Source organism: Oreochromis aureus, linkage group 17 (assembly GCF_013358895.1).
Source record: "Oreochromis aureus strain Israel breed Guangdong linkage group 17, ZZ_aureus, whole genome shotgun sequence".
NCBI classification, from domain to species: domain Eukaryota; kingdom Metazoa; phylum Chordata; class Actinopteri; order Cichliformes; family Cichlidae; genus Oreochromis; species Oreochromis aureus.
The window spans coordinates 36970336-37042424 of record NC_052958.1 but is presented as its reverse complement, the minus strand read 5'-3'; the positions used below and the strand labels follow the sequence as shown (position 1 = coordinate 37042424).

General features: G+C 40.2%; 2 protein-coding genes, 1 long non-coding RNA gene and 1 pseudogene across 3 annotated transcripts in view; 3 read left to right on the top strand and 1 right to left on the bottom strand.

Moving 5' to 3' along the window:
* Positions 1–184, bottom strand: part of e2f7 (E2F transcription factor 7) — a 9775-nt gene extending 9591 nt beyond the window's left edge. Inside the window, exon 1 of the mRNA XM_031743774.2 lies at positions 1–184. This exon is cut by the window's left edge and continues 148 nt beyond it. The gene's annotated coding sequence lies outside the window, so the exon portion shown is untranslated.
* Positions 185–13437: 13253 nt separating this feature from the next.
* On the top strand, positions 13438–16135 carry LOC116323449 (annotated as a pseudogene).
* Positions 16136–42498: 26363 nt separating this feature from the next.
* Positions 42499–45631, top strand: LOC116323441 (serine/threonine-protein kinase pim-2-like). Its single transcript, XM_031743773.2, has 8 exons — positions 42499–42569; positions 42816–43004; positions 43266–43360; positions 43446–43493; positions 43802–44023; positions 44106–44286; positions 44376–44552; positions 44642–45631. The coding sequence occupies exons 2-8, from the start codon at positions 42860–42862 to the stop codon at positions 44731–44733; spliced, it is 960 nt and encodes a 319-aa protein (XP_031599633.2). The 5' UTR covers positions 42499–42569; positions 42816–42859; the 3' UTR covers positions 44734–45631.
* A 1911-nt stretch (positions 45632–47542) lies between these two features.
* On the top strand, positions 47543–48510 carry LOC120434042. The gene is made up of 3 exons (XR_005608904.1): positions 47543–47892; positions 47994–48173; positions 48420–48510. It is a non-coding gene; the product is annotated as an uncharacterized LOC120434042 (long non-coding RNA).
* The last annotated feature ends 23579 nt before the right edge of the window (positions 48511–72089 follow it).

The window sequence follows — 72089 nt, the reverse complement described above, 5'->3', positions numbered from 1 at the left end:
TTTCCTCAGACTCCTGTTCGGCTACACTACTCCTTGGAGAATCCAACATCACCCGCTCAAGCTTGTTTTCTGGCGCTCTCCTACAGCTGGGTGACTCAGCCAATCAGCGGCCAGCTGACTGACTCCGTCATACGGCTCCAGCCACTCAGTGCTATTGTACTCGGGTGCGCGCCTCAGATAATACCAATCAGTGGACCGGACGTCCACGCCTCCAGACCTGTGTTGGCGGGGCAACCGGCGCGTTTATGTTCACGAAGATGGGCATAAGAAGATGTCTCACTTTAGTGATTTTTTTTTTCCTGCATGGAACCTGAAGTTCTGGCTGATTAAATTTGAAGGTGTTTAATGTATTGTAAAAGTTTTTGTTAGGTTTTTAATTAAAAGAATTTACACGACTCGAAGCTTAGACAGCGAGTAAATTTGATGGCGAAAGTACAAAAGAACAACAACAATAATAATAAAAGACCTGGCCTTCTCACTACAGTGCGAAAATTCGTGGGTGCTCATGTTTGCGATTTATTTAGTAAGCATTTGGTAATACCTAAAATTGTATTTAAAAAAAACCTCCGACATTTATTTCAGAGCCTGTTCCCTTTAGGCATACTGTGAGTAGCCGACAGTTGTGAGGTCAACGAGTTACTGCTATAGACGATCTTCGTTTCTCAGCTGGGAAGTTTGGCTTGTCTGCGTCTTCTCCCACGGTCCTAGCAGCGGCAAGTAGAACTTTTTTTGCGCCTACAAAGGCGCTTTAATATGTTCAGTTTAATCACTCCGGTGCTAGTCTCTGCGGACGGCTGTAATTAGCTGATTAGCTGCTGAAAAGGACAGATGGGAGGCGGCGGAAGGAGGAGGGGCGCGAGTGGCGCTAACAGTACCTGGGCCATAGCGGGAAAAGCGGCGGTGGGAAAGTGGGCTCACTTTCTAGCAGCCGGGATCCCGCCCTGTATGCAAACTGCTATCTCGCGGCAGAGGACGAGCTCTCAGTCACGAACCCTAAATGCTTGCATAATAGCCCCCAATACACACAGCCTGCCGCCAGCTCCCAAATGTGAGCTGCAGCAGACAATAACGAAAACGTGTAACCTCAAAGGTGTTTATCTTAAAGCGCAGGAAACGTGCCTGTATTTCAAGATTGTAGGGTTGCTAAATTTGAGTTATGTCTGTCACAGAAAAGGTCAATGACAGTGGTTTGCAAATAATGACTGTAGCAGACTGCTTTTCTCAAGTTTGAAGAGATGAAGAGATAAAACAAATTTAATTACTAAACTACGTGGTGCATTTGGGGACAAAAATGTCGGTGTCCAATAGTTTGCTGGATTTCTAGTGCAGTGCAAGAATTTGTGCTTTTTATGCATCAATTTACAACAAGGAGTGTTGTTTTCTCGCTTTTTAAGGGAAAACTTAAACCAGGTAACAATTCAAATGAATGTAACATATTGATCTCAGGCATTCTGTGTTTTCCAAAATAGCTGTTAGTTACTGCTTTCACTGTCACTCATAGACAGTATGCTGCCACCGAAAAACAAAGAAGAAAATCTTGCTGTCATTCAAATTCATGTCATTCATCCATAAAAACTCGTTTTTCCTCCCCTGAGAGGCTCTAGGGTAGACACAGGACACATTGGAGAGATTATATCTTTTGGGTTGGCTTGGTAACACACTGGTGTTCCCCCTAAAAAAGCTGGATGAAGTGGTTGGGGAGAGGGAGGTCTGGGTGTTTCTGCTTAGACTGTTAACCCCTATCACAGGGACCTGGGTAAACAGCAGATAATGGACGGATGGATAGTTACTTGTGACAAAATGACTACTGCACACTCTGTTAATCATTTTCTTTCCAAAATGACACAACGATGATTACCTTTATTTATCCTGGTGCTACTCTGATAAACCTATTCCCTCATTTTGACTGTAGCACTGAATTGAAGGCCAACAGTAAAAAAGCAACCAGTGTTTCTAACTGATCCGGTTGCATTCAAGCCTTTTGTTCTGTTGGTGTTTGGCTTGATTTGAGGTCAGCAAGTTCAGGCATGTTCTGTGGTGGTTGTTAATGCAATATAGTCAGAGAATTGTTTAAATCCACTAAATGAAACAACCCCACTCAGGACAGCATATACATTTACTATGGGAACACAGTAACCATTAGACTGAGAGTAAACAACAGGCTAGTGGTGGAGATTTCCTTTAACGGTCAAAGGTAAGATCTGTTTCTGTGAGTTCTATCGGACTCCCTCCACTTCTATCTGTTTCTGCCCTTTCTTACCTTCCTCTGACTTGTTGTCACTCTGACAGACTTTTTTTCTTGTCCCAGCTTTGCTGCTCTGACCTTTTATAAAACTACTCCCCTGGAAAACTTGGTTACAATTCACACTGATCTCAGTAAAGACATTTGGCAACTACTAAAATATCTTACATCTTACACTGGCATTTAGGAAAGGTTTCAGACATAATCCTAAAAACAAGCATCACCAGTAAACACACAAGAAATAATTTTGGAGAATGTTACTAATAATGGAGGGGATCACAACCTGCTGTACATGACAGGAACAACATACAGTCATGTGAAAGAATGTTTTCACAGCATTCTGCAGTCCTGTGATAAAGCTTGTTATTTAATAGCTTGTGGAACCACATTTAGCAGCAATAACTTGAAATAACTGTTTTCTGTATGACTCTGTCAGTCTCTTCAATGAGGTTTGTAGGTATCCGTTTGTGTTCAACTCCCTTAGACTTTGACTGGACTATTGCTTCCCCTTAATTCTTTTCTTTTTCTGACATTCTGTTTTAGATTTGCTGCTATGATTGGGGTCATTGTCCCGCTGCATGACCCAGTTTCAGCCAAGCTTTGTCTTCACATTTAACTCTAGAATACTTTTTAATAAAGAGCAGTTTGTGATTGATGTAATGACTTCACGGTGTCTGGTTCCTGTGGCTGCAAAACAAGCCTAAATCCTCACCCCTCACCACTGTGCTTGATCATTGGCATGAGGTTTGATATACGGTATGATATACTGCTAAGATGTATTCTTTACATTAATGAAGAACATTTCACCCATGGACCCCAACACAGAGCACATTTTAATTCAATTCAATTCAGTTCAATTCTATTTATACAGCACCAAGTCACAACAACAGTCGCCTCACAATAATACATACAGAGAAAAACCCAACAATCACATGACTCCCTATGAGCAAGCACTTTGGCAACAGTGGGAAGAAACACTCCCTTTTAGCCAGAAAGTGATGTTTTTCAAACCTTTCTGTCGAATTCTCACAAATTGTTTCTTACACACACAAATCTGGCATTCATCAGTATTTGGTTAGCTGAATTCAAGAGCAATGCAAACAAATTAAGAAGTGCTTTACTCCACGCAGTGCATGCAAATGTTGAAAGCCCCGATGTCTTAGAAAATGGAAACGCGCATTTTTAAACATTTTTAAAAATGTATATTTCATTCACTGCTTACATTTTTCTAAGATACCAACAAAAATACCCAAAGTGTTAAATAAGAATATGGAATTAGGAATAAACTCAAAGAACATAAAATGTAGTAGTACACTGAATTTATCTTCACAAATCGTCATGGCAACACTAACTTTTTTTGAAACACTTGATAGCATCAAATTCAGAACAAAGATACAAAGAAACTTTACAATTTCTTCGTTTCATTTCAGTGCTATTGTTACAATATATTGAGAAAATGTGTGTTTAAGGAGTTGGATCCTTCTGTGTTTGTGTTGTGCATGTGTTTTCAGCTGAGCAGGCTGTGATTTGTCCATATTAGATTGTCGTCAGGCGTCAGTTGAGTTTGTTGGGTCTTTAGCGGCCCAGCGTTCTTCTCTCCATCTGCCTTCGCCGGTCTCTAAGGCTCACAGTGCAGCTCCATTCAGCAGTTTACCATGCTGAATTTCTCCAAAACGGAACTGGGAAATTGTGATTTGAGGTCATGGGTTTTAGTTACCGTTTCCATGATTGTTAGGATATCATTGTTTCTATATTATAGGTAAAACGGCTGACATACACACACCCCCCCCCCGTTTTCTTTGAAGTTCAAGTTTGAGAGTTTAAAGTAGTTTGTCCACCAGAGGGCACTCTGCAACTTCCCTGTTGGCAACACACCTGTTTGGACTACAAATACAACAAGCAGCTGATCCGAGCAGAGTCTGGCACAGCATAAAGGAGTAATCCAAGACTCGACATTGACGTTGTTGTATTGTCTTAACAAGGACTCATAAATAATTCTATGGAAATCTGCTTATGTTTCATGCATCTGAAAGAAAAATTAAACAGATATCTCCAGACACACTGGACTTTTGAATTAACCAGTCGGGGCATTGGGATGACTGTTTCATCCCAAAATCTTTGAGTAGACATGGATTTATACAAAAATAATGGAAACAAGTCATCAGAGGCCACAGATGTAACAGTCTTTATTGCATTAGTTGCATTTCAACTGTCTGTAAAAAATAAAACACGAGGAGGCCAGAGGCCAGTTTACAGACAGATGATACATTACAGAATATGAATCACAATAGATGAATGGCATGGATAGAAAATAAACCACATCTGAGAGAGGTATTCTCTATCATAAGCGCCTTTAGTGTAAATGGTAGTGTTTGATGCTCACATTTGCAGAGGGACGTGATCCGATTCCACCTGGCAAGCAGGACAAAAGCAGCATTAGAGGAAAACAATCTGCTGCAGTTTGATGTAGTGTCAACTAGCCAGATGCTCGTTAGGGTTCATATGTGTGGGTAATGGAGAACGTCAGACGTCTGCAGGGGGCTGAGCTCAGTGGATTCAGCACAACTTTGCAGTGAAACAGATCATCACACGAGGGCTCGATTTCTCAATACATTGCCTCAGCAGGGTCACCACTGAATTCCAAATGTTAGCAGATGCTGAAAAGTGATCTGTCTTCACTGCCTATGTTTTACATTATTTATATTATCTAAGTAATTTAAAGTAATTTGTACTCCTAGCATATGCTGTCAGGCTTTTAAAGTGCTGGGTGCTTATGTGCATGTGTGTGTGTGGGGCGGGGGTATCTGGGGGTGGTGCTGGGGGTTTACTGCCACTGACAGCAGTTACAACCTGGAGAAAGTTTGTGTCTAAATGAAATAAATAAGACAACTTTATTTATGTGTTTCGTTTTGGCCGAACCAGAAATTAATTCAAAAGATGCTGAGTTTAAAATAAAAATATTTTTTAACATCACTTTTGATATTTTTTTTTTTATTAAAATCACTCATTATTTTCAAAAACTTTCAAACTATAAAGCAGCTGATGTCAGCTGTGTAGCAACTGGACCATTGTGTAGCTGAAAAAGGAGACAGCAATTGATGGTATATCATGTTGGCACTATGTATTTCTTGTTATTTTGTTCTTCTGAAGAGCCACCTAAGTCTTGCTCTACTCATCTAGACAGCCCAGTCAAATTCTTTCACATATACAGTAACTTCCTTTACTATCTAAAATATATGAATGTTGCAGCATTAACAACACATTGAGGTTTTTTTTCAATAATTTATTATAAGGAGTGTTAAAATAGGAAGTACTGCCTTATTTTTGATTAATTCCCAAAAGTGCCATTGGTCAGCATGGTGACAATGGAAACTATGGGTTTGTGTGACAGAAGAGGATGCCAAGTATAGGTGGAGCCAGAGATCTGGTGTGGCAACTTCCATGGCAACAGCTGGCATAAAAAGAGCATAAAAGCTTAGCGATGGTAGTTAAGGGGCCGGTGCAGATTAAAGAAGGAGTGGGTAAGGTAGAACGGTAGATGAGGGTTGGAGTCCAGGTTACTTTCTCCTCACTCTGCTGTGCTTCATTCACACACTTTGTATGTTGGCAGGAGTGGGGGTGGGAGGTGAGGGGAGAAGGGTTGGGTAACTGTGATGGACCGAGTTGAAAAAAGCAGGAGTCGTCTCAGGAATTATTAGAAAAATAGGGTTTCCATCTATTTAATTCTATTCTATTTCTATTTATTTAATTCTATTATTCTATTCTACTCTACTCTATTTAACCTAAAAATTATATTTACAAAAGTAATAAATGTTGAGCTCATAAAAGAGGTCAAAGAAACAAAACTGAACTCAGGCAAAGAACTGTGAACTTAGCAAACCAAATGACTGCCCCAACAAACATAACTGACCTAATTACACACAAGGGTTTTTATAATGGCTGATCAGACCACTGTGACACACGAGGGGTAACTAAACAAACCACAATCATAAACCACAAAAATGATGCAGTACAGTCTAGTTTTTTAATAAACTACACACCGAAGAAGAAACTCAAAAACCACTAAACCCTAAACTCCAATATTTAATTTAATTACAAAAGCTTTTTTTAATTAAAGAAAATACACACTCTCCCCCTTCAGGAGGAAGTGGTGGTGCATTCCAAAATATACCTCTTTGTATTTAACAGCTTTAAGCCCTGGCCACCAAACTCAAGTGTGTTATTGTGTTCAAATGAAAAACGAAAAATACATAGGAGTTACCGACTTTACAGTGTGGCTGTGGGTTTGGCCATCACAGTAACAGAGAGAGGGGACTAGACGACAGGAGTCTCTGTCCGCCATCTCAGTCGCTCTCTCTCCTCATTCCTCTGTTTTCTCATTCTCCACCTGGGCTTTCTCTGTCATTTGTTACTTCTCATTTTTCTCTGCTCTTCTCTTTTGGGATGTTGTGATGGCATGCCACACATGGTAAGCTCCACACCTCACCACCAGTTGATTCACCTTAGTTTAATTTACAGTCACTACTTTAAAATATTCTACTTATTCTTCAATATTGTTTCTTTATTAAATGTATTTATTTTTCCATCACACCTTCCAATGTATATATGGCGTGCACACATATTAACCTTGCAAGGTCTAAGTTCTGTTTTTATGTTATATTAATACATCTCTCTTTGGGTTACCTGGGGGTTGGCGTCTTCTCCTGTCTGGCAAAAGGTGTGGCAAAGGGCTGGGAGACCTGAAGTACCACTGACAGCCTAATTGGATAGCACCACATGCTTCATTGCCTGGGGGGTGTTTCATGTTTGTTTAATTGTTTTGTATTAGTTGGTTATATGGCAGCCATTTTGTTTTCCCCCGTGTGTGTCATTTGGTTTAGCTAAACCAGTATTTAAGTTCCCCGTGTGTCATTTCAGCAGGTCAGTTTATCATGTTTGTTTGAGGTTTTGTTAATTATTATCTTGAGTTTAGTCTATTGAGTTGACCTCTTTTATTGGTCTGCCTGTTTATGTTTTGGCTTCGTTAAATATATTTTTATATTTTTGGGTCAATAAAACCCCCTTTTTGAATTAAAACCACCTGTGTCCTTTATGCTTTACTGCTTGGTCCCTGACAATTGGTGGCAGCAGTGGGATCATCCAGTATTGGACACAGGGTTTTTTTCCTTTTTTCTTTCTTCTGTTTTTCCCCATGAGGAAGAAGAATGCATCGTGGTGGCAAGAATGAAAAGAAAAAGGGATCTGCTCAGCAAACCTGCGAAGAGGAGGAAAATGGAGCCTCAGGAGTCACTGAAGTTGTGGAGAGAGTGGAAAAGGAGCCTACTTTGTCTGATCTAGTCAATATGCTACATGCTCACATGGAACAACAGGACGTCCGGGATGTAAAACAGAGTGAGTTAAATGCACGACAAGAACAGTGATTTAAAGCCCTTCAACATCAGTTTAGACTTCTGCAGTCAGAAATCCAAGTCAGAACATCACCATCAGATTCTGCAGAAGCTCGCTCTGATTTATTAGAGTCTGATAATCATCCTTCTTCCTCTGCTCAGCAGGCCCAGGTTGAACCAGTTATGACTAATTCCAATCCAGCCATTTCACCAGCATTTCAGTTTCCCCTACAAATAGAGGGCAGATTGGAAAGATTAACTGAAGCTGATGATATTGAACATTTTCTGATCACATTTGAACGTATGGCTACAGCTTATCAATGGCAGAAATCAGATTGGGTTTTTCGTTTGATACCCTTGCTTACTGGTAAAGCTAGAGGTGCCTATGTTCACATGGACATTGATGATTCATTAGACTATGATAAAGTGAAATCAGCCATTCTGTCAAAATATGACATTAACCCTGAAACGTATAGGCAAAGATTCAGATCCCTGGACGTTCAACCAGATGAAAGCCCTCGTGAGTTATATGCGAGACTGAAGGAGCTTTATGGGAAATGGATCCAGCCAAAGGGCAAAACTATTCATGACATTGGTGAAACCATAATCTTGGAGCAGTTTCTCAGAATGTTATCTCCTGAGCTTCAGGTTTGGATCAGAGAACACAACCCTGGTTCAGCAATGGAAGCAGCTCGGTTAGCTGATGTTTTTGTTGCTGCCAGAAAGAAGGGGCAAGCATGGAGCCATAATGCATGGGCCTCCGGTAAGAAGCTCATTTGTTATCTTTGTGGATTAGAGGGCCATACGAAACCTATGTGCCCAAGAAATTCTGCTAAAATGGTGCAAATGTGCTTCGCCCCCCGTTCTAATGTTGATCCTGAGCAGGAGAGTGACAAATCCATCAAAATGAGTCAGATTGAAGTGAATGGGGTTTTACTCAATGCCCTTCTTGACTCTGGCAGTTCTCGGTCTCTTATTCACTCAGATTTTGCTCCACCTAATATTGTTCGTACCAGTGATACAATTTCAATCTGTTGTGTCCATGGAGATGAGAAAAGATATCCGACAGCTGACATCTACATTAAAGTTCAGGACCAGATGTATCTGCTGAATGTGGGTGTTGTGAACAGTTTGCCTTACTCTGCTGTGTTAGGGCGTGACCTTCCTGTGCTTTTTGATTTGTTGGAGTCTGAGCAGACTGAGGAATGTAATGTAGCCGTTACCAGAGCTCAGGCTAAGCAAGTCAGTACCCACTCTGAGACCCTGAGTGCCCTGCCCTTTTTTTTAATGAGGAGTTTGAAACAACTGTGGTGAAGCCACGGAAGACCTGCAGACAAAGAAGGCAGGAGAAATTCACATTTTCACCTGTGGAGACACTAACAGACGCTGAGCCAACATCGTCACCCCTAGGGTTTAATATTCCAACTGAAATTGCTGACCTCCAAAAATCTGATCAATCTGTAATATCTCTTTTCCAGAAGGCCAAAGAAAAGGAACCTGGAGTGGAGCAAGTTCTCAACAGTGAGTACATCTTGCAAAATGACATTCTCTATCGTCAGCAAGGGTCTGTGCTGCAGCTGGTTGTTCCCCAGAAGGTGAGAAACGCCATTCTCACCTTGGGGCATTCTATTCCTTGGGCTGGCCACCTTGGTAAACACAAGACCACAGCTCGCATCAAACATCATTTCTACTGGCCTGGTCTTAGCAAAGATGTGGCTCAGTTTTGTAAAAGTTGCCCACAGTGTCAGATAACTTCTGCTAAAATCCCCCATAGAGCTCCACTCCAACCTCTCCCTGTCATCGGCACTCCTTTTGAGCGTCTTGGAATGGATATTGTAGGGCCTGCTGAGAGGAGCAAAGCAGGAAATTGTTACATGCTTGTTGTAACAGATTATGCCACAAAATGTCCTGAGGTGTTCCCTTTAAAATCTATAAAGGCCAAGCCCATTGCATTTTGTTTAGTGCAGTTCTTTGCAAGAGTTGGGTTTCCACGAGAAATACTAACTGATCAAGGCACTAACTTCATGTCTACTTTGTTAAAGCAAGTTTATCAGTTGTTGGGTATCCGGAGTCTGAGAACTTCACCATACCACCCTCAAACTGATGGGCTGACAGAATGCTTTAACCAGACATTGAAACAGATGCTCAGAAAGTTTGTCAGCGACAGTGGTAACGATTGGGATCAGTGGCTGCCATATCTACTCTTTGCTTATAGAGAAGTCCCCCAAGCCTCCACAGGTTTTTCCCCTTTTGAGCTGTTGTATGGTTATGAGGTTTGTGGCCCTCTAACTCTGTTAAAGGAGATCTGGGAGGGAGACAAGGCGGAGGAGGGACCCAAGAACATTTTGTCTTATGTCATTCAGATGAGAGAACGGTTGGAGAAAATGAGCGAACTTGCTCAATCACATATGGTGGAGGCCCAGCAGCAGAAGTCTTGGTATGATAAATCTGCTCGTCAGCATTCATTTGAGCCAGGACAAAAGGTGCTCGTGCTCCTCCCCAGTGACAACAACAAATTGTTGGCAAAGCGGCAGGGGCCATTTGAAGTTATGAGGAAGCTGGGACCCACCACATATGAGGTGTCCACCCCAGGGCAGTTGCGCTCCAGCAAGGTCTTGCTTATAAACCTTCTGAAGGAGTGGGTGGAGCGTATTGAACACAAGGCGGATGCAATGCTCATACGGCGAGTGCCTGAAGAAGATGACGCAGATGAGCAATATCTACCACCTGCTGGCTCTCGATTATGATCTCAGCCATCTCCCAGAGGACAAGCAGCAGCAGGTGAGAGAAATGTGTAAATCAGCAGTCTTTCAAGAGAATCCAGGGAGAACTGACATTGTCGAACATGATATTGTGGTACGAGAAGGTGCCTCTGTGAGACGATTAAGTTACAGGATCCCAGAACGTCTGCTGCCTTCATTGAAGAAGGAAATCGATTTGATGCTATCCCTAGGGATCATTGAAAGATCTAAGAGCGAGTGGTGCAACCCTGTGGTCTTGGTACCCAAAAAGGATGAGAGTATGAGTTTCTGCATTGATTTCAGGTACCTGAACTCCATATCCATGTTTGACTCCTACCCAACACCAAGAATTGACGATCTACTTGAACGTCTGGGAAAAGCAAGGTACCTGACCACAATAGATCTGTGTAAGGGTTACTGGCAGGTCCCACTCACTCAACGGTCCAGAGTTCACAGCATTCAGAACACCATGGGGGCTTTTCCAATTTACAGTCTTGCCATTTGGATTACATGGAGCTCCAGCTACTTTCCAACGGCTAATGGATCAGGTATTACGTGACTGCTCTGACTTTGCTGCTGCTTACTTGGATGATATTGTTATCCACAGCAACACCTGGGAGGAGCATGTGGAACACCTGCGAACTGTTCTGGACCACCTGCACTCAGCTGGGTTGACGGTGAATCCGTCAAAGTGTGTTTTGCTGCTGCTGAGACAGAATACCTGGGCCATGTCATCGGCAAGGGGTTATCAGGCCACAGGTCAGCAAAATCGAGGCCATGGAATCATCCCCTGCCCCAAACAAGGAAGCAGCTGAGATCCTTTTGGGCATGGCAGGTTTCTACCGTCGTTTCATCCCTCAGTTCTCCAACAGGGCAGCTCTGCTCACAGACCTGACGGGATCACGCTCCCCCAATCACATCCAGTGGACAGAGGAGGCAGTGGCAGCATTTCATGACATCCAACAGTCACTAAGTAAGCAACCGGTTTTGTACAGTCCCAACTTTGATAAACCGTTCATATTACAGACTGATGCTTCAGATCGGGGCCTGGGAGCTGTCCTCCTTCAGGAAACCATGGGAGGCCGCCATCCAGTGGCTTACATCAGCCGGAAACTGTTTCCACGGGAAGTTCAGTATTCCACAGTAGAGAAGGAGACCTTAGCAATCAAGTGGGCCCTGGACTCCTTCCGCTACTATCTACTGGGAAGAGACTTCACCTTGGAAACTGACCACAAAGCACTCCAGTGGCTTGAGCAGATGAAGGACACAAATGGGCGAATTACCCGCTGGTACCTGGCCTTACAGCCATTCCGATTCACTGTCCACCATGTACCAGGCAAGGAGAACCTTACTGCTGACTATCTCTCTCGCTGTTCCAGCGAGAGCTCTGAAGAGGGGAGGTATGTGATGGCATGCCACACATGGTAAGCTCCACACCTCACCACCAGTTGATTCACCTTAGTTTAATTTACAGTCACTACTTTAAAATATTCTACTTATTCTTCAATATTGTTTCTTTATTAAATGTATTTATTTTTCCATCACACCTTCCAATGTTTATATGGCGTGCACACATATTAACCTTGCAAGGTCTAAGTTCTGTTTTTATGTTATATTAATACATCTCTCTTTGGGTTACCTGGGGGTTGGCATCTTCTCCTGTCTGGCAAAAGGTGTGGCAAAGGGCTGGGAGACCTGAAGTACCACTGACAGCCTAATTGGATAGCACCACATGCTTCATTGCCTGGGGGGTGTTTCATGTTTGTTTAATTGTTTTGTATTAGTTGGTTATATGGCAGCCATTTTGTTTTCCCCCATGTGTGTCATTTGGTTTAGCTAAACCAGTATTTAAGTTCCCCATGTGTCATTTCAGCAGGTCAGTTTATCATGTTTGTTTGAGGTTTTGTTAATTATTATCTTGAGTTTAGTCTATTGAGTTGACCTCTTTTATTGGTCTGCCTGTTTATGTTTTGGCTTCGTTAAATATATTTTTATATTTTTGGGTCAATAAAACCCCCTTTTTGAATTAAAACCACCTGTGTCCTTTATGCTTTACTGCTTGGTCCCTGACAGATGTGCTATTCATTTGTGACAGCACTTTTGAACTATTTTTAAAAGTGTTTTGTAACCAGTGTTTTTCAGTCAGTCTTTGATGGTATACCTAGATTTTTAACTCATTACTCTGGATAACCCTCATCCTCATGGAGCAGGGGCAAACTTCAGCCTTAGGGAGGAGGTCTCCATCCACAAACTAGTATTGAAGATTATCATTATATTTACAAATAAAAGCTAAAGTTAATAACATAATATGCCAAAGCCTCTAAAAAGACAAACTAATGCATTTGTACAGCTTTTTTTAAAGAAACTATGGTTCCATCCTCTTTGAATTTTCTTTAGAGCAGTAGTTCATTTGGCAGAAGGAGACAAAACAGATATTGTTCTTTTTATTTTCTACAGAAGACAAACAAATTACACAGACTTCTTACATAATCAAAGACATTTACAGATCAGCCATGATTTGGTTTGGATTTACAGAGTCTGGAATTGAGTCACAGCTTCAGCTATTGTTGTACTATTAACAACTTTACCTGCGGTAGTATGGTGGAACTCAGGATCTAAAGTAAGACCCCATGAAAGGAACAGAGATTAGGGTATCTATGTCAAGAGAGCTGCACAAATAGGGTTTTCAATATATAAACAACCAAAAGATGATTATGAATCATGAGTAGCTTGGACCTAATACTAATTACTAAGATGGAATAACTTCAAAGTAAAGTTAAGTTGCCACCAGTAACGTTCCCCAACTAATAGAAATATGTCCCAGGAAGGTTTGTATGTTTTATGGAAATGATTTTATCTTGGAAGAATCCTCAGAGTCTTTGCTTTGTGGTTGTACTTGAAAAAAATCCCTCTTTCACAACTTCCTCCTTTGCCTAAATTGTAAAAGAGAGAATCTGTTTCACAATAATTGGTAAATTATAAAATGCACACGCACGCAAACAGTGCAGTGCAGTAGCTGAGCAAACATCCAGTAACACACCCAGAAGAGTCCTGCAGCAGACAGACTCAGAAACAAAATGAAAGCTAATGCTAAACTACCTGTCAGTCAGTCATGGTAAGTCCAGTTTTTCAAAATAAAACTACACTATCGTTTACTATATTTGTTTAAACCAACCAAGAAGCAAATTATTTATTTTATTATTTTTTTTTTATTAACCTTTATTAAATAAATAAAGGTTCCATTCATATGACTGATGGTTTTCTCTTCAAAGGCGGCACTTGCACGGAGGGTCCACAGCAGTTTCCTGCTGTACAGATTGATGCTGGGCAGGGGAACGTTGTGATGACAGACAGCAACAATTATGCATACTTTCTGATTGGATCACAATGGTACAAAATGGGCTCACTCACCCTCAAGCATGTCTCAGTGGGACCTGCAGGAATCTGGGGTGTTGACCTCAACAACAGGGTCTACAAATACGTAGCTGGCAGCTTTGTTTTTGCGAATGGTGAGCTTTATCACAGACTTAACACAGTAGAGTGTGCGCGGTAGCAGCTGTTTGAATGAATGATCTGTACCTCTGTGTGTCTTTAGGTGAGACTTTACAGCAGGTGGATGCTGGAGGTGATGGTCAGGTGGTGGGAGTTACTGACACCACCATCCACTGTCTGAAAAGCACCATTGTGTCAGGAAACAGAGCACCCTGAGCTGGATAACCCTGCCTGGGCTTTTAATGTATGTCAGTTGCAGCACAAAATATGGATGCTGGGGAGTGAACTCAGCTGAAAACATCTACTTCACAGTAAATTCTTTTTTATTTTAATGATCATTTTGTTTTTACTTGTATGATCAAGACATCTCACCACATTTGCTTTTCATGACAGAAAATAACACCGAGCACCTGTGGCATCAGTGGCTGGATACAAGTGGATGGTCTTGCAGTAACGGTTGAAATTGGGACTGATGGAAGCGTCTTTGTTGTAACTAGAGGAGGAGAGGTCTTCCAAAGGTAAACATCTAGTCTGATAGCATTTTAACTAGCCCTGGCAGTATTTCTGTTCTTTCTTTCTTCTTTCTTTCTTTTTGCTTTGTGACTTTTTCAGTCTCTGTTTGAATCAGGTTATTATGTTTTTGACTTCTCTGTTGTTATCCATGCAGTGGATCAGCCACTATTTTGCTCTTCAACCTTAGAATGACCTCTCCACAAATGAATAACGAATTGCTCACAAAGGCAATTTGTGCTTAAATCTTTCTAGAAGCGACTTTTATTGTAATGATCACTGAGCCATAAAATGTTCATGTGTAGAATCACCAGTCAAATGCTACAAAAGAAAAGTATTAACGTTTACTTACAATCATCATAATTTTCTGTAACTCATAAATTATACTCCACTGGTTATCTTTATCGTTACAGAATTTTCAGATTTCAGCTGTGGATTCTTTGAATGATCTGTCTCTCCTCTATAATACATTTAGGTGTTCACTTAAAAGAAATCATAGAAATCTCATTTTCACATCTGTTAAACACATATTCAGTCTGCCCCAGGGCAGCTGTGGCTACAACAGTAGCTTGCCTCCACCAGTGTGTGAATGAATAGTGGCATTGTAAAGCGCTTTGGGTGTCTTGAAAAGCGCTATATGAAATCCAATCCATTATTATTATTTACCTCTTCCTGTCACACCTGCTAAGGCAGATGGCGTGGAGAGAAGAGAATACGGAACCAAATGCAGACAAATGGAGATGGAGGTGGATGTTAACAGAAAGCGAGCCTTTATTTAGGGCTGCAACAAATATTACAAAACAAATGGCAGAAAGGGAACTAACAAAACCTAAACTGAAAAAGGTGAACATGAAACTTGAAACATTGAACTAGAAAACCTGAAACTTGGAAATGTGGAGGGAAGAAGAGCAGAGGAAATGCAGACGACCCGACAAAGAACAAAGGAAAACACACAATAAATACAGAAGGGAGACACAGCTGAACCTAATCTGACACACGAGACAGGAAGGAAGCAAAACAGAATACTCTAGTACAGGACATGAGACTACCAAAGTAAAACAAGAAATACATGAACATAGAAACCTAGATAACTAGATGTAACACAGAACATTAACAAAATCTAAAGACTACAAATCACCAAAAATACTAAGGAATAACAAAAGGAGCTAGTAATGCAACAGACTAGACCATGAGAAACCCCAAAATCACAGAACATGAAATAATCAAAAACATTATCACTGGATCACCAGACCGAGCAACCATGAGACTTACAACTCTTAACTCAGAATAAATAATATGGTGAGGAGTTGAGGCCAAAACCTCAGTTGAACAAATAAAACAGATCCAATCAGAGTTGCAGATTCAAAGGTTTAAGTATCAATGTCTTCTCTCTACAGACAAGGCATCGACAGCAGCACTCCACAAGGCACGAGCTGGACCCAAATACCAATGCCCTCTCGCATCAGCCACATGTGAGCTATGATCGTGGCAATCTGTGGGTCGTGACTGACTATGGGACCATCCTGAAATGCTTATATTAATGGTTGTAGTCTTTTCTCTTCTGTCACATAAGACAATATAAAAGCTGATCAGCATTATGTTAACAATGAAAAATTCACGTGGGAAAACAATTGATTGTTTTATTGTGATTACATCTTAAGTGATTCAGCAACAACATGCATAACTACTAGAATGCTGTCAGATATTTACTTCTGTATCATTCACCTGCCATCCTTTCATAAACTCTTGATTTGTTGAGACTGTTTGGATTCAGTTTTTTATTTTTGCAAGTTTTATTCAGCATAGCTACTGGCTTTCCTGTCACTGTTTTGGCTCTTTGCTTTGTGATCATTGCATATAGTAGACAAGCTTACATGAGATTATGATGGTGTTATATACTCATCAGTTTAACAGGGTCCAGACCTCTGGTGTATTAATTTCATTCCTGTGTTTTTTTTTTTTCTGCTGTGGTTTGTTTTACACGTTAAGAAGCTTCTTTTATTATAAATCCCACTATGGAAGATTCACAATGCAACAACACCACCTCCTGTACAGCAGAGTAGCTGCACCCATTTTCCACCTCATTTCGAAAAGAAGTGCTTCACATTGACCCGTAAATGTCATAATTATGTCAAAGTCAAGAATTTGTTACTTTTGATGCTGAATCTATAGATGACATTAGGCTACATCTGTTCTGCAACATGTAAAAAGTTCTGTTAGTGTCTATCCTCCGTGGTAACGGTATAAACCTGAGAGGAAACTTTGAAAGACCTGGATTACTGGACTTGGAGTAAGCACAGTCATCCTCATCCATCATACTGTCATCTGCACTTTTATCTCCAACTTATTCCTTACCCTTCCACAATGTTGGGGTTTCCTGAAGCCTCGCATACACATTAGGTTTTGACTTGTGTTTGTGTTCAGATATTTCACCTTGGGTGTGAGAAAACACTGGCCAGGGTCTGCTTTTATAAGACATGAAACCCTGCACCAGAGCTCATCCTAATCTATTCATTGTCACTCTGGGCCTGCTCACATAAATGTCAGAGTAGTTCTCATACATTAAATCTTACAGGGTTAAAGTAACAACTTCTCTCTGGATAAAGTGATTCAGCTGAAAGATCAAAAAGTAACATGCCACTTTGTCTTACTTGACAAACTTTTACCATATACAGTAGCACTTAACATGCGAGAATTGACATCCATAAGTAAATTATACTATTAGGAACTATGACACACAGTCAAAATGCTAACATTATTACCACATAGCCATTGGACGCATTTTTGAAATCCATTTTTCTCCTTGAAAATAAAAATATATAAATAAAAAAATAGTCCAGAGGTTGGATTCCTGGGAGTTAATATATATATATCTACCAAAACATGAAGGAAAGTGTCCAGCCATCTGTTCGTGACCTCAGGCCGAAGCACACACTTAACCAGAACAACAATCCAAAACACACAAGCAAGTCCATCTCTCAATGACTTAAGAAAAACAATATGAAGACTTTGGAGTGACCTAGTCAAAGTCCAATTGAGATGCTGTGGCATGATCTTAAAAAGGTAGTTCATCCTCGAAAGCCTTGGGTCAAAATTCAGTTATTATAAAAGCTTGATTACAGTTGTTGCTAAGGTGACCTAACCAGTGATAAGGTTTAGGAGGGCAATCACTTTTTCACACGGTTGTACGGTCGAAATTAGACTTTTTCCCTCAATGTTGGCATAGTAAGCAAAGTGCAGAAAAACAGAAAAGTCACCTCTTTTCTTAAATACTAGAAATCTCATGAGATGATGTGCTTTACGTTTATCATTTCCGGAGACACAATTTAAAGAATCCAATTCACTGATAAACTAAGAAGGCTACAGTGACTGTGGCATTTGATTACAATGACAGAAACAGTGTTACTCCTGTAAGATGAATAATAACATCTGTTGTGTCCACATATTTTATATTAAACACTTATTTCTTTCATAAATGTTGTTCAGCGAGATTTAATGGCATGATTTAAAAAAGAGTGTGAAACCATTTAGTGCTCTACTAATGGACAATAAAATTAGAGTTCCAGTGAACTCTAATTGGTAACTGGCAACATGTAAAGATTACCAGAACAACTTGCTGTGAATTCTTTGGCTTTTCTGATAACATCTGTCTATTTTAAGGTTCTTTAGTTCAAGATCAAATAGCTCCAAGTCTTATTTCCTCATTCACACACTGCAGCTGTCAGAATTGTTGATTTGATGTGTCAATTCTACCATTTGACACCTGATGCTGATGTGATTTGACATCAGTTTTGACAAGCTTAGCCACAATCCTGCAAATACACTGATAACTATCTAATGTGGTGTCTTGATGCATGCTCAGTCATCCAGGTAAGGAAATGCAGAGAGTTGATTCTGTTCATCTGGGCATTGCATTTTGAGTGGGAGAAACATTTCGTAACTCAAATGACTTCTTAATTGACTGAAGATTCCTTTCTAATGAATCAGTTCATTCTTTTGGCTGCTTTTTTACCTGTCAAATTGTCTGAAAAAGTTTCAAGCAATACCTTATCCTCATAAATATTGAGAATTTGTTTTATTTATGGGCCAATGGTATATATTTTCAGAGAGATCTTTAATTAAAATAATAACTTTCATTATTTATTTAAATCTGTCTCTAGTGCACAGTATTCTGCATTTTCTGTGAGTGTCCTAAAGTGTGACAAAATTGAATGACAGCGGGAGAAATGTGCAGTGAGTTGAGATTTTTGACTGTATTCTGCCCAGAATGTTTTCTGTCAATGAGGATAAAGTTGCTTTGTAAAATCAGAAAATCAGAAAATCGAGTTGACACAAATCCAGTTTTAAACTGAGGGTTCACAAACTAAACTGAAGCAAGATGGCATACAGGCTGTATGTGTGGGTGTGATACAGAGGCCATGTATACCTTTTGTGACAACACCAAGGTGATCCAGACATCGTGGTGAAACGGTGGTCTGAATGTTTTTCCTGGATGGGTGTACGCTGGTGAAGATGTGGTGGTGGCACAGGAGGAAGAAAATCAGGAACTTCAGCAGAGGCACATGGACCTGAGAAAGTGGAAGGTACTCACTACCTAATTTATAGCCAAAGTATTCACTCACTGTCTCTTTACTGTTTCGCTAGCTTAGCTTAGCTCGTAGCCGACTCGTTAGCAGCATGGCTACTTCACCTGTCCCTCCTGCACTTTCCTGCTCATTGTGTCAGATGTTTAGTTACTCCTCGGCCTCCTTTAGCAGTAATGATACCTGTAACAAATGTAGTATATTTGCAGCTCTGGAGGCCAGGATTACTGAATTGGAGACTCGGCTTCGCACCCTTCATTCACCCGTAGCTAGCCAGGCCCCTGTAGCTGGTGCAGCCGAAGATAGCATAGGCCCCGCTAGCTGTTCCCCGGCAGACCCCAAGCAGCTGTGGAAAGAGGGCGGCTGGGTGACGGTGAGGAGGAAGCATAGTCTTAAACTGAAGCCCCAGGTACACCACCAACCTGTTCATGTGTCTAACCGTTTTTCCCCACTCGGCGACACACCCGCCGGGGGTCAAACTCTGGTAATTGGTGATTCTGTTCTCAGACATGTGAAGCTAGAGACACCGGCAACCATAGTCAATTGTCTTCCAGGGGCCAGAGCAGGCGACATTGAAGGAAATTTCAAACTGCTGGCTAAGGGTAAACGTAAACGTCGGCAGTAATGACACCCGGTTACGCCAATCGGAGGTCACTAAAATCAATATTGAATCGGTGTGTAACTTTGCCAAAACAATGTCGGACTCTGTAGTTTTCTCTGGTCCCTCCCAATCAGACCAGGAGTGACATGTTTAGCCGCATGTTCTCCTTAAATTGCTGGCTGTCTGAGTGGTGTCCCAGAAACGATGTGGGCTTCATAGATAATTGGCAAACCTTCTGGAGGAAACCTGGTCTTGTTAGGAGAGACGGCATCCATCCCACTTTGGATGGAGCAGCTCTCATTTCTAGAAATATGGACCAATTTATTAAACCCCCAAAATATGACTATCCAGAGTTGGGACCAGGAAGCAGAGTTGCAGTCTTACACGCCTCTCTGCAGCTTCTCTCCTCCTGCTACCCCCAAAAACCCATCTCCATTGAGACTGTGTCAGCTCCCAAACAGACAAAAAAACAAACTAAAACCAGCAATAAACAACTTAAACAGAAAAAATCACAAAGAAAGAACAATACAGTATCCACATCTGAACCAAAGAGTAAAACAGTGAAATGTGGATTATTAAATATTAGGTCTCTCTCCTCCAAGTCTCTGTTAGTACATGACTTAATAATTGATCAACAAATCGATTTACTCTGCCTTACAGAAACCTGGTTGCAGCAGGATGAGTATGTTAGTTTAAATGAATCAACACCCCGAGTCATTCTAACTACCAGAAACCTCGAAGCACAGGCCGAGGGGGCGGTGTGGCAGCAATTTTTCACACCAGCCTATTAATTAACGAAAGACCAAGACAGACTTTTAATTCATTTGAAAGCCTGATGCTTAGCCTCGTCCACCGCAGCTGTAAAACTCAGAAACCAGTCTTACTTGTTATCATCTATCGTCCACCTGGGCCTTACACAGAGTTTCTCTCTGATTTCTCAGACTTTTATCTGATTTAGTGCTCAGCTCAGATAAAATAATTATTGTGGGTGATTTTAACATCCATGTAGATGCTAAAAATGACAGCCTCAACATCGCATTTAATCTGTTATTAGACTCAATTGGCTTCTCTCAAAATGTAAAAGAACCCACCCACCACTTTAATCACACTCTAGATCTTGTTTTAACATATGGCATAGAAACTGAACATTTAACAGTGTTTCCTGAAAACCCTCTGCTGTCTGATCATTTCCTGATAACATTTACATTTACAATAATTGATTACACAGCAGTGGAGAGTAGACTTTATCAAAGTAGATGTCTTTCCGAAAGTGCTGTAACTAAGTTTAAGAATATAATCCACCCACTGTTATCATCTTCAATGCCCTGTACCAACATAGAGCAGAGCAGCTATCTGAACGCTACTCCAACAGAGGTCGATCATCTTGTTGATAATTTTACCTCCTCACTAAATGCGACTCTGGATACTGTAGCTCCTGTGAAAACTAAGGCCTCAAATCCAAAGTCCCTGACTCCGTGGTATAATTCTCAAACACGTAGCCTAAAGCAGATAACTCGTAAGCTGGAGAGGAAATGGCGTGTCACAAATTTAGAGGATCATCATTTAGCCTGGAGAAATAGTTTGCTGCTTTATAAGAAAGCCCTCCATAAAGCCAGAACATCTTACTATTCGTCACTGATTGAAGAAAATAAGAACAACCCCAGGTTTCTCTTCAGCACTGTAGCCAGGCTGACAAAAGTCAGAGCTCTACTGAGCCAACCATCCCTTTAACGTTAACTAGTAATGACTTCATGAACTTCTTCACAAATAAAATTTTTATCATTAGAGAAAAAATTACCAATAATCATCCCACAGATGTAATATTATCTACAGCTACTTTTAGTACCATCAATGTTAAGTTAGACTCTTTTTCTCCAATTGATCTTTCTGAGTTAACTTCAATAATTAATTCCTCCAAACCATCAACGTGTCTTTTAGACCCCATTCCTACAAAACTGCTCAAAGAAGTCCTGCCATTAATTAATTCTTCGATCTTAAATATGATCAACCTATCTCTAATAATCGGCTATGTACCACAGGCCTTCAAGGTGGCTGTAGTTAAACCTTTACTTAAAAAGCATCTCTAGACCCAGCTGTCTTAGCTAATTATAGGCCAATCTCCAACCTTCCTTTCATATCAAACATCCTTGAAAGAGTAGTTGTCAAACAGCTAACAGATCATCTGCAGAGGAATGGCTTATTTGAAGAGTTTCAGTCAGGTTTCAGAGCTCATCACAGCACAGAAACAGCTTTAGTGAAGGTTACAAATGATCTTCTTATGGCCTCTGACAGTGGACTCATCTCTGTGCTTGTCCTGCTAGACCTCAGTGCTGCGTTCGATACTGTTGATCATAATATCCTATTAGAGCGATTAGAACATGCTGTAGGTATTACAGGTACTGCACTGCAGTGGTTTGTATCATATCTATCTAATAGACTCCAATTTCTACATGTAAATGGAGAGTCCTCTTCACACACTAAGGTCAATTATGGAGTTCCACAGGGTTCAGTGCTAGGACCAATTCTATTTACATTATACATGCTTCCTTAGGCAGCATCATTAGAAGACATAGCATAAATTTTCACTGCTATGCAGATGACACGCAGCTCTATCTATCCATGAAGCCAGGTAACACACACCAATTAGTTAAACTGCAGGAATGTCTTAAAGACATAAAGACCTGGATGGCCGCTAACTTTCTGCTTCTTAATTCAGATAAAACTGAGGTTATTGTACTCGGCCCTGAAAATCTTAGAAATATGGTATCTAAGCAGATTCTTACTCTGGATGGCATTACCTTGGCCTCCAGTAATGCTGTGAGGAACCTTGGAGTCATTTTTGACCAAGACATGTCCTTCAACGCACATATTAAACAAATATGTAAGACTGCTTTCTTCCATTTGCGCAACATCTCTAAAATTAGAAATATCCTGTCTCAGAGTGATGCTGAAAAACTAGTTCATGCATTTATTACTTCCAGGCTGGACTACTGTAATTCTTTATTATCAGGAAGTCCTAAAAACTCCCTGAAAAGCCTTCAGCTGATCCAAAATGCTGCAGCAAGGGTACTGACAGGGACTAGAAAGAGAGAGCATATTTCTCCTGTTTTGGCTTCCCTTCATTGGCTTCCTGTTAAATCCAGAATTGAATTCAAAATCCTGCTCCTCACATACAAGGTCTTAAATAATCAGGCCCCATCTTATCTTAATGACCTTGTAGTACCATATCACCCTATTAGAGCACTTCGCTCTCACACTGCAGGCCTACTTGTTGTTCCTAGAGTATTTAAAAGTAGAATGGGAGGCAGAGCCTTCAGTTTTCAGGCCCCTCTTCTGTGGAACCAACTTCCAGTTTGGATTCGGGAGACAGACACTATCTCTACTTTCAAGATTAGGCTTCAAACTTTCCTTTTTGCTAAAGCATATAGTTAGGGCTGGACCAGGTGACCCTGAATCCTCCCTTAGTTATGCTGCAATAGACGTAGGCTGCCAGGGATTCCCATGATGCATTGAGTTTTTCCCTTCCAGTCACCTTTCTCACTCACTATGTGTTAATAGACCTCTCTGCATCGAATCATATCTGTTATTAATCTCTGTCTCTCTTCCACAGCATGTCTTTCATCCTGTTTTCCTTCTTTCACCCCAACCGGTCGCAGCAGATGGCCCGCCCTCCCTGAGCCTGGTTCTGTCGGAGGTTTCTTCCTGTTAAAGGGAGTTTTCCTTCCCACTGTCGCCAAAGTGCTTGCTCATAGGGGGTCATATGATTGTTGGGTTTTCTCTGTATTTATTATTGTGCTATCTACTGTACAATATAAAGCGCCTTGAGGCGACTTTTGTTGTGATTTGGCGCTATATAAATAAAATTGAATTGAATTGAATTGAATTGGTTTGAGCGCGGAGTCAAGGAGGCCATTTACGTGAAAAGGGAAAGACCATCTCTGAATCGAGGAGGGGGCCTAAGGGTACATCTTTCGCCATCTTACAACGCTGTGATTGCAGCCATTCCCCAACTCTCTGTGAATGGTACTCATGGCCATTGATCAGTGTTCTTTGATCAGTGGGTTTTGGTCAGTGATTGTTGATCAGTGGTCATGGGAATTTGCATAATTATGATTAAGGAACTGACCTCACAGCCCATTGTTCCTTCAGTGGGCTGGTTTCAGTCATTATGCAAATGTACTGTTTATAAGGTTTGGGGAAACCTGCAGTCAGCTGAGACTGAAGAAGTCACTTGGATGAGTGACGAAACGTTTCTCCCACAAAACGCTACGTCCAGATGAACAGATTCAACTTTTGGAGAAGATCAGGTATCCGCTTTAATAGCAGTTCTCTCATGATGCATATATTATGAAGTCAGTTTTGATTCACGTTTACCCGTAGTATATTTTTAAGCACAAGCACATTTCCTCTGGCTGGTTTGTTTTTGACGTCTTTGTAATGCTCTTTTCACCACATGGTTATTTGTTTGTGGTTTGAATGAACCTTTCCCTAAATTCCTGGACAAACTCGACTCATGTTAGTAACATGGTAGATAAATGAGCTTCATGACAGACTAATAAAACCTGCAAAAGTATCCATGTCAGCATCAGGTCAGATTCTTTTTATTGTTTTTTTTTTTTTTTTTTTTTTTTTTCTTCTCTTTTTTATTAACCTGTCCCGTTTGGTTCTTTTGCCATCAGAATTATTGTCTAAAGGCGAAGAAAGATGCCCAACGGATTTACTTTACCAAATTGACCATCCCAGCCTTGCCGTAATGGTCCATTTGATTCACCTTTTATTGTTTATTTTATTTTCACTTGCTGAATACGGGACAGACTTGACTGGTGGAAAGAAAGGGAGAAAGAAAGAGGGAAAAAAAAAAACCTGAGAAGAGGGACGGGGAAAAGGGCAAAAACAAAACCAACAGAATAAGCAGACAAAAAATACATATATCGATCACCTGGATCACCTGTTGAGAAAGAAAAAAGAAAGCAAGCAGAAGAAAACGAGAGTAATAAACAAGATCACAATGATATATGGGAATATGACAGTAAATACTAAATATTAAACATTGTGCAGCACGTGAGATTGACAGCGCACAGTGTGCTTTGAGGTAGGAGCCAAAAAGGGTGTAGTTTGTGTGTGTGATCACCCGTGTGTACACCTGTGAGCATGAACGCGCTTGTTTTTAAAAGGTTCCTTCATGTAATGATCTGCTAGAGGGTGTGGGGGGAAGATTCTTTTTATTGTTAATTGTCAACTGTTTTAAGTATTCTTGGAGGAAAAGAGTAATGGCTAGTGGCCCAATGAGCCTCACTTTGTTAATCCAAAGTATTTATTTTTCCAGCATGGTGTTATATAACTGGGTTATGTTTCTTTGCATATACCGGGCCTTTACTGTCTCACCAATTATGAAATGCACTGAGGATGAAAGTTGAATATGTTTAAAAGCTGACAGTCACATATGTCAAAGTCTACTGTGGTTTGCATGGACAGTGACATTGCACCACTTGTTCTGCTACCTCACATGTGTTGCAAACAGCTGGTGGGTTCTTGGATTTTCTCTTTCTGTTGTTTATGGCAGTTTTCTCACTTTTTGTAGGGAACCCAAATATTTTGGGACACAAGCTTCTTTAATGAGTTCCTCCATTCAAGGTAATTTACTGATAGGTCAGAAGGGTGGCAACTGCTGTTGGAACTATACTAAATACAGTTATAATAAATACAGTTTAAAGAGGTAGGAATGTTGGTTGCACTGAAGTATAAACAGAAATACGATTTATAAATAAGGTGTAATGTCCATGAGTGTTGGCAGTGCAGTTATCCTCCAATCAGGGTGGAGGTAGGGCATGTTTGACAGCCTGTGGGTAAAAACTTCTGTTGAGTCTGTTTGTCTTTGACCTGATGGACCTGTAGCGTTTACCAGAGGGAAGGGGGGAAAAAAGTGAGTGTCCAGGGTGCGAGGGGTCTTTGATGGTGATGCTTTCTTTCTGCTGAAGTCTGCCAGTATAGATGTCTCTGAGGGGAGTTAGTGAAGTGCCGATTGCCCGCTCTGCTGCCCTCACCACCCGCTGCAGTTTCCTCTTGTCCTCCGCAGTGCAGCAGTTGAACCAGAGTGTGCAGCAGTAAGTCAGAAGGCTCTCAATGGTGGAGCGGTAGAAGTTTACTAGCAGTCTTTGGGGTAATTGGGCCTGACGTAGTTTCCTGAGGAAGTACAGCCTTTGTTGTGCTTTCCTACCTGGTGGGAGATGTTTGTGGACCAGGTAAGGTCGGCCGAGATGTGGACTCGAGGAACTTAAAGCTTTCTACCCTTTCTACCTCCTCCCCATCAATGTAGAGGGTAGAGTGCTCAGATCGCTTTGTTCTTCTGAAGTCGATTACCATCTCCTTGGTCTTGGCTGTGTTCAGATGCAGGTTGTTGTCGTCACACCATTGCTTCAGATGCTGAACCTCCTCTCTGTAGGCTGAATCATCGTTGTTGTCGATCAGTCCTATGACAGTGGTGTCATCAGCAAATTTTATAATGGTGTTACTGGTGTGGATAGTTGAACAGTCATGGGTGAAAAGTGAGTATAAGAGGGGACTGAGGACACACCCTGTGGGACACCCACATTCAGAATGAGGGTGGAGGAGGTGTGCTCTCCCATTCTTACGTTCTGGGGTCTGTTGCTCAGGAAGTCCAGTATCCAGCTGCACAGTGAGCTGCTGAGTCCTAAGTTGCTTAGTTTATTAACCAGTTTGTGGGGTTGAACTGTATTGAAGGCAGAGCTGAAGTCCACAAATAGCATTCTCACATAGGTGTTACTACAGTCCAGGTGTGTGAGGGGCTGTGTGAAGAGCTGTTATTATGGCGTCCTCTGTCGATAATAACAGCTCTTCACACAGCCCTCACACACCTGGACTGTAGTAACACCTATGTGAGAATAATGGATACATCTGTGGAATTTGCAAGTCTAAAAACAATTATCTCAGTTTGTCTCTTGCATTAAAATGCTCAGAGGAAGCAGGAGTTTCTTCCTATTAAAAAGCCTACAGAGACTTACCCAAAAGGAGATATACCACTTAAGGGAAATAGTACTGTAAGAAAATATTAGCATTTTGTAGTGTTGCTAAAAAAATTTGAATGGGTATGTGAATAAAGATGCTTTCCTGATACTTTTTACTTTTAGTCATTGGTGCTTTAGCTGACAGTGTTAATTAAGGTATCAAGGCATGTCAGCTTCAATCTAGAGCTCCACGTCCATGAGCATTTCCAGTAACAGACATTTTTTGAGTCTTTTGTTGGTTGTTGTAAAGTTTGTTGAAATGTTCACATCAGTTCTATGGACACATATATGTATTATGAGCTGAAGGTCAGGGAACTCCTGGGTTTATCAAACATGGAACGTATCAAAAAGCTTAGAAAAGGTTTTCTTGAGAAGTCTGGTGCAGAGTCAAACTGCAAACCTTGTACACTTTAAAAGTAAATGCTTTCTAAATGCTTTGCCTAATGAGGCAAAGCTGCACAAAAAGCACTGGGCATGCCTATATAGTAAAGAAGCAAATTTGCCCTTTGTTCTCCTCATCTAATGCTTGAACTAATTATTGCCAAAGTAGCTGTATGGCTGCCAACAGTAGGGTTACACTTTATATACCCATCTGTCTGGGTTCATATAGCAGGCAGACACCAAAAATACTGCTCATAAAATTAATAAACACTTTTTAAATCACAGTATAGTATGATTATGATTTAGTACATTGAAGTATATAGTATATAAAATTATATATACATATAAAATATAAAATTAAACAAAATTACCTCCAAAGGGCCATTGGTGTAAATGCCTTTGACCAGACTATCTGCACCGGCGTACATGCATGTAGGGGCCACACTGTAGATGCTGTAATGATATTTTGGCAAAATTAACTAGCCTGTCTCATTATTTTTCTACTTTGATTTCCTGTGTGTCTTTGAATTCATCCCTCTTTCAGTTGATAATTTGAATTTCCATCAAACAATGAGAGATCCTTTTGTTCTTCACACATTACCGAGTCCATATCAGTACAGATTTTCTCCCCTATGATTTCTAACGTTCACAATGTGTTTCTTGAATTTGTTTGAGGAGTAAGATATGATCACAATCTCTACTTCTGTGTCACATCACCCTCTGCAACCCAGTATGATTCCACCGTGCCATATTCATGGTTAGCTTGACCTGTTGGCACTTTCTGGTGCTTTTCTCTCTCCATCTTCTCTCTATCTCAGTTCTGTGTGTGTGTTGTGTTGCACACGCTTGACTCTTTGCTGAAGGACTGGAGATGCATTGAGGTTTTGCTTTACATCAGCACAACTGACCAGTAGCAGAGCCTCAAAAGCTGCATCTTATCACAGTGATAACAATAATAGCAATATTACAGTTTATTTATAGGTGCCTTTCAAAACTCTCAAGGATACCTTAAAAGCAATAGTTTAAGATGTCATAAAATTAATAATCAATCAATAATCAAACAGAATAATCAAACCTCTGCTACAGGCAGCCATATTTCATCTAGTCCTTCTGTTCATCATCTGTTCGACAGTTTCCCCCTTCTGAATTTACTCACTGATTGCTAGGCTCCACCTCCGGCTCAGACTTCCTCACTCTCCCACTGGAACCCAGCAGTAGTCATTAGCTCAGTAACACCAGTTATGAAGCATATGTGTAAGTTCAGTAAGGAAGATCCTGTTCTGCCATATGTGTCATTAGAGTCTAATCACCAGTCACTTTCTCTAAATGATATATCCTTATTGAAATTCTTTCAATAGTTTTGAGGATGACCAATTAAATAAATAAAATAAGATCAAATACATACGGAAACCATTTCTCCCAGTAGAAAGCTGCAGATTGGAATCTCCTCTCCCAGCATCTTTGTGAGAAAGTGTCTGGCAGTATAATATTGTATGCAATTATGAACTTCTTTTCAGTGTGGATGTTATGTTAGACATGAAGAGTTTGTGAGAATAAGTTTAGATGCAGTAATAAGGACAGCGTGCCCTCCTGACTGATGCACTGACTTCTTCACAGCTAAAACTCTTGTACTGTGATGAATAGTCTAAATCAGAGATAGTCATCATTCTAATAACCCTCACTGGCTGTCTGTGAGGTTTTGCGACGCCTCAAATTACATCTGTGCTCTTCCCTCAGATATGTGAAGTCATTTGGCCTCATTGGAATTGGAGGTTCCCATTAAAGCCGACTTCAACTATCAGTCTGGTGTGGATGTGAAAAGTGAAAGGACATTGCGCATATAAACTTCCTGACATGTTTTTCAAGATACATGTTCATGTGTAAGAGCCTGTTAAAACTTCTAAAGGTACCAAATTAAACTAACTACTGAATCATAAATGGAGAACAAGAAAAAACACAAAGCTAATAAGAATGTGACCTGCAGCACAGTTCAAACGCTAAAATGGTGCAGTGCATCCTGGACAATTTATGAGTTTATACCTGACACCTTATAACCGCTGCGGTGCCCATTAAAAATAAGAGTATGTAGAGTATGTAGCTGTGTTTGTGTTATATAGAATCAAGGTAAAGAAAAACATATATCACCTTATTATCCTCTACGAAGGAGACAGAAGGTGAATAAATTAGATGTGTGGAACTGCAGAAATATGATAAGAGAAGTCTTTTATCTTTGAAGAACTGAGGTTTAATGACCTTTACATTACTGAACTCATTTGACCCTTATAAGATGCATGTGCACATACATACATCTACCATAAAAGAGAAATGTTTAGGTTTGGCAGTGGCAGCAGAGATGTGTAGATGGAAAAGGAGGAGGATGAGGAGGTGGTGAAGGACTCAGCACTGCAGTCTCTTTAGTAAGATAGCAAGAGCCCAAATTATTAAAAGCCAAAGCAAGTCCAGGACACCTGCACCGACTGACACACTTCTGCCAAACTCCAAAACAAAGTTCTGCCGTCCCCAGGATTGGCATGTGGAGCTCCGTGACCGTGGATCCAATACTTCTGTATAAATGGAGGAGAATATGACAAAACTTGGTGTTTACTTGATGAATTTGTTGTTTTGTTTTCTATGTAAATGTGCGCCTGCTTTTCCATGCTTTCTTTCTGTGTCTGTACTATGATGATAAATGTGTGCTGACAGTACAGAGGCACTGTACTGTATTGCATTAAATAAATATAGCACTCTTGTAAAGTGTGATTACTTTCAAGTTACTTTCCTTTCAATCCGTTTTTAAAATGGGCTTGTCTCAGTCCATTACCTTGACATTTAGCGTTGCTGTGAGGACATATGCTTTACAGATGGCGAAACTGCTCATTTATCACAAACATGACTCTATTTCTTTAACATTTTAAATGTTTTACCAAGCCTCCTCTCAGCCTAATGCCAAGATTGTCTTTTGCCTGCTGCATTTATGCTGCAATTATAGAACAATGCTGCTGATTTTCAACAATTTACCATTTTATTTCATATATACATGAGCCAAATGAGTCAAGTGAGTCAAAATCAAACATAATTTTAGAGTTTTCTCATATATGATGACATAATTTGCTTGATATAAATCATTATATGTATTGAGATGCACATTGGAAAAAATATTCCATAATGAGATCACGACCAAGCATCAAATGACTGTGTCTGTAAAAATAATGTGTTTTTCTGTAGAGCTGGTTGTAGAACAGAGACAAGCTGGTATCACATAGTTCCTGCAGCTTTTTCAGCTGCACATCCAGGATGAAATCCTTTCAAAAACAACATAATTCAACATTCAGTATTAATTTCCAAGGGATCAGCTTATAGATATATTACACAGATTACGGTGAGTGTACATGTTTTCAATATACAAACATTAAAAATGTTTCAGTCCTTTACAAAAACGCAGACAAACTACTCACTCGTCAGAACTTCATCTTTTAGGTCATGCACTCAGCAAGTCATTGACATCACTGCTCAAATCTAAAGCCCTGGTTGATATCTCATCCTGCTCTCTTTCCCCCATTCTTTCTTTGAGCACCACTTTTTTACTTTGGCTTCCTAAACATAATTTATATTGCCACTCCATCACTGCACTAATTTATAAGACACTTGCCAACAGACAAATTGTTGCATAGCTGAGGCTCAGACACATTTTCCACAAGACGTAAAGTAAAAGTAATCTACTTCCCAGTGATCATAACTTTTCTCCAAATGCCCTTATTTTTAATCGATGGAGTGTCAACTGATTGAATGAATATTTGCAACTTAAATTCACTTTATAAGGAAAATGTGTACTGTATAAATAAAGTTAGGCTTTGGATCACAAGGTAGACCCGGTTAACCTGGAATCTGTCCAACTTTTACAACAGCAGTGTATGCATGCTTTATAACAGGGGGGCTAATTTAACTGTCATGTTAACTATTGTTAGGAGATGGTTGATAAATGCATGGAGTTTAGTTTTCAGGTAGGCTGTTGCATTTAAATGATTCACAGCCCTTAGTAATTGGCCTAACGTGTGCCAAGAAAATATTCCCTCCATCACTCCGCCACCAGCCTCAACTATTGATACATGGCAGGAAGGATGAGGAGGAACTCCTAAGGAGAATGTAAGCCACACCTCTACCCTCTTTTTCCCACTAACCTTTTAGATGTGTTTTAATGTCAACTTCACAATAAACAGACTCCCACACACTGTGAAGCTTAGTTACATTTCATTACTAAACATCCTTTGTACAAAATAGGTATTTAAGTGAATAATTGCCTCATAATTGTCTAGTATCAAAACATATACAAAAAAAGATTTGCTAAACAGAGGCTGTGCTGTGAGTCTGTTTCCATTGCTGGGCCTGTTTATCCCTCTGCTATGCATCCGTTTTCTGTAATAGATGTAAAAGGCATCTCCAGCACCACATATTGTTGTTCAAACTGGAAAGACTGTACTTGTGAACTGGGGCTATATAAATTGAAATGAAATGAACTGAAAGCACACAATTTCAGCATGTTGGGTCTAAATTAATACATGGATTAATAACTTGATTTTATTGTCCAGCAGCTTACAATAAAATGGTAAATGGCCTGTATTTGTATAGCGCTTTACTTAGTCCCTAAGGACCCCAAAGCGCTTTACACTACATTCAGTCATTCACACACTGGTGATGGCAAGCTACATTATAGCTTGGCTTGGCTGTGGCTATAATAACGCACTGACAGAGGCGAGGCGAGGCTGCCGGACACTGGCGCCACCGGGCCCTCTGACCACCACCAGTAGGCAACGGGTGAAGTGTCTTGCCCAAGGACACAATGACTGAGACTGTCCGAGCCGGGGCTCGAACTGGCAACCTTCCAATTACAAGACGAACTGCCTTGAACCACGATCACCCCAGTGGACTTATCCTATACTAAAATGGATTAAGCTGTTTCAATAGGAATAACAAAGAGCTCAGATTTGAAGGGAATTCTTACTGATGCAGAGGTTTTTGTGTCAGTCTCACAGTGTAATCAGCCGTAAATGACTGGTTGGTGACATTTTTATATTAACATAAACAATGATGTTGGTGTTTCAAACCTGTCAGTGTTAATCCTCCTCACACAGAAACTGGAACACCTGTCAAAGTTATATTTCAGTGTTGCTCCAGGTTGCTCCATTGCTTTCTTCCTCAGCTGCCAGCTTCCTTTTGACAATTTAATTTCACATCTTTACTCAGCTATATTATTCTTTCTTCCTTCTGAGATTAAGTTGACAAGCAGGCATATTACAAGACTTCATAAAATATGATTCAAAAGCATGATTACAAATACAGTAAATGCTTCTGGATGGCAAATGCTCTGTTCAGTACACACCTTTTACTTTGAACACATAGGTATGCAGCATGCACACAACATGCATTCATCCTTTTTGGTTGAGTCCATGGTGATGGCCTGTGTCTTTCCAAGTTCTCTTCAAACACTTTGGCTTCCCTCTACAATGTTAGGCCTCTTATTAACGTTTGTCATGTTATGAGCACATTGCTCAAGAGCTGTTGCTATATTGGATGTGATAACCTGTAGCGATCACATTCAATAACTCATGTGTTGTTTACATACAAATGATCACTGCTCTTTTTTTCACTGCTGTGCTGCTAGTTGCAGCAATCACCAGGGATAGAGAATCTTTTTTGTTGCCTTTCAGCTGATTTGGATAGAAGAGGAGGAGCATCACATAAATAGTAGTATCAGTTCTAAATTATTTGAAATCACGAGTATCTGTTTCAAACAATATTTGACTGTGAGGCTTGGTTACCGGTTGTTGCTGGTTGTCACTGGTTGTCACTAGTTGTTACCGCTTGTTGCTGGTGCGGCAGCACTGACCGCTAACATGGCAGTTAAATTGACACATTTTGCTGCACCCATTTGTAGTTTTAGTTGTTTTATGTCAGCTTTTCAGCTCCACCTTCTCCACTTCTTCCACACTAAACTTTTCCTACAAGCTGAGTGAGCGCACATCGAAGGTAGGGGAGGTGCTCAGGTTCTATTGATATATGATATGATATTCAGAGAGAATTGTTCAGTGAGCGATGGCGACCTGTACATGCTTTATTGTTTCAATAATCTAGCATAGCTTTGCTTCACTTTGTTCATTTATTGATATTAAGATTGCCAAATCTTATTTAATATTATGTGAAGTTTTTTTTGTCTTGTTTTCTAGTACTGTTTTGGGTTTCCTTTTTGTAGTTTTTAAAAAAAAATTTTTTTTTAACTTGTACTTCTACATTGCTGTCCCTGTTCCTGTATCTGTTCACCTTTCGAACACTGACAAGTATAAGTTGCAAGGTTGAAAATTATAATAAAACTTGAGTTTATACAAAAAAAACAAAAAGACTTCTTATGAATCAAAAGGGTTACGGAGCAAAAGCTCCAACACATAAGTCACTTTTCAAATTTAGTAGCCATATTGCAGTTGCTGTTATGTGGTTATTTTTTGGTGTTTTCTTTTCCCCACAGAGCCAGTCCAGCAGCAAGCAGTCTAAGACCTCCATCTGACCTTCATCTAAATACTGGACACAATCCCCCTCTATACCCAGCCATCCGTGGAGAGGGGATCTCTCTTTGAATTGCCTTTCCCGAGGTTTCTTCTCTCTTTAGAGGAGTTTTTCCTCGTCTTCTTAGAGAGCTTGGGCTGGGTTGGATGCTGTTGTTTATATGAGCCTGGGATATAAATATGTATAAAAATTGGTCTCTAGATTGGCTAAAAGAGACAAAGAAAGTTCCAGAGCTCAATATAAAGCAAATTATCAGTCAGATTAGCAACAGCAACGTTAACCAGGGGGGATTGTATATAAATGTATTAATTAAAAGCACCACTATTTGGCAGAAAACATGACAATTTACCAATTGATTAGTAACATCAAAATCAATTAGAAGAATAAGCAAAGTTTTCAGTCAGATTTTTAACAAATAAATGCGAATAAATCAAAAGACATCTTTTGTAGGCTTGCTTTATGAAAAATGTCATCGATGAAAATGTCGTGTATGACGCCATGATGCATTCTATTGTAGCCCATCATGCTAATATGACACTCCATTCAGTGCCTAGATGAACAGTTAGTTGTAGAAATACACAAATCGTGGTTTGTGCAATATTATATATTACACAAATATCTGTATACATCATAAACATGTCAGGACTCACAGTGTGTAATTTTTATGCAAAGATCAAGACTCCACTGGTCTACAGACGATAAAAGGAACATACATTACAGGATGTCTAAGGATGTTTAAGCTACTTCTATCATCAGGAAAAACACAGGCTACCTATTAAAACATCTTACTAAAAGCTAACCAGAGACAGTTGAGTTTTAAAAAACTATTCATAGAAGAAATGCACCTTCAAGATCTACCTTTTCCTCCAAGGACTGCTGAATGTATTTTATGATAAAAAAAAAAAATTGGCTCATAATCATTTTTCTCCTCCCGCACATGAAATGAAATCAGCTCGTTGAAGCTCAAGTGCGTAAAAATATGAAACACAACTGTTTTATGTTTTTATTTTTTCTTTCTGTGTGTAAGCAGAGCTTCTATGTACCCTCCGGTGGATCAGTTCTAGATTCGTGAGGTAGTGTTAGAGGGAGAATGATTTGCAGGAGACAGGTGAGTTGAGAACAATACTGTATTGTCACACAGACAATAACACTGCAACACAGGCACAGCTATAGCCGGCAAAACAATTTATAACCTAAACAATCTCACACATATAATCTGCGCTAAGTGTCTCTCAGTCCCCACACGGGTATGGTGTCAGTGATCCAAAGTCTCAAGTCAAGAGTCAGAAGAGTAAGTCAAGTCAAGCTCGCTTCTTCTTTGGAGAAGAACACGAAAAAACAAACAAACAAACAAAAAAACAGAAAAGAAGATCTACTGGGTGCACCCTTAGTTCTTTTTCTACTGCCAGCGCTGTTATGTGGTCTGGGTGATCCTACCGAACCGTGAATCTTCAAAGGAGTGAAGGACGATCCTTGTAGAAGATGAATTCTAGGGTCTGGGACGGCTTGCCATCTCCTCACAGAGGAGAGTTCCAACATCATGTCCATGAATAACCACCAATGGGATGGAAGGAAGAAAAACCCAGCCTGCATGACAATAAAAACCCTTATTCTATACAGTTTTAGAATTCAGCTCTCACACACACACACACACACACACACACAAACTTGTGTATTCAAGTATGTTTAACAAATGAACATGGCATTATTTCAATCCTTATGCAAAATCGAACACACTACTGAACTAATAAAACAGTGCAAGTCTGCAGTGAAAAAAACATAACAGATAAATATTCTTTTTGGAAATGAAAGAACTGATTAAGTTTTAACCATTGCGTATGAAGTCTGATCATCTTTGACCAATAAGTAATCAAGTTTTTCTGAAACAAATTGAACTCACCTTACAATAAGTGTTAATCAGCAATTATCATTAGAATAATGTTCTTCATGTAGAAAATATATTTTTATCTCTTTTAAATCATCCTCTGAAACAATGGTAACAATTTTCATAACACTCTTTATACAGCTACCGGTCTCATCAACAGTAACCTTCGCAGGTGAATAAAGAGGAATAAAAGTGGAATAAAGAATATTAGCTCAAGCAGGACCATCACACGGTCAACTTGAATATAAAAACATATTCTTACAGTATTAACAACAGCAACTGAATACAGTGGTCCCTCGCTATAATGCGGTTCAACTTTTCACTGCCTCGCTGTTTCGTGGATTTTTTCTGTGCAATTTTGCATGCTTTTTTTTTTTTTTTTTTTTTTAACACAGTGCATTGTGTTCTGCGTCCTGATTGGCTTTAGACCATTGTCAATCAATATCTTCCGTGCGGTATCTCCTGTACAGTACAGAATACGTTCAGCTTGTCAAATTTACATAAATCTTCGATTGCTAGCCGTGTGACTCTGAAGTGCTGTACTGTATGTTTGTAAGTTTTTTTTATTTTTTATTTATTTATTTATTTAGGACAGTGCATGCTAATGAACATAAATGTAAAAACAAATTACATGAATGTAAACATGCCAGATTATAGCCAAAGGCTAATTTCCATCTGTTGTCCTTAAACATAAAAAAAATAGACATAATAATTCATAAAAATTCATCATTCATTTATAATATAAACTCCATCACCAAACTTACACATACACACCAGTCTGTTCCCAAATAAAACATTAAAACTATACAACTCATATATGATCACACACTTGATTTGTCCATAGCCAGTTTTTAAGCTTTGCCTTAAACAAATTGAAAGTCGAGCATTCTCTAATGGGTTGAGGAAGACTGTTCCACAGATGGCCACCCTTGACAGAGAGGACGTTCTGCCCAAATGCTGTCCGTCTGTGAGGTATAAACAAGTCTCCTCGGGTTGTAGCTCGAGTGGTCCTGTCTGAGCTTTCTTTATGCCTAATGAACTGCTTTAGTTGTGGTGGAGCAAGGGAGTGTAAGACTTTATATATTAAACACACTCTTAAGTTTCATTAAGTTATTGAAGTTCAGTAATTTATGTTTTTTTAACACATGACAGTGGTGGTGGGAAGTCGGTTTTTTGTCAAGTAGTTTTAAACTTCTTTTATAAATGTTTTCAATAGTTTTAAGTGTTGTTGGACAAGCAAGTGACCAGGACGTCAAACAATAGTCCATATGAGAGATGATCATTGAGTAAAAATAAGTTTTTGCAACTTTCATATTTAAATTATTACGTATATGGTTAAAATTTCGATTATTAAATTTAAGTACCTGGGACACTTTATTTATGTGACTCTTGAAGGATAATGTTGGGTCTAGAATGACCCCAAGATATTTAAATTCTGGTGCTAGATCAAGCTCTACTCCATCCAGGAATATGTTTGACTGCTTCAAGTTTAAGGGGCGTTTGGAAAAATACATACAGACAGTTTTTGAGGTGTTCAACATTAGGCATGAGTCCTCCAGCCAGCTATTCATTAATGCTAAAGCAGCTGTAATATCTTTTGCCACCTGCTGGACACTATTTGCTTGCGTATATATAACTGCATCATCCGCATACATTTGAGCAAATATATTTGGACAGACTTCAGGTAAGTTATTGATAAAAAGAGAGAACAATAAGGGCCCAAGAACAGATCCTTGAGGAACCCCTGTATCACAGTCTAAATATGGAGATTTAACCCCATCCAACACCACACACTGTTTCCTGTGTGAGAGATATGAGGCAAACCACTGAAGAGCCTGACTGGAGATATTAAACTGAGTTAATCTGGACAACAATATCTGATGGTTTACAGAGTCGAAAGCCTTCTTCAGATCTAAAAATACAGCTCCAACACAGGGACTCTTGTCCAGCAAGCTCTTCAAGTTCTCCACTAACATACACAGGGCAGTATCTGTGGAGTGATGTGCCCGAAACCCAAACTGCAATGGATGTAATGAGGGTTGGGTGTTTTCTAGGTGAGCAGTGAGGAGTTTAACCACCCACTTCTCAGCTATTTTAGATACGACCGGGGAGTATGCTTATGGGCGATAATTAGACATGTCAGTCTTCACACCTGCTTTGAAAATTGGTGTAACTGCAGCAATTTTCCAATCTGTTGGAACAATGGAGTGTTCGAAAGACATATTCAAAACATGAGTGGTTGGACGTACAAGCAAATCCATATGTTCTTTTAGGAAATTTGTGTTAATACCATATACATCAAGTGCTTTTGATTGTTTTAAACCTGTAATTAGTTTAGCAACTTCAGTGTCTGAAATATGAGTGATGGTGAACAAATTTTGACCAATATCATTCACATTATCAGAGCATACGACTGAGTCAAAGCTCTGACTGATCTCCTTAACAGATGAAATAAAGAAAGTGTTTAAGTTACTGGCAATAGATAGAGGCTCTCTAACAACAGAGTTATTTACATAAAGTTCAATTGTATTTTTACTTTTGTTTGAATGACGGCCAAGTAATTTATTTAAGTGTTGCCAGATAATTTTACCATTACCTTTGGCTCTTTCAATTATATTTATAAAAAATTTGCTTTGGCCTGTCTCAAACTTCTTGTTACTTTGTTCGCATTGAAGTAAATCTCTGTCTATCCAGAGTTAGACCTGTTTTCAGGAACTGTTTTAGTAATTGATCTCTTGTTTTCATTAAATTCTTGCACTCTTTGTTTAACCAGGGCAAATTAGATGTTGTCTTTATTTTTTGTCGCCCTCTAATGGAGTATGTTGATATGACATCCTTGACAATGTCAGTGAAGTGACTACTGCAGAATTGTGGATCATCACTACACAATAAAGGCTCCCAGTTAACTGATGCTAATGCTTCTGCTACATTTTGTCGCTGACTTGTTGGTATAAATTCATAAAAGGATCTCCTATTAGATGAACTTTGAAAGTGATTCTTAACCCGTGATTTTATAAGTTTTCTAGAAAATAATATAAAATTGTGGTCTGAAATACCAGAGATAAAATTATAAGATTTAATAATTCGCTCGGGCTTATTACTGAAAACCAGATCTATTTTAGTTTTAGAGTGTCTCGTTATTCTTGTGGGTTGTTCAATGTGTTGAGTAAAGTTTAAAGTCTCCATTATGTCCTTGAGTGTTTTTCTGTCCTTTTCACAGTCCCAGTTGACATTAAAATCTCCCATTACAATTATTTCATTAGACTTATTATTTATAGTATGATATTTAAGTAATATCTGTAGTTGTTCATAAAAAATATTCTTTATGGAAGGAGGCGATATAAACAGATCAACGTAAATGACATTTCTGGGGAAAGAGTGATTTTAACAGAAATATGTTCTATTTCGACATCTCTTGGTGAGCTAAGTAAAGAGCAATCCAGGTGTTTTTTTACATACACAAGTATTCCTCCTCCTCTTGTTCCAATTCTATCCCTTCTGAATACTGTGTACTCTGGAAAGACAACCGCAGACTCAGGAGAAGAACTTGTGAGCCAAGATTCAGAGATACCCAAAATAGATATATTGGAATTGCTTAGAATATGTTCCAGTTGCTCATGCTTTGGTAACATACTGCGAATGTTAATGTGTCCACATAGAAGCCCCTTTGGTTTATTTTTAGTGTCCCAGATTACTTTAGCCTGATTAAATGTCTTGCAGATCTTTGTTCCTCTGTAACTTTTAATAGCAGGATTTCTTGTCCTTTTGTTGATAATGCTATGAGCATTTAATGATGAGAAACCCTTTACCGGAGACTGTAGTTTGGGTACAGCAGGTGGGGGCCCAGGCAGCCGAGATGGGGGCCCAGGCAGCCACGTTGGGGGCCAAGGCACTTGAGGTGGAGGCCCAGGCAGCCGAGGTGGAAGTCCAGGCAACCGAGGTGGAGGCCCAGGCAGCCGAGGTGGAGGCCCAGGAAGCCGAGGTGGAGGCCCAGGAAGCCGAGGTGGAGGCCCAGGAAGCCGAGGTGGAGGCCCAGGAAGCCGAGGTGGAGGCCCAGGCAACCACAGTGGAAACCCAGGCAGCAGAGGCGGAGGCCCAGGCAGCAGAGGCGGAGGCCCAGGCAGCAGAGGCGGAGGCCCAGGCAGCAGAGGCGGAGGCCCAGGCAGCAGAGGCGGAGGCCCAGGCAGCAGAGGCGGAGGCCCAGGCAGCTGAGGCGAAGGCCCAGGCAACCACAGTGGAAACCCAGGCAGCTGAGATGGAGGCCCAGGCAGCTGAGATGGAGGCCCAGGCAGCTGAGATGGAGGCCCAGGCAGCTGAGATGGAGGCCCAGGCAGCTGAGATGGAGGCCCAGGCAGCTGAGATGGAGGCCCAGGCAGCTGAGGCAGAAACCCAGGCAACTGAGGAGGAGGCCCGAGCAGCTGAGGTGGTAACCCAAACAGCAGAAGTGGAGGCCCAGACAACAGGGGGGTAAACACTATTAGCTGCAGGTGTAGCCTTACTAACTGGGACGGTGGTTGGAGCACAGTTAGTTGAGGTGGAAAGCAATGCAGAGATAGCTGTGCCCATAGGCTAACTAGGCTAATTAGTTGTAGCCAGTCCAAATCACTGATGTTTGAATTAGGTCCAGGATTTAGTTCTATATCACCAGCCAAAAGTAGCATCAGAACAAGTTTCAGAATCTCCAGCGACAGTTGTGGTATATTTGATTGTTCGTGTTTACCTGGGGGTGGTCCAGCATGACCAAAATCCAAGAAGCTTGTGAACAAAAGATGTTGACTCCATTTGGCTGGGAAAGTGGTATAATTATCCAGCTTTCTTGGACATGTCGAACTCCACAGAAGATAAAAATGTATAAAAACAAAAAGACAAGTTGATGTCAAGATCCAGGGGTTTTTAGATGGTTTTTTAGGTGGGTTTTTTGGCAAAAGCACAGGACCTGCCAAGCTGTGTGTCTGCACCCTAGCAGCCATCTTGATGAAGGAAGAAGGTGTTTCTCCCCAACAAACACAGCAATGTCAATGAAACGTTTTGCATGGCCAAAGACACCTGCGGTAGCACCCAAAAGGCCAAGGAAGATGCTAACCATCGCACAAAAAGTTGGACTTCTGGACATATTACAGGAAGGTAGAAGTTACCGTATTTTTCAGATTATAGGGCGCAATAAGTGAAACAAAACAGTCAGATAAGTCAAACTTTACTCAACTCATTCTTCTTGCTTCCTCTACTTCCGTACCATTGATTCATTAATGTTGAATTCTCTCGCAGCTACTCTGTTCCCATGTTGTGGACCTGAAAACAGAACTTGAGCTTTGGTTTCATTCTACAGAATGAACAAAAAATAAGTCCAGTATTATAATTCTGGACTTAATTTTCTACGAAGGTTTGAACTTTGAGGGTGCTTAAACAAGAGAGAAAAGTGTGAAAATGTTCATGCCTGTCTGAGAAAAGTGCATAAAATGTGTACTGAGGGGTTTTTACAGTCTTAAAACATCTATAATAACTGTAAAAAATAAAGCTGGCTACTTTGCGGATTTCCCCTACCGCGGGATATTTTTAGAACGTAACTCCCGCGATAAACGAGGGACCACTGCACTCCAAAACGCTGTTTTGAAAACTTCATCAGGGCCTGCCCGACACACCCACACACCGATAGAGTTGGGAAGCAGGTACCATCCTCGCTACATCAGCTAGCAATGCTAACTTTCACGACACTCACCAAAACAGTCGGAAGTACTATAATTCCCGTAGAAACAACCTCCGGTCTTCTTGGTGATTCCGTTCTGCTCCTCCTCAACCAAATCCCGGTTATGGTCTGTTATTTTTTGCCAATGCAGAAAGTATTTTCCCTCACTAATCACGGAAGGCTTGCTCTAGCATTTCACCCGATGCGCGATAGCCATATCTGCATTACACGCGCGGAATCTCCCTCAGTCAGCATAAGGAGGAGGGATTTACTTCTCTTAACCAATCGCAGTCAAGCATGTATGGGTTAAGCCAAAAAGGTGAAAGGAGAACAAAATAAACTTGATAGGCACACAATTGAGCCAATAGAAAATAGGTTTTGCAAAAGAGCGCAAATAAACTATGGTGAGTGATAAAGAAAAGACATTAGGCAGAAAAGGGAAAAGAATAACGTTTACCAAGTAGCTAGTCACAATAATGCTCACAGATACAATTTATAGATCAGTTACCACATTTCAGCACCTTTAGGCAGCTGTTGTTGTGATTTGGCGCTGTATAAATAAAACTGAAATCAAGTGAATTTTGACTTAAACTGTGCTGTTAGCTTTTAGCCTGCAAAGCCATCCATTAGCCTTCACTGTTAGCTAGTGAAGGCTACACTATTTGCTGTGTAAAAGCCTTTGAAAGATAATTTCTTACACGAAAATACAACTACACTTAAAACTACACAAATGCACAGGTTCTCACAAATGTTTTTTTTACCTAAGCACAAATATTTCTTGTTGCTATAATATTATCTATAACATTCATTGCTTGTTCCTAACTAGTTTTGTGTCCCTTGTTGTAAAAGCAGGGTTCCCACCTTGAAGCAGCCCTCTATAAACATGCGTTTATGCAGCTGCTCTACAGTTTTTGCCATATTGTACCCCTAAATAAATATTTACAGAACTTTGCCTTCACCAGAAATTACTGCCTAGCCCAGGCTGATGTTCTGTAGCCATGGAAACCAAGAATTCCAAAATCTTGTGATGTCATCACCTCATTGTTTTAAGAATCTAAAGATCATAGTTCTAACACACAGCTCATTGCATCTTTGAAGAGTGAAGAGTGAACTCCTGAAACTAAATTAACCTAAATTAATCACACAATGTCAAAGTCTTGGCCAACTTATACTGCACCACGTCTTGTGGATCTGAATAACCCTCTAGGTAAGTCAAATGGGATTCATGTGGTAATCATTGATACTTCTGGGTTTTATTTGAGGCAACTGAATTTGACTTAAACAAAATCATCTTTGTTGATTTCAGGACACCAAACAGAGCCTTGCATCTCCACACTGGTGAAGATGACTCCAGATGGAAGAATAGAGGAAGAAAGAGAAGGGACTTAACTGAAAGAGTGGACAAATCCCGAAAAAAAGCAAAAGCAGTGGAAGTCCAAAACCGGGTCCCAGCCACATTGTTTCTGGGGAATCCAGTTGGAAATGTTAGTGATAAGACCTGTTTTAGCTGTGACATTATCTTGGCTATATCGTTTCCTTTGTGCCTTTAACTGTGTACTTAACGGTCTTTAACTTTGTAGTTGGTTCATTTAGCCTTCTTTGTGTTGATTTTCAGTGTGCAGTTATTGCGTTAACCTACAATTTCCAGAGCTTAGAAAGTCAGTTGACAGCAGTTGACACACAGAGTTGGACTGAAAATGCTTAAAGTCAAACTGCTTTTTCCATTTTAGTTGGCCTTCTCATAGTCCCTTCAAGCGACTCTAGTATATTTAAGATGAGCAACAAACGGAAGAGCACTAGTGGCGAATCTGAGGGACCATCCAGCAAAAGAAGCAGGACAACGAGCCCAGAGGAGAGTCCCACCCAGGAACCCTCTGAAACGTGTGACTCACCCAGGATATCCGGCACTGACAGAAGAGGTCAGATAATGGCAATATTTCTGAGCTGAATCACAAGATCCTTTAGAATTTGTCCTGGGGTTTAAGATTGGGTTTGATTCCTGTGGGACCAATCGACAGTAAGAGACACTCTGGGCAGTAATGACGTTACCTACTAATCTCCTAAAATGTAGCTGCTATTTATCAATTACTAGAAATGTTCTAACAAAGCTCTATAGGATTGTGTCAGATGTTTTCCGTGTAACAAGTCATAACCTGTATGTTTTTCCTGTGTGTCTGCAGAAGACTTCCTGGAAAAATATCAACAGCTGGAGGTGCTGGGTCAAGGAGGCTTTGCCACCGTGTTTTCTGGAATACGCATAAAAGACAGTTTTCCAGTATGGCTTCTTACATGTGCATTTCACAGATCTTTTGTTTATTCCAGTTTATACTTCTCTAACCCAGAAAATGTCTTTAATGCAGGTGGCAATCAAACATGTCAACCAGCGCAGAGTTGTGCGCACAACAATGGTAAGTGTCTTTTCTTATTTCAGCAGGTATTTATATTATTTCAGGCCTTCTTTTCTGGCATCACGCATAAGGGCACGTAGTTCCTCTGTGCATGAACCAGACTGGTCTCACAGCTGTGTGTGAAATCATCAGGAAATATGGTCGAATTCTACGAACAGTGGGACACCTTATTGTTTAAACTGACATATTTCAGTGGAAATAATGCTTTTTAAAAATCAGGTCATTTTGTGACTATTTCACAACTGTACGCTGATAGCTACTTTTGTTGAAAGTCTGAATATTGACCTGAAGTAACTTTCCTTCTGAAGGATTGGAACGGGAAAAGTAGTGATATTCCCCTGGAGGTGGCGCTACTGATACAAGTTGGGGCTGGACCACACGATACGGAAAGCAGTATAACCCCACTTCTACTTGACTGGTTTGATCTGGAAGATGAGCTTATTATGGTTTTTGAGAAACCAGAAAATTGCATGGACTTAAACAAATACCTCGAAACTACAGATAAACCTCTGTCAGAGACACATGTTAAAGTAAGTGATGACCATTTGGAGCTTACAGCAGTTTTTCATAGAGAATGTCCTGTGCTCCAAATATGGCTTTATTTTCTTTTAGGTCATAATGAAACAATTAGTCGATGCAGCCATTACGATGGATTACAAGGGGGTTTTCCACCGAGATATTAAACCACACAACATTCTAATCGAAACATCTTCCGAAGAACCCCGAGTGCGATACATCGATTTTGGCTGTGGAGTCACGTTTACTCCGGGAGAAAGGTTCAGGAGGAAAGCAGGTATGTCTTCAGCCACAGCGTTGTGCTGTCATGAACTGTCTCCACATCATGTTCCCTCCCCATTAATTCTTCTTATCTTTGTGTCTTAGGAACCAGGAACTACAGTAGTCCAGAGTGGTTCACGCATGGCTTCTGCTCTGCAGAATATACTACAGCCTGGCAGCTGGGTGTTGTGATGTACCAGCTGTTACACAAGAATTTACCATTTGACTGCGACTACAAGATCATCAACCAAAACCCACCGATTTTAGCTGACATTTCAAACAGTAAGATTTCTGCGAAAAGGGCTGTTGATATAAGAAATGTGAAATAACTTTGTGGATAACTTTAACAAGAGCATTTCATTTCTGTAAAGAATGCAGGGATTTTTTGACGGGGTGTCTGAGGAAGCACTATAAGGACCGCTTCACCCTGGAGGATCTTTGGAATCATGCGTGGCTCAAATAACTTCTGCGCACCATCAATCAAAAGGGTTACGGAGCAAAAGCTCCAACACATAAGTCACTTTTCAAATTTAGTAGCCATATTGCAGTTGCTGTTATGTGGTTATTTTTTGGTGTTTTCTTTTCCCCACAGAGCCAGTCCAGCAGCAAGCAGTCTAAGACCTCCATCTGACCTTCATCTAAATATTGGACACAATCCCCCTCTATACCCAGCCATCCGTGGAGAGGGGATCTCTCTTTGAATTGCCTTTCCCGAGGTTTCTTCTCTCTTTAGAGGAGTTTTTCCTCGTCTTCTTAGAGAGCTTGGGCTGGGTTGGATGCTGTTGTTTATATGAGCCTGGGATATAAATATGTATAAAAATTGGTCTCTAGATTGGCTAAAAGAGACAAAGAAAGTTCCAGAGCTCAATATAAAGCAAATTATCAGTCAGATTAGCAACAGCAACGTTAACCAGGGGGGATTGTATATAAATGTATTAATTAAAAGCACCACTATTTGGCAGAAAACATGACAATTTACCAATTGATTAGTAACATCAAAATCAATTAGAAGAATAAGCAAAGTTTTCAGTCAGATTTTTAACAAATAAATGCGAATAAATCAAAAGACATCTTTTGTAGGCTTGCTTTATGAAAAATGTCATCGATGAAAATGTCGTGTATGACGCCATGATGCATTCTATTGTAGCCCATCATGCTAATATGACACTCCATTCAGTGCCTAGATGAACAGTTAGTTGTAGAAATACACAAATCGTGCTTAATTGTGCAATATTACATATTACGCAAATATCTGCATAAGTCATAAAGGTATTAGGACCCACAGTGTGTAATTTTTATGCAAAGGTCAAGACTCCACTAGTCTACAGAGGATAAAAGGAACATACTGTACAGTCACAGAAAAAAAACCCCAAAAAAACAAAACATACTGCATTGTCACACAGACAATAACACTGCAACATAGACACAACTATAGTCGGCAAAACAATTTATAACCTAAACAATCTCACACATATAATCTGCGCTAAGTGTCTCTCAGTCCCCACACGGGTATGGTGTCAGTGATCCAAAGTCTCAAGTCAAGAGTCAGAAGAGTAAGTCAAGTCAAGCTCGCTTCTTCTTTGGAGAAGAACACGAAAAAACAAACAAACAAACAAAAAAACAGAAAAGAAGATCTACTGGGTGCACCCTTAGTTCTTTTTCTACTGCCAGCGCTGTTATGTGGTCTGGGTGATCCTACCGAACCGTGAATCTTCAAAGGAGTGAAGGACGATCCTTGTAGAAGATGAATTCTAGGGTCTGGGACGGCTTGCCATCTCCTCACAGAGGAGAGTTCCAACATCATGTCCATGAATAACCACCAATGGGATGGAAGGAAGAAACCCCCCAAAAAAAACCAGCCTGTATGACAATAAAAACCCTTATTGCATACAGCTTTAGAATTTAGCTCACACACACACACACACACACACACTGGTGTATTCAATTATGTTTAACATATGAACATTGCATTATTTCAATCCTTATGCAAAATGCAAACACACTATTGAACTAATAAAATAGTGCAAGTCTGCATTGAAAAACACATAACAGAGGAATTTTCTTTTCCAAAATGAAAATGAAAGAATTGATTAAGTTTTAACCATCTCTTATGAAGTCTGATCATCTTTGACCAGAAAATGATCAAGTTTTTCTGAAACCACTTGAACTCACCTTACAATAAGTGTTAATCAGCAATTATCATTAGAATAATGTTTTTCATGTATAAAACTATATTTTTATCTCTTTTTCGTCAATCTCTGAAACAATGGTAACAATTTGCATAACACTCTTTATTCAGCTACTGGACTCTAATCACATATTACACACTGCTGCTGCAGCAGTAACCTTCGCAGGTGAATAAAGAGGAATAAAAGTGGAATAAAGAGCATTGGCTGAAGCAGGTCTATCACACGGTTAACTTGAACATAAAACAAACAATATTAATAAGAACAACTGAATACTACAAAATGCTGTTTTGAAAACTTCATTGGTGCCTCCCCGACACCCACACACCAATATATATATATATATATATATATTTTTAACAAGAACTTTATTGAACAATCAGTGAGTATACAACATACAAACAGATGAGGTATACAAGGAAGTGGAACATAAATATGAATAACCAGCGGTAGAAGAAAAAAAGAAAAAACCCCACACCGATAGAGTTGGGAAGCAGGTACCATGCTCGCTACATCAGCTAACAATGCTAACTTCCACAACACTCACCAAGACAGTCAGAGGTTAGGTAAAACAGAGCAAATAAATTATGGTGAATTATTGAGAAATTATAAGAAAATACATTAGGCAGGAAAGGATAAAGAATAACTGTGGAAGTTCGAATTCACTGGGCTACACGTGCTTTCTTTCTATAGGTTTTGAACCTTGAAAAATATAACCTCATTACAGTAACGCATTATTTTATTATGCATTAAACCCAATACCGGTCATACATTTAGCGAGTAGCTAGTCACAATAATGCTCACAGATACGATTTATAGATGAGTCAACACATTTCAGCACCTTTAGGCAGCTGTTGTTGTGATTTAGTGCTGGATAAATAAAGCTGAAATCAAGTGAATTTTGACTTAACCTGTGCTGTTAGCTTTTAGCCTGCAAAGCCATCCATTAGCCTTCACTACTGCCTTACAAGTAAATGCTGCCCAAAGAGAGTCCTTCTTGTTAGTATAATAGCTACAATATTATCTATAATATTCATTGTTTGTTCCTAACTAGTTTTGTGTCCTTTGTTGTAGAAGCACAGTTCCCACCTTGAAGTAACCCTCTATAAACATGCGTTTATGCAGCTGCTCTACAGTTTTTGCCATATTGTACCCCTAAATAAATATTTACAGAACTTTGCCTTCACCAGAAATTACTGCCTAGCCCAGGCTGATGTTCTGTAGCCATGGAAACCAAGAATTCCAAAATCTTGTGATGTCATCGCCTCATTGTTATAAGAAATTTAAAGATCATAGTTCTAACACACAGCTCATTGCATCTTTGAAGAGTGAAGAGTGAACTCCTGAAACTAAATTAACCTAAATTAATCACACAATGTCAAAGTCTTGGCCAACTTATACTGCACCACGTCTTGTGGATCTGAATAACCCTCTAGGTAAGTCAAATGGGATTCATGTGGTAATCATTGATACTTCTGGGTTTTTATTTGAGGCAACTGAATTTGACTTAAACAAAATCATCTTTTGTTGATTTCAGGACACCAAACAGAGCCTTGCATCTCCACACTGGTGAAGATGACTCCAGATGGAAGAATAGAGGGAAGAAAGAGAAGGGACTTAACTGAAAGAGTGGACAAATCCCCGAAAAAAAGCAAAAGCAGTGGAAGTCCAAAACCGGGTCCCAGCCACATTGTTTCTGGGGAATCCAGTTGGAAATGTTAGTGATAAGACCTGTTTTAGCTGTGACATTATCTTGGCTATATCGTTTCCTTTGTGCCTTTAACTGTGTACTTAACGGTCTTTAACTTTGTAGTTGGTTCATTTAGCCTTCTTTGTGTTGATTTTCAGTGTGCAGTTATTGCGTTAACCTACAATTTCCAGAGCTTAGAAAGTCAGTAGACAGCAGTTGACACACAGAGTTGGACTGAAAATGCTTAAAGTCAAACTGCTTTTTCCATTTTAGTTGGCCTTCTCATAGTCCCTTCAAGCGACTCTAGTATATTTAAGATGAGCAACAAACGGAAGAGCACTAGTGGCGAATCTGAGGGACCATCCAGCAAAGAAGCAGGACAACGAGCCCAGAGGAGAGTCCCACCCAGGAACCCTCTGAAACGTGTGACTCACCCAGGATATCCGGCACTGACAGAAGAGGTCAGATAATGGCAATATTTCTGAGCTGAATCACAAGATCCTTTAGAATTTGTCCTGGGGTTTAAGATTGGGTTTGATTCCTGTGGGACCAATCGACAGTAAGAGACACTCTGGGCAGTAATGACGTTACCTACTAATCTCCTAAAATGTAGCTGCTATTTATCAATTACTAGAAATGTTCTAACAAAGCTCTATAGGATTGTGTCAGATGTTTTCCGTGTAACAAGTCATAACCTGTATGTTTTTCCTGTGTGTCTGCAGAAGACTTCCTGGAAAAATATCAACAGCTGGAGGTGCTGGGTCAAGGAGGCTTTGCCACCGTGTTTTCTGGAATACGCATAAAAGACAGTTTTCCAGTATGGCTTCTTACATGTGCATTTCACAGATCTTTTGTTTATTCCAGTTTATACTTCTCTAACCCAGAAAATGTCTTTAATGCAGGTGGCAATCAAACATGTCAACCAGCGCAGAGTTGTGCGCACAACAATGGTAAGTGTCTTTTCTTATTTCAGCAGGTATTTATATTATTTCAGGCCTTCTTTTCTGGCATCACGCATAAGGGCACGTAGTTCCTCTGTGCATGAACCAGACTGGTCTCACAGCTGTGTGTGAAATCATCAGGAAATATGGTCGAATTCTACGAACAGTGGGACACCTTATTGTTTAAACTGACATATTTCAGTGGAAATAATGCTTTTTAAAAATCAGGTCATTTTGTGACTATTTCACAACTGTACGCTGATAGCTACTTTTGTTGAAAGTCTGAATATTGACCTGAAGTAACTTTCCTTCTGAAGGATTGGAACGGAAAAGTAGTGATATTCCCCTGGAGGTGGCGCTACTGATACAAGTTGGGGCTGGACCACACGATACGGAAAGCAGTATAACCCCACTTCTACTTGACTGGTTTGATCTGGAAGATGAGCTTATTATGGTTTTTGAGAAACCAGAAAATTGCATGGACTTAAACAAATACCTCGAAACTACAGATAAACCTCTGTCAGAGACACATGTTAAAGTAAGTGATGACCATTTGGAGCTTACAGCAGTTTTTCATAGAGAATGTCCTGTGCTCCAAATATGGCTTTATTTTCTTTTAGGTCATAATGAAACAATTAGTCGATGCAGCCATTACGATGGATTACAAGGGGTTTTCCACGAGATATTAAACCACACAACATTCTAATCGAAACATCTTCGAAGAACCCCGAGTGCGATACATCGATTTTGGCTGTGGAGTCACGTTTACTCCGGGAGAAAGGTTCAGGAGGAAAGCAGGTATGTCTTCAGCCACAGCGTTGTGCTGTCATGAACTGTCTCCACATCATGTTCCCTCCCCATTAATTCTTCTTATCTTTGTGTCTTAGGAACCAGGAACTACAGTAGTCCAGAGTGGTTCACGCATGGCTTCTGCTCTGCAGAATATATACTACAGCCTGGCAGCTGGGTGTTGTGATGTACCAGCTGTTACACAAGAATTTACCATTTGACTGCGACTACAAGATCATCAACCAAAACCCACCGATTTTAGCTGACATTTCAAACAGTAAGATTTCTGCGAAAAGGGCTGTTGATATAAGAAATGTGAAATAACTTTGTGGATAACTTTAACAAGAGCATTTCATTTCTGTAAAGAATGCAGGGATTTTTTGACGGGGTGTCTGAGGAAGCACTATAAGGACCGCTTCACCCTGGAGGATCTTTGGAATCATGCGTGGCTCAAATAACTTCTGCGCACCATCAATCAAAAGGGTTACGGAGCAAAAGCTCCAACACATAAGTCACTTTTCAAATTTAGTAGCCATATTGCAGTTGCTGTTATGTGGTTATTTTTTGGTGTTTTCTTTTCCCCACAGAGCCAGTCCAGCAGCAAGCAGTCTAAGACCTCCATCTGACCTTCATCTAAATACTGGACACAATCCCCTCTATACCCAGCCATCCGTGGAGAGGGATCTCTCTTGAATTGCCTTTCCGAGGTTTCTTCTCTCTTTAGAGGAGTTTTTCCTCGTCTTCTTAGAAGCTTGGGCTGGGTTGGATGCTGTTGTTTATATGAGCCTGGGATATAAATATGTATAAAAATTGGTCTCTAGATTGGCTAAAAGAGACAAAGAAAGTTCCAGAGCTCAATATAAAGCAAATTATCAGTCAGATTAGCAACAGCAACGTTAACCAGGGGGGATTGTATATAAATGTATTAATTAAAAGCACCACTATTTGGCAGAAAACATGACAATTTACCAATTGATTAGTAACATCAAAATCAATTAGAAGAATAAGCAAAGTTTTCAGTCAGATTTTTAACAAATAAATGCGAATAAATCAAAAGACATCTTTTGTAGGCTTGCTTTATGAAAAATGTCGTGTATGACGCCATGATGCATTCTATTGTAGCCCATCATCATTTGACTCTTCCCCTAAAATAGCTGAAGAAATGTTGTTATACTGAAAGGTTTGCTTTGGGGTATACTATTTGGTGCCATTTTAAGTTAGCAACTCGTTTAAAAAAAAGAAAAAAGAAGTCATATTTTCTGTCATTTTATCATTCATCTGAAAAAGGCTCATTCAACTGAAATCCCCCCCAAACTGAATACTAAACATAAAACACGAGTCTTAAGTTCTCAAGTGTTCAATGAAACTGTCAATTGTACAAATATGTACAACTGTGGGATTTTATAGATGTCGGCACCCAAGCAATATTTATACATTTTATTAAGATTTGTTTGACCGTCTTGAGGAATATATGGAACATTTAAACATATGCTACAGTCATTGTACGGTCATGGCTAGAGGTAAAAATATGTGATAGTTTCTCTGCGAGTCAGCATAAATCCATCTTTAAAATCCATCACTAAGATCCATTCATCCTTTAACACTTTCACGTGCAATGTGAAGTCAGTGCTTCTTCCAGTATTATTAACATTGTGAGGATTTTTACATGGATATTCAGTGCTCCTCCACAGCACACAGCATGCAAGTGAGCTGTCTGAGCTATGACCCTGAGACTGATGTCTCAAATCCAATGAGTCATCGAAGACTTAATATTTGGGAAAGTAGCCTAATGCAGTGGTGTCTTCATTATATAGATTTACATTTATAGATCACCCCGTCCTTTGATTTTTCAGTGCTCAAAATCAGAGATGTTTTGTGTGTGTTTAACACTGCGACAACCATTTATTTGCCATAATGTTTTTTTCTCTACTACCTATTTTGCCAGCAGAGAAAATTAAGGCTTCAACACATCACTGACTTTTACAATAGATTTATTGAGACATTCTTGTAAATTTCTTGATTCAGGAATGATTAAGACACTCATTCATCAGAAAGCAAGTACCTACAATGGTATGAGAAAGTGTAAATAAAAAATGTTAAAGGAATAGTGAGAAATGGGTAAGCTTTTGGAGATTTCTCCACATACAGTAGTGAATAGATATGTGACATGCTGTAGCAAGAGCGATACATGGAAGATGGTGTTGCTCAGTTCACTCAAACAGTTCTTGTCAGTGTGCAGACTTTACAAAACACCTTTTAACAGATGGTAAAACTGAAAGTTTAAAAAATCTCCCAAGCATGACATAGGCAGCAGTCTCTCTAAAAATGTATGAAGTTCTCTAATGCTTCTGCTCTCGCCTCCTAAAATGTGGCCTTTGTATAAACGAGGATTCTTAACGCCCGGTGTCCAGTATTGCCGCAGCAAGGCTCCACCACTGAAGGACCAAAGGTCTGCATGGACGACAACTTGATGGCAAGAAGACGGCATCTTCCATGAAATCAATGGCTGACCACATCAACTTACTAATGACCAAATCTAGTGACCCAGTGACTGCCAGCATCCTCCTACAACCACTGCCAACTGGTCAGGGAATACACATTTTTCCGTAGTGACTGTAGGTCGCCAGGCCAACTGGTCTCTAGGTCTGTGCAACTGAGGCCTTAACTGGGAAGCATTTTTTGTGTGAGCCTTCAACAGACCAATATCATTGGACAAAAGCTTTGGTTTTGAATCAAAGTTTTTTTTTTACCAGAATGAACTGAGTACTTAGCCCTATGTGCCTTTAGATGAGCACATTGCCCCAGAAACCAGTAATTGACTTAGAATTAATGATAAAATGTCTCTCAATTGATGGAAACCCAACTCTGTGTGTGTGCCTGTGTGACCTCCATGATCCAGCTTAGATCTGGGAAAATTCAATCGTTGAAAACCACAATTCCACATATTCGTACATATCAAGGTGCTCTCACAAGAGAACGTCTTATCAAACTGGGATTCTGGATGGAAAATTGAAGTCACAAACAAAGCTGTTCTGTGAGTCTACATGGGTCCCTCTCTGTTTCTTTGGGGAAAACCAGAGATAGTTACTCACTGGGTTGGATAGTAGATTACATCAAATCAGAAATTCAAATGATAGAAAATATCTTACTTTAGTAATGTATTTTGTATTTGTGTATGCACACGTGGACCTTAATCCGTCTCAAAAAATATTTCAGTTGCTCATATTTCAGCAGGAAGCCAGGTCAGGTTTGCTCTCATCAAAACTTAAATGCAAGTGTTTTCTCTCCAGAAGAAATGTCAAGATTTTTGTAAAGTTTATGCCCGTCATATTCGTCAAAGTCTTTACTAAATAAGATGATACTTTATATTCTGACAGTCCTTTCTCTCTTTACTTTCCCTTAACTAGTCGCAGCAGATGCCTGCCCTCCCTGAGCCTGGTACTGCTGGAGGTTTCTTTCTGTTAAAAGGGAACTTGTTTTTTCTCCTCCGTCACCGAGGACATATAAGAATGATTTTGTTTTTCTCTCTGTAATAATGAATGTGAAATACATCCCTTGTTAATACAGTTTCCTAGGCCTCACACGCAGATGCACTGAAACTGAAAAGACTTATTCACTAAATCCATTACTAAGTGACTCAAAATTTGGCAGTTAATTATCCCAATATCCCAAACCTACTCTTCCTCTAAATTGAAAACAAGACATTTGCAATTTTTTTTAACGTATCCAGTCTTTCAAAAATATCTCTGAATGTAAGAAAATCACTGTATGCTGCTCATAAGCAGTATATCATTATCAATTTACCATAATTAATGAAGGTCAGTCTTTTAGTGGACTAAAGGAGGTCCGAGGACACAGCCTGCACTCCCTTAAAGGTTTATTGTGTAGAAAAACGGGTTAATGAAGAGGTATCTGCAGTGGGAAGAATCAGCTCACTGAGCAGGAATGGTCTTCTGCCAAAGAGGAGAAGCACATTTTGGTGCACTCATTGTTGCAGTGAAAGAATGTGTGTTATGATCTTAACTCTGATTCCTACTTGAGTCTCTTTCTGTACCAGATGGCATGGGGCAGTGGGTGACAAAATTCCCAAGACGTTTGAAGGGCAGGTGAATTTGAGATAAGGGGAAACACAATTCTGCTTTCCATGGGAACAGACCAGCTCGGGTTTGGTTGTGATCTCAGTTGGAGAGTTGCTGAGAAGCTGAGAGAGAGCTGAGAGCTTTGACTGGGGTTATCAATAAGCATCAGAGAGCCTCAATAACACACGCATTACAAAAACAATCTGACAATGACTGAGAGCTCGAGCTGGTGCTTGAATACAGGAGGGCAATGAGCTGATGATGAAGAGGCGTGTTGTAGAGCGGGAACCTGTCAATGGATGGAGTCAAAGCTAGGACCTGCCCAACTCCACCTGAGAGCAGAGGAAAGGCGAGATAGGAGAGAAAAAGCCTGACCAGCCCTGGACCGTGACACCAACATTATTACTCTCCTATGAGAGACTGTAAATTATGAGTTAATAATAATATTACGTTCCACTCTGCTTCTACTGCCATAACTTTAATCATTGCATAACTCATAACCTCCTGTAAACACATACCTGCAAAATATTACTCGCCCAAGTCTTTCTGCTTCCCTCTCTCCATGCACTACAATCTACAAAAGTGCCACTGTTCAGCAGTTCCTATATATCTGTTCCCTCCTCTAAGAGTAATCTGGGAATTCAAGTCACTACACACAATAACATTTTGTGATGGTTTTTGTGTTGCAGTATGCGTTCTGCTGCTATGTTTTAGTATCTCTCCCCCTGGGGTGTGTAACGTGTCTGTTTTCCCTCAGTCTTTTTCAGTTGTCTCATCACCCTCCTGTTCCCGAGGAACACCTGGGACACTTGTACAATGAACCGAGTTCAGCAAATCCAGGTTATCGTTACAATACCTGGATTCATTCATCTTATCTCCCCCCTAATCCTAACCACATGAAGCTGGTTACCGGCTCCATTAGCCAACCCAGTGTTTCCCAGTCAAACCATGACCAAGTTCACGTAAAAGGGAGAGATAATTAGCACCAAGAGCAATCATAAATACAGACAGGTCTGCTGCAGCAAAGCAGTGTTTTGAGTGTGTATTACAAGATAGAAACAATTATTTATTTATTTATTTAAACATTTGTCTGTGGCTTACAATATAAAGTGCCAATACCACTGTATGAAATCTTTCACAATGTGAATGTGTGATGAGTGGTGATCAAGAATTAGAGGGTATGAATGAAGGAGGCTCTGTGTGCTGTGGACACATCAGAAAGGAAGCGACCATTATCCAGTGCTGAGTAATTAAAGCTGCAAACAAGCAGTAAGCAGTAGAGATAAATGTTTTACATGAGTTAAAGGAACCCTTCATTTACAGCAGGTACAACAGTACAAGAAATCCTAAACCACAGACAGTGGTTAGGAAAACTATGCAGCATGCAAAAGGTCATACTGGAGAGAGTCCTGTGGGACAGACTGGGGGAATGATAAAGCCAATTGAAAGAGGACAAGACCAAATGTTTCCAATAGTCTGGATAAGTGGCTGACTAACAAGGAAAATGCATTATTAATGATAAATATATGTGTTGGTGTAAAAAGCACCAACAATTTTACTGAGGAAGGAAAGTAAGGTAAGGAAAGCTCTAAGGAGAAATAATAACAATGACAGTGAGCTATCAACTCAATGATTTGTTGGCCAAAAATGGACAAAAAGCCTTAGAAACGATATCATAGGTATAGTGTGCATTGTCAATATAAAGTACAGTAAAGATTTAAAATATGATGCCACATTTAATCTCTGACCTCATCTCTCCTCTCACAAATCTCAGAAAAAATTAAAAGATATGAAACAGGGTGTGTTATCAGTCTTACCGTATTTTCTGATCAATTTTAAAGGTTACACCAAACATGGCAAAGTAACTGCTTCCAGATGATAGCAAGAGGAATGTGTGGAAATGGGGAAGAGAATATATAGTTGAGAATTTGCAGCACTTGACAAATCAAGTGTTAAAATAGGAAAAGAGAGGGGTTTTACATTTACTGTGGAAAACCAAAAGTTATTTTCTTTACAAATAAAACAGTAAGAGAACAAAGGAATCTAACGCCATATGGAAATAACTCATGAGAGGAAAAAGCCTGCTTTTTTAGATTCATTGTAACACAAAGGGAACTGAAAGAGAATGTGTGCATTCATCACCTGCATTCACCTTTTACACCTCAAGTGTGGTTAAATTGCAAGAATATCACCACAAATATCTTTTGTGTGGCTGTGATTATAGCCACGATTACCTGTATCAACATTTGAACTTTACCTACAACTCCCACACAACTCTCTAAAAATGGAATTTTAGTTAACGCCTTCTCTCAAACTGAAGAAAATGAAGGTTTAAGAAATAATAAGGGTAAAATAAAATGCTGTACTCTCGGAGACATTTGTAACACAAACATCTCCCTTCTTAGGTTTTTTGTGATCAAGACTGTGCAATAAAAGTCCTTTTTCCATGGCAGACTACATTTCAAAGATCCCTCGTTGCTGGTTCACAGATGCCACAGTAGGTAGGTTGCAGAAAGCGCCACCTCCACAGGCGATTACAGTCTGCCATTTGGGATGCAACACCGCCACCTCGTGTCCCTCTTAGCAGCTACACCCACCCACTGAGCGCTTAAACGGGCTTGGCGCTCAGAGGTGTGCAGCCTGCTGCCTTCTCTCAGTCTGAACAGAGCATTTTTTCTCCCGCAAACACCCGAGCTGGGAACCGATCTGTCCTCTCTAGAAACATCCTCTAGGAGATCCAAATCAGCAGTTTCCAACACTGTGCCTCTTCTTAAAAGCCGTCTTTGTTTTCTCGTGTGAATGAAGAGCTGCGATTAAAAAAAAAAGAAAAGGGAAACGTCCGTTCTTTAGTGGCTGCATCAGGTAAGACAATTTGCAATCAGTTTGAAAGAGAAACGCGTCATTTTACGACTTGGTGATGTGTTGCTGGGTTGTTGGGCGTGGGAATGAGTGGCTTGTGGGAATGAACAAAAGATGATGCACAGTGTGGATCGTTCCGGACTGCACCTGCTTCTAAATGAGTGTGCCTGCCATGGGTGTAAATGCATGAAACACTTTTGCAAGGTGCTGTAAGATCAACAAGGCGAGGTTGATGTAGCAGTTCGGGGAGTAATGATCAAGCAGCGATGGTTGAAAGCATCATGACAGACGCAGCAGATGTTACTCAAACTGCGTGCAGTTGGCGATGATCATGAGGCAAGCATGGATAGCCTATTTTCCTTTGGTTAGCTTAATATAACTTTCGATTTGAACAGTATTCCTCGGATGCATGCTGGCTTTCAAATCAGTCTCATCACCATCAAAGATCTGCTGAAGAGCTGGTGCCAGCTGAGCCACGGGATCTTTACCTTCCACAAGGAATCATTTTTTTTCGGGGGGAACAGTGACAAACTTTATGTGAAGCAGCTGCACCGCACGGCCCTCTTTTCCTTTTATGATGTCTGCAAGATGTCTGTCACGCTCAAGATACTCTAGGTTTTGTCGTTCACGTTATCTAAACCTCACTTTAGGAGGAACCATCATCTGATGTTTGCTTTCATGAGACGCAGACGGGAATTAGGACTCATCCTAATCTGTTTAGTATCCCTCACAGCCTGCACTCATGAATTCCTGGAACATTTTTAATAATAGATGGCTGAACAGATTCATTGGCTTGCAGCATTGATTTTTGTCTGTGCAAGGCTGTAAAGAGTCGCCTGATAAGAAACCAATTGGGGCATTTTTTTCTTATGAAGAAAATCTATAGTAATCATAGTAAATCCTAAAGTGGATAGTATATAAATATAGAAAACCCAAGATACTCGTATAGCGGCAGAGTGACACAGACAAAGACAATAACACAGATACTAAAGTGTTCACAAGGTGACAGTAAACTAAAACTGATTTCTTATCATTGTTTAATCTTTGTTAAGTCCAGTTTTTCCTAAAAGCTGCCCGTGGATGAACTCCCTAATCATCTACATTTCATGTGTTACCATAAACCGCACCTCTTGCCATACGAGACTCTGTGTTTGTTCCAGAGAATAATAACAGCTTCTTTATTGCCCTAATTGAATTACACGCCCAAGTCAGATGCACCAATTATTTCCGTGATTGTGTAACAAGTGAGATGCTGCGGCATCTGGTATCCCCATCCCACAGGAGCGGTGTGAGACCTGAACTGGCTGTGAGCCTGCTGATGGCCTTAACCCCCCCCCCACACACTCGTTCAACCAGAAGCTGCAGAATTGAGAGGGGTAAGGATTTCTTCCCTTGGGAATACTAATAACCTCAGCAGACAGATTTGTCTGCGTCCTGTTCATTATCAACTCAGTAGGCAGGCGTGAGGTCATGTCAGGACGCTGCAGTCTTGTTGGGGCTAGATAGAGTCTGGTAGGATGAATGGGGCTGCTTAAGTAAGTGTTTTTATTAGCCCAAGAGAAGTCCTTAACTCTGGTGAATCCTGCTCTAAAGAAGAGCCCACAGACTCTGGTTGCCAAAGGCCAGTGGTGTTTGGGAATATCTGTCCTTTTGGTTATTTGGAATGGTCACTACAAGCAATAATTGTTATCCATTTAGACAATGGACAGCCCCGCTCCCCTATAATACAGGATAGGGGGAGGGAGGCTGGTCCCTATACCAGTTGCCATAGGGCAAGATGCAGGGTACACCCTGGACGGGTCACCAGTCTGTCAAGAAGCTAAAGTACCCAGAGAGAATCCTCACAGTCACAACATCCATCATAACTCTACACTGTTCACATGGTGGATTTAAACCCAGGCACTTACTTGCTGTGAAGCAGCACTACTAACCACTGTACCACTCTTCCTTAGCCTTTTTGCTTTGTATGAGAAAGAAAAGCAGCATATAGTTAGTGGTCTACACATTTGCCTAACATGTAAAAGATCTCTGGTTTGATGCCAGGAGGAGCCACCAATCAATTTGGGGTTGTGTCAGGAAGGGCATCTGGTGTAAGAGATCTGCCAAATCAAACATGCGGGGGTACCTCCTGTGGTGATCTCTGTGAATAAGGGAGCAGCTGAAAACAGCTTCTTCTTTTCAACAAAGAGAAGGGAGGAAGTTGAAACCAGCGAATAAATAACTGGAACACAGCTTGTTTAATGAGGTAATCAGATAGCTGTTGAAACTCAGTATATGCGCTCATTGCTATCGGTCGTGTGCTGTCATGCAGTGGAAGCTTAAACCTAGAAACGGGGTATCATTTCCTTTTGAATGATTCTGAAAACCGCTGATGGGCATTACTCCAGTCATTCATGCTGGATCCAAACTTTTATCCAAGTAACTAACATGACTCCATTTGATTATTTAGCCGTGTTTGGTAAATTTCTCCTTGTTGGAACACAATAACACAACACAGCAATACCATGTTTTTACATTTGGAAAGACCCAAACTCTTTTTAGTGGCTTTGTTGGTTTTGTATCAGATTTTATTTGCTCTGGTTTCTGTCTTTGTCTCAACCCCATTTAGATGTGGTCTTGGCTATAAACATCACTGGAGCTGCTCGTTGAACTGAGTTGTGTTTGACTAAGATCATCTTCTCTTTTGCTCTGCCTTTTGTCTTTTTGTCTCTGACATTTTTGGTTAGTTTTCCGCTTTCTGTTTGCAATGAATCCACTCTCTAACCAAACCACTTCCAGGTGTTTCTGTCCAAGTAATAGGGATGGATATTGAACCCCAAGACCTTTTTTTGATGACTGAAATGTTTCCATCCAGTTGGTCAGAGTACTGAAAACCAAGTTTAGATATCTGGCCAGATTCGGAATCTGGAAATTTAGTGTACATCATTCCTGTTTAGAGAACTTTTAATATTTGGAAAAATGGTTTCTGTAAAGTGACTTAAAAGAGAAAAAGGTTTGAAGCTTACATGGTGCTGGGACCACAAAAAAAGTAATAATAATTTTATATGTTCTCTGGTGGAATGAAACCATGGATTTTACATCTGTGTCTGCATTTTAAGTGCATGTTTAAAATGAGAGGGAGATGAGCACCAGGGTGGTTTGAGGTGCTGAGATGTGGAGCAGGAACATGTCGGGCTGGTTTGGTTCATTGATGCTGTGTCTAAGGGGGCAGCAGTGAACGCTGGGGACTCAACCCCTGTCTCCAGCTTTGGTCCTTCTGTTCAGCTCTCCATTATGACTGTCACTTTTATCATCAGCTAATTCCAGCTTCCTGCACGACTTTCATCATATTTTAATCTTTTCTTCTTCACTCTTTTTAACTTTCTTTTTCTCAGTATGCTTCCTGCCACATAGAAGTAATAGCTTTCCTTCCCTTCTCCCGTCTCCTTCGATCTGTCCTTATTTCCCTTCCTTCATCTCTTCCTTCTCTTTCATGTCAAAGCTTTCATTTTACAACTTATTTTTTGTGCCCTTGGGTTGTGTCTGCGTGGGATCACGAGGGTAGCGTTTCACCAAGATCAATGACGGCTTAAGATATTTCATTTAAAGTGTCAGATTAAATTAGGTCTAACTGCAGCAGACGGGGGTTTAAAGGCCCCTGATAGAGAACAGGGACATGCTCTCCCATCAGCATCGATTAGCTCCATTGTCATTTTTGGGCGGAGACTCATGTGATTAATCGGACCGTAAGAAGTACCTGAAGGTATGTCATCAGATTTTTCTTAGGGATTGAGATTTTTTTTTCTTGAAAACTGACTAATCAGTTTCTGAGTTTCCTTCTTCCCTGTCATGCAGTTGTCATCTGAGTTACAGTGAATCTGGGTTAACCCATGAGTCTTTTCTGTGTAGAAACTACTTGCGGATGCTCAAAGTAAATCCACTGCAAAGCACATCTGACAATAGCAAAGACTGAAGAATTAAAGACTGTTGAAATGAGGAGGAGAAAAGACTAAAGTGGCGTGTAATCAAAACACAGAGGTGAGAAAGAGCAAAAAACAAACTGTTGTTTTTACTGTTTTCTGTAGAGGAGGAAGGCATGGGGAATAGGGAATAATAAGAGACAAAAAGCAGAGGTAGGGTAGGAGAGAGATTATTTGTCACCACTGACTGTTCAAGGCAGAGAGCCTCATGGCACTGACGGCCTGTGGAGCTACTCTTTGAGGATACTGTATGAACTTGTCGTGAGAGATGTTGGTTTGTGTCTCTGCAGCTACGAGCTGTGGATAAATTCTCCAGTGAAGGATTGGAAGGTTGTTGTGTGTATATGTCCACAGTAATGGTTGTTATTATGAAGATTTTTCCTTTTCAGATCAACATCAGAAAATTTGAAGTAAAATGCATCTAAAGTTCATCAATATTATACTTTTATATATAAAGGAATAAAGGAACCGAAGGCCTTATCTAGAATCCAATGGTTTGTCTTTAGCCCGTGGGCTAATTTTATGGGAGCCCTGGTGTGACGAAAGGAGATCCACATTTTTGAAAAGTCTGGAGATCAGCTGAACAAAAAAAAGAAGCAAATTATCTTTATCTGATACCTTCTTGTTCCTTCCCGATTGATGCCAATTGATTGCCTATACAGGGTTGTCTGATTTTTTTGCCCTAAAACTCTTCAGACTTTACCCTACAATATAAACGCCTTGAGTTAACTGTTGCTGTGAGTTGACGCTATAGAAATAAAACTGAATTGAATTGAACGTCAGATCTTGACTGAAAAAAACTTTGACTTCTGAAGTTGTAGCTGTAACTTGACTGTCGGCTGGACATCCTTCTTTGACTTTTTGCTGTAGAGGACACAGTTTAGAAATTTAGATCGGGGGGGCGGGGACTAATCTGTGTGCAGAATGGTATTAGTATTGTAGAAGTAAGGGGAATTTGCAGACATTTCAGCTTATAATAGACGTGAAACTGCAGAACTGCGTGTGTGGGACATCAACTGAAGGTTCAATCTGTGATGTTTGTGGGTGCTGAAGTGTGGAAAAAAATGTTCTGTTTTATAGGAGCTTATTTAACATACATTATATTGTGCAACATTTTTGCATCAAGAAGAGCTTTAAATGCTCCTACAATTGGCATTGTAAGAAAGAATGTTAAAAGCAGGCAGATAAAAAAAAGAAAGGACATTGCCAACCCTTCTAACTGGATTAACACTAGTGGAATTTTGGGGGAGCAGATCCCTAATTTAAAGCTTCTGGCCAGTTAGAACATGTAATATAAATGCTTAAGGTGAAGTAGAGCGCAGACATGGTTCTTATATGAAAATGATCAAGATTTTTCATTAGTCCTATTATGAAAGTATAATGGATAAAATGACAGCGTTGGCTGAATTTTTCCTGAAGTGACCTTGGATTCACACAGTAAGAAGTTTTGAAGAATGGACTGTATGCCTAATAGATAGAGCCTCTAGTCGAGCGTCTAGTCTGTCTGTTCGATAATACCAACCTGTCTCACAGCTGATCCAGCAACCCACATTTGTATAAGTACACAGGTACCTTGTTGGCACTTGACAGATCTTTTATTGCCTCATTCAGCATGTCTCTATTTTGACTTTTGGAGGTTCAGAGAAAGTCAGCACAGTGTGCGTTTCCATTTGAGTCTCTCACAATGCTACACACTGTCAACATGGAGCAGTTGAGTACAAACATGTTGTTTGACTTTAGGCCGACACTAGTGTACCTCACTCCTTTGTGAGTCAGTTACTGCCACTATAGAGGTTTTGCTTGTGATGTCATGTACCCGTTCCTCTCCGCCATATTGGACGTGATAAGCGGTAGTGATCATGTTCAATCACTTATATGTAATATACATATAAATTATCACTACTTTTTTCACAATGCCTACATTGTGCTGTGTGATTGGATGCAGCAATCATTACTTTCCTGTTGAACACACAAGAATACAGAAAAAGTGGAAGAGAATGTAATTTTTCTGCTTGTTTCTCATGCTGACCGCTTAGAAATACTAATCAGGTGGAACCAGATAATCTTCCACGGCACACCTGATTATTTCTCACAGCACACCTATGTGCTTGTAAACTACTCGTCCTTGCTGTATGATGTATTTTTTGCAGCTGTCTCCATCATTTTTCTGGCAAATATCCAGAAAATGAAACTAGCTGAGCTCAGATTGAGTTAGATGTTAATACAGTCCCGCTCAAAAGTCTCAGTTTCAACCTGTTTCAGTTTAAGTGTTGTTTTCAGTAAACTGCATGCTTTTCTTCTTGTTGAAGCTCTACTTAGAAACTTAAGATCCGACAATGCAAACTATGATTTTTTTTGTCATTTTTCAAGTGGTCTTAAACTTTTGATCGGGACTGTATATTACTTCTGTTAAAGAGTCCTGACAACAGGCGTGACTGTTGCGTTACATTTCTTCTGATTGGCAGGGCTGAAAGCACGCTCTTAATGTTGATGCCTAAAACAGCAGCAATGTGGCAGAAACAGGCTGCAGTTCAATGACTGCAATGAAAGAAAAAAATGAAAATGGGACTTAAAGATTGAAGCTGGAAAGGGCGAGATAACAGAGTCCACATCTACTTCTCCTCTTGTTATAAGTGTAACAGTGGGCCAAATGGGCCTTTTTCAGCCCTGACTCATGCTAATGCGTTAATATGAAACGCCGCCACTGCACACCACACAAATGGTGTGAATCTACATTTTTATGTCATTTGCTATAAGATTGATAACCCATTAGTCTGAGCATGGCAGGCTGAGCACAAGGTAAGGAGAAATATCCACACTTGGTTCTTATTTACATCAGGCCCATTCATCTCCCATCTCATTTTAAGCTGAGCTTGACATCGAAATGGGTGTGTATTAAGCACATAGAGGGGAGACTTGGGTATGTATCACACAGTTTTGGGTTTTTTTGCTCCACCCAAGGAGCGAATCAGAAATGATGAAAGGCATGGCAGTTTAATGATCTTGTAGTGGAAAGGCAAGTGCTGAAGCAGGCGCATTACACGCTAACTGCAGTGAGATGAAGATAGACTTTTGCCAGAAGTGTGTAGCAGTCACATAAAAAGCCTCTTCGTCAATTAAAGGAATGATCTGTGGAGTAAAAGGCAATGATAAAGGTCATACTTATTGGACTCTTTCTACATCCACGCACAAAACACATTTTCTCTCTTTTTCTTATTATGAATATGCACCAGTTCCAGAATTCACCACATTCACTGTGATGCCCTCAGAATTTATCACACCAAGCATGCTCTCGAGCGCACATATACATCTGTAGACTTTCTAGGAAATTAAGGGGGTAATTTGCATTTTACAGGGCTCCTTTTGTTTCTGCTAGGCCCATATCTTCAAAATAAGCCACAATGAAGTTCTCTCTAGGCGCAGCTACCCCACATCACAGGCTCTTATCACACGTTAGCTGGGAGGTTCAGTACCAATTACAATTACATCTCCATTTAGATCTCACACTTGCCACTCTCTTTGGCATTTTTTACCCTAGCTGCATTGCTGTGCCATCTCTCTTTTTTTGTATGTAAAGGTATCAGAGCTTGGTGAAACACTAATCTGCCCTCGGTGCATTAGTCTGTTGCACAATACAACATGCCACTATGAGAGAATTAAATCCACTACATGCACCTTAGGAGTCTGCAGAGCACAGGCATCACTTTCAGTATTGTTTCTTGCATTTTTTTTTTTTTTTTTGTCGGATAAGTAATTGGATTCACTTCTGGTCAACTCAAAGTGTGTGTGTAATCGTACTTGCTTAACTAGAAGTGGCGTACATGTGCATGCATGTCTCGGACGGTTTAGCCACAGCTACAGCCAGGGAATGTTGCTGACACGAACGGGAAGACCACTTTTTTCTTCCCGTACAATAAATCAGCATTGCATCAATCATACCATCAAAGTGGTGGTGGGTTAGCGCTAGGGCTTATCTGTGGGTAAACTGAAGAAGGCTCGCATGAATCGTGAGTTTTTTGCAAGGTTATGTGAGTTCATCACATCTAATGCCACATGTCAGTGTTTCAGTGCACATTTCAAAGCGTGAGCTGTGCTGTATTTGCCAAAAGATGCAAACCACTCAGTCTCCATGAATACATCAGTAGCTGCAGGCTACATAGAAAATTACTGATCCCACTGCATGTAACAGGATCTTACTGCTGAATGTGAAGACACATCAAGTCTGTAATATTGTATTTTATATAATTGTAGTAAAGGCTAAAGGAAATGTATTCTGTCACTCATTGGAAAAGACTGATGGGAAAGTGAAGTGCCGTGTGAAGGATTCCATATGTATTGGCTGCAAATTCTCCAATAATATAATAATGCATTCTCCAGATGCAATAAACTGATTTTTTTCCAAGCCATTGTTGGTTTGAGCTGGACAGAACCTTCTCTCTTTTGCAGTAAATGTCCTATCCAGCTCCAGTAAAAAATAAGGTTAGTTTGTCTTTATTTAAAATTATGGTGAGTATACCTTCGAGATTCATTACAGTATATATTTACTTTGAAGTCATTAATCAGAGTAGCACAACGCAGTTGTGTGGTTGCAGAAAAAATAACTGGTGGAAATAGAAACTGACATGGAAAGACACGAGTCAGTCTTGGCTACTTTAATGCCACAATTATAGATCTGTCCCTAATACTTTATGGTATTTGGAGGGAAAAAATAATCTCAACAAGTAGCTGTCTCTATGCGTTATTGTGTTTTTATGGGTGTGTGTGCCCTATTCCTGCTAGCCAGTGCATCCACCTAAATATCTCTTTTCCACTGATGTAATGCCGGTGCTGCCGGTGTGTCCCTGCTGGTGGTGGTTGTGCTTTCTAAGAACCAGACCACATTTCGTGAACCCTTAATGTAAAATTTAAAAAACAATGGCGGTGAACAAAAAAATTAAATTAGTGAATTTCTTGCAGTAGCCTGAGACAGTGTTTCCAACTTTTGGTCCAGCAATATTCATGAGTCATGCTAATGCTATTGTTTTTTGCTTTTTTTTTCCAGTGGAAATGTGTGCACAAGTTGTACTACCAGTTGTAGAATATAAACCTATTTTATTTGCAGGATTTACTAGTTTTGGAAGCAAGGCAGCGCAGTGGTTAGCACTGCCTCACCACAAGAAGATCCTGAGTTGGATTCCACCATCTGGCCGGGTGCTATTGGCCGGGGCCTTTCTGTGTGGAGTTTGGATGTTCTCCCCGTGTTTGCGTAAGATCTCCTGGGTACTCTGGCTTCCTCCCACAGTCCATGCAGTTAGTGGGGTTAGATGATTCTAAATTGCCTGGTGAATGTGAGTGCGAATGGTTTTCTGTATTAGCCCTGCAACAGTTTGGCAACCCAGATGCCCCTTCACCCTGATAAGGATAAGTGAAAGAGAATGAGTTGGTGGACTGTATTATTTGACAATCTATTGGTATCGGCATTTCTAACAGCTGACTGGGGTGGCTGTAGCTCAGGAGGTTGAGCAACTCTACTAATTGGAAGGTTGCACAAGAATCCTTGGGAAAGGCACTGAACCCAAAGTTGCCCCGCTCATCTGAGAACTAAATGAGAATGAGAAGAAAAGCGAGAACTAAAACACTAAGAAACTAGAAACGTGGAACTAACACTGAAAGCAGTAACACGGGGAAACTTATACACATGCTGAGATAACTACTAAGGGGGAAAGGACTACAATCACTAAGAGCTAAACAAAACCAAAACTATGAACAACAATAATCAAATAATATAATTACTGAGTCTGAAACACTAATACTTTAAAATCCATACATTTTGACATAAATGTTACTGTTCCTCAGCCTAATAAAGCAGATGTGGCAATTGCTTTAGTTTGTTGGCAGATCAATGTGAAATACATTTTAGTGCTATAACAGGTATTCTTAAATGTTACAGTCCCATAAATGTGTTTTCTGTGTTCTAGTTGTGTTAGAATCAAGTACAACAACATTTATACATTTTCTGCGTCAACAAATTAATAGATGCACATTCCTATGACAACGCCCAGTTCATTCACTGGTTTTAGTAAGGTACGGCTTAATAACTTTATATGGGCATTATAAATTATCTATAATTTCTTTAAAGTGCACTGTAAATACAACAGTCCGTGGTAACGTGGCACGTCTGGCTGATTTGAAACTGAAATCTGGAAAATAATTTGCTCCCAACCAGGGTACGTGTTCAGCAATAAGTTTCCACAGTAATTTAGCCAGGTGAAGAAAGTCGCCTTTTGCGAAACAGAAAATGAATTTGAATGAATAAATAAATAACGAACATAGAAAAACTTGTCTGTATTGCGGGTTTCAGCTGATATGTCATATTTTTAAATAACTAAATATCCATATCGGTTTTTATCGTAAAAATCCAATAGGGGTTGTATTATATTAGCTAAAGTTGAGTCTAACTGGTTCCTAATTTTGGAAGGTTACTTGAAGCCATGTACACCACTATAGCATTTTTGAAACAAGCAAGCAATTAATCAATTATCTAGTGAACAGCTGTCTGTATTCTTACTAACTGCATTGGCTAAGCCACATCCTCCATTCCTGGGATTTCCAGTATGCTGTGACCAGTGTCTGATGTAATGCAGTCCAAAGTAGTGCAGTACTATAATGACTACAGTGATGCACTATTAAGCATTAGTAAGTGCAAATACAGATATAAATGTTTATTTTTGGTTAACGTGGTAAAGACAAAACTTTCATTGCTAATGCACGAACGGGCAACTACATGATGGAAAAAGTGCTAACACGACATCGACTCTACAAGCATCTACAAACAGACATGCTAACACAAAGCTAGCTAATGTATGCTTCGTCAGTTACGGTGCAGTATATCGCAGGTCATGTTGCAGAGTAATGCAACGACGAGTAGTGATACAAACTTTTTTCTCCAGTGAGTCAATAAGAAACTTAATGCATTACTTTTGTGCATGTGTATATAACAACCCCAACATTAACTATGATCGTCACAAAAGATCTGTTCATCATTTGTTTTTGGAACGCTCCATATTGCTGTGTCTATCAAAAGCTCTGTTATGACTTACCATCTATTTAGTGTGGCTTTATTTGCTCAAAAGATTGGAGTATGACACAAATGCAGCACGTCTATGATGCCCATGGGCAGCGGTTCATGAATACATAATGAACTCCCGTTTGTTTATCATTTCCCCTCTCATTTCACTGATGTTGCTGCTTATGCCCTCTGGGCCTGGATGACACTGCAAACCCTTTAATCACTGATTGATGCCAATGCACAGATGCAAGCTCACTCACACATATCGCACAACAATTCCAATTACTGATTCAGCATCAATTATTTTCTCAGACTGTGCTTATCAGGAGATACTCACTGCAACTAGGATCCTCTGCTTAGTTGGCTATTGGATTGACAGAATGTGTGTGCAATCACTTTGGATCCAGAATAAGCAGGTTTTCCATTCACTGGCAGCCTGGAGGGGGTTGAGGTTTTCAGTTGTGACCTAATGGACTGGTGGTCCAACATTGATCTTTGTGCAGTGGGTTCAAAGATTGGAATCAGACCTAGTTTATGTGTACTGTTTTATTACTGGGATGTGTTCAGGCTTATGTCACGAAGCATGGGTTAGTCTGCAGACCAAGTGCAAAGAGGGATGCTTTTAAACATGGAAACTACACTTCGCAGCAGAAATTCACAATATGTAGAGTATTGTCTTTAAGAGAGCAACAGTTAATGCATACTAATATAAGGAAATACAAGAAAACCTATAGTATTTGCATGTTACAGCAAGTGGAGCAACTGCTGTGTGGTAGCTTGACAGCATATGGCAATCGAAAACCACCCACTGGGACTTAATGGGACAACTAAGAGGCAAGTGAATGATTTCCAAAACCCACTAAAGACAGAACCACAGCAGTCTGCAGAGCAGCTAAATGACATCAGAAATCAACAGTGAAGGGCTTTCCATGTTGCATTTGCATTTTTCAGTTTACATGCTTGGGATGGCTTGCACCTTGGGACGATTCACTAGTCACCTGACTGTCAGTCACATGCCTATCAGTTACATGCATAAAATGTCATTGGTAAAATATCAAAAATTCGGTTCCAGTCGCCATGTCTAACCAGTGCGTGCCATGGAACGATCTGTGCTTTCAATAACGTCAGCCAACTGTGCAAGTGTGTTTGGAGATACGTCGGATAAACACAGAAGGGAAAGCAGGAGACTGAAAAGAGACTATTCGGAGTCAGTATTGTAGTAATAGATTTTTTTGGTGGCATGCAGAATGTCTCTTTGAGCTTTCATAGAAAGTAATGACCGTTTTAAAGTGCCTTTTTTTAAACCAAGCATTCAAAGCTCCAATGTATTTCCTCAACTTGCATGAAAGAAAACATAACCTCTCATTTACAGTGAAAAGCTACGACCAGAGACCAGAGCCTTTGATCAGTAATAAATTGGTCAAGAATAGCCTTCATTCTTTTCTTACATATGGTTTCAATTCCTCGTAAAGGCCATCACATCCCAACATTTTTCTGCTTGTTGGGGTCTAAGGACCATAATTTAATATCTATAATATCTATTTTCTACAGATCACACAAATGCTCATGGAAAATGTTTAGCATTGAATTGGCAGGGTATGGCATTTTATTTAAAATGCAGATAGTGGTCTGATGTCAACAGTGATTTTACTCGGAATGGCTGTTTAATCACTTGTTATACACAAATAATTAATCAGCCAATCACACGCAGCAACCCAGTGCTTTTAGGCATGTAGACAAGGTCATGACAAATTGCTGAATTTCACACCAGGCGTCAGAATGGGGCAGAAAGGTGATGTAAGGCTACGTCCACACGAATACATTTTTGTTTGAAAACCCATCGTTTTCTCTCCGTTTTGGCCTCCCGTCCTTTTGAAAACGCTTTCGAAAACACACATTTCAAAACGGAGATGTCCCGTCACAGTGTGGACACTCAAAAACGCAGACTTTTGAAAACGATGATGCATTTTAGTCATGTGATGCAGTCATGTGACCAATTAAACAAAGATAGCGGAGGGCATTATACAGCAGTTGTTTTGTTTGCGCTCAATTTTGACTGCCCTAAAAAAGATTAATATCTGTCTGTACATGGACTGATTCTTATATAGCGCTTTTCTACTCTCCCGGAGTACTCAAAGCGCTGCATACAACATGCCTCATTCACCCATTCATGCAGGCACTTCTAAACTCAAGTGCAAATTATAACTACATTCACACTCCGATGAATGCATCGGAGGGCAATTTGGGGTTAGTATCTTGCCCAAGGACACTTGACATGCAGACTGGGGAAGCCTAGGATCGAACCACCAACCTTCCGATCAGTAGGTGACCTGCTCTACCACGTGAGCCACAGCCACCCGCAAATGGTGGCTGTGGCTCAGATGCTCCAGATAGCTTTTCTTCAAATTCTTTAATTCTCACTCGCTTTGGCAACTTTGTACTTTTGTGTTACTCGCAGCAACAACTCCACCTCATTGTTAGTTCATTTAAAAAACTCGGTGCTTTTCCTCAACATTTTGCCGCGACGTTTCAACGAGCCGGAAAGTAAATAAACGGCAGACAGAAATGAGGCAGGCCGAATCTTCTTGCGCTTCATGCATGCGCAGTACTGGAACGTAAGCGTTTTCGGCTGTTTCAATGTGGACGCACAACTCTGTGAAAACGACTGAAAACGCTAGTGTGGACGTACTTTGAATATTTTGTGGTTGTTGTTGCCAGACAACTGTGTCAGGTGTGAGTTTTTCTTTATTTTGGGAACTGCTGATCTCCTGGGATTTTACCACACAAACTTCTCTATAGAGAAGTCCAAGAAGCAAAAAATATCCAGACAGTGGCAGTTTCCTGGGCGAAAATGCCTTGTTGATCCCATATGTCACTGGAGAAAGGCCAGACTGCTTTAAGCTAATAGTAGGGTGAGAGTAACTGAAACAACCTGAAACAACTGTAACAACTCAGATATGCAGAAGAGCATCTGAGTGTACAGCACATCAGACCTTGAAGCAGATGGGTTACAGCAGCAGAAGACCACACTGGGTGCCACTCCTGTCAGCTAAGAACAGGACACTGAGGCTACAATTTATGATTCCTAAAACTGGACAGTGAAAGATTAGTTGCCAGATCTGATGATTTAAGTTATGTCATTCAGATGGTAGGATCAGAAACTGATGTAAACAACATTGGTATATAGATGGCATTTTCTTGGCACACTTTGAGCCCTGTTAGTACTAGCTCAGCATCATTTAAATGCCACAGACTACCGAGGATTGTTGCTGATCGTGTCCATTTTACTTGCCTCGGTTAAGGTAAGTCTTCATGATTAAACAATAAGAAAGAGACTGAGCAAAAGAAGCATCCATGGGAGAGTTCTGAAACGAAACCATTGCTGACCAAAAAGAACACAAAGACTTGTTTCATGGGAGCTTTGTGTTTTGCTTTGTGGCATTTTGCTTTTACTGACTGTTTAGCTTGATTTTCTGTCTGTTTTAAGTGTGGTTAGGAAAAATTAGGCAAATGCTTGAAAATGTGGTCCCAAGGGATTTGTATTGGTTGAGTGGAAGTGGAAGCTTTGGTCTGCCCCATAATTCATTTAGGCCATACAAAAAACGACTCCTCTTAATGTTTTTTTAAACTTGCGTGTGCAAGTTCTGCATATGCAACATTATATGGCAGGATCAAAGTTTTAAATCATTAAATATTATCATATTTTAGGACCCAAAGACTTTTCACAGGCTTTTTCCAGGCTGTACAGTACAGAGTGGTAAAAATGAATAAATAAATAAATAAATAAACAAAAATAAATTAAATCAGTATAACTCAGTGACATCACCAGTTGGTAAAAATCAAATAAGTTTTCGGCTAAACTTTGGACGCTATCTGGAACAGGAAATTCTGTCATCCTCGCTGGTGCAGTCTGTCAGGGTTAGCAGGTAGGTTTGATGGTTGCTATAGTTTAGACAGTTAGCATCAGATGAAAAGGAGACCACTGTGCATCCCTGCAGCTTTAGTGTCAGGTGAGGGTGAACTGTGCAGCATGCACCCTGCAGCTTTAGCATTCGGTTAGATAGAGCTGTGCAGTGTGCATTCTGCAGCTTCAGCAGCAAGTGTTAAGGAGAAGCTTGCTTTATCTGCAATGTATAGTTTTACAACAATCCGAGTAAAGCACCTACTGCAAAAGCAAGTAATACTGTTGCTCATTATGCAGAAGTACCCTGGACAGCTCCCACAGTCATGGCCGTCACAGGATCAGCACACTGTCAGCGGTAGTGACA

Coding starts and splice junctions, on each gene's coding strand:
- LOC116323441 (XM_031743773.2), top strand. CDS start 42,860: ATGAGCAACAAACGGAAGAGCACTAGTGGCGAATCTGAGGGACCATCC. Junction 43,494..43,801: donor GAGTTGTGCGCACAACAATG/GTAAGTGTCTTT, acceptor TTCCTTCTGAAG/GATTGGAACGGGAAAAGTAG. Junction 44,553..44,641: donor TTTAGCTGACATTTCAAACA/GTAAGATTTCTG, acceptor ATTTCTGTAAAG/AATGCAGGGATTTTTTGACG.